Source organism: Mirounga leonina, unplaced genomic scaffold, assembly GCF_011800145.1.
Source record: "Mirounga leonina isolate KUSES-001 unplaced genomic scaffold, KU_Mleo_1.0 Mir_115, whole genome shotgun sequence".
Taxonomy (NCBI): Eukaryota; Metazoa; Chordata; class Mammalia; order Carnivora; family Phocidae; genus Mirounga; species Mirounga leonina.
This window is the reverse complement of record NW_023270268.1, coordinates 25805253-25876754: the sequence shown is the minus strand read 5'-3', so window position 1 is coordinate 25876754 and position 71502 is coordinate 25805253. Positions and strand designations below refer to the sequence as shown.

The 71502-nt window shown below is 46.9% G+C and overlaps 1 protein-coding gene across 2 annotated transcripts; it reads left to right on the top strand.

The window, feature by feature from the left end:
- The first annotated feature begins 15121 nt into the window (after positions 1-15121).
- Positions 15122-64190, top strand: GALNT15 (polypeptide N-acetylgalactosaminyltransferase 15). 2 transcript variants are annotated; one of them, XM_034994198.1, is made up of 10 exons: positions 15122-16318; positions 36532-36698; positions 40279-40483; positions 47331-47498; positions 49818-49935; positions 51667-51861; positions 54705-54836; positions 55237-55341; positions 59939-60082; positions 62139-64190. In XM_034994198.1, the coding sequence occupies exons 1-10, from the start codon at positions 15792-15794 to the stop codon at positions 62280-62282; spliced, it is 1905 nt and encodes a 634-aa protein (XP_034850089.1). In that variant the 5' UTR covers positions 15122-15791; the 3' UTR covers positions 62283-64190. The 2 variants fall into 2 exon arrangements, with proteins under 2 accessions (XP_034850089.1, XP_034850098.1); XM_034994207.1 differs by lacking the exon at positions 15122-16318 and adding an exon at positions 37141-37332 and having other exon boundaries at positions 36614-36698.
- Positions 64191-71502: the final 7312 nt, after the last annotated feature.

Sequence of the window (71502 nt, the reverse complement as noted above, 5' to 3'; positions counted from 1 at the left end):
TCCTTCCCAGCAGTCTCCAACTGATTGGAGCTGGTGTATAAATACCCCAGCTTCCTTCCCCCCCCAAATTGGGATCACTTTGAGGTACATGTTGTACCTTGGCTACCAGAACTCCCCAAGGATATTAAGCTTTAGTTACCCACCAAGGTAACTGCCTGGATGACAAGCCCTTTAAAGACTGCCTTACCTTCCTTATCTTCTTCTCTCCCCACTAGTAGTTTTTCTTTTCTTTTCTTTTTTTGCCACCTGAATAAATTCAGTGTACAGTTTATTGCACAATAACAAGAACTTGTAGTTGCCACATTTTATGCAGTTGTCGTGAACACAGAATTAGCGAATACTGAACCATCACTTCTGGGGTTGGGTTCCTAGGCTTCTGGTCACAATGTTTTCCTCAACCAATCAATACAGAACCTTGTCTTTTGTGTTTATGTTCAAAGATATGTTATTACATATATATTGTTGATTCATAAACATTGAACTAGTAGCTAACAACACATTAACTCTTGCCTGAATGGAGCTTATCAAACACATGTCTCCATAGACAACATCACAGTCTTCTTGGGCTTAGGAACACTAGCCAGCACTTCAATACTAGGTTTGAGGGCACCAACAAAAAGAATAAAAATCGGGAAAATGAAGCACTAAATAGAATATGAAAAGGGTACTTGTTTACAATATAAGAACTGAAACAAGAAGACAAAGCATTACCTTGTTTGACCTCAGCTGGGAATGGGCACATCAGGTAACTCGAACTTTTTGCCAGTCTGTGCATGTTCACAAATGAATGTGAAAGTGCCACAAATGTTGATTTTGAGGTTACAAATATTACAGTAAGGAAGCAAATTCACAAATACAGAATCCATGAAAAATAAATATCAACTATACCCAAGTCGGCTTCCAGGGGACCCCAAATAAAGACAGCACAATAGAAATGCTTTCTTCCTCAAATAATTCAGGAGCAACTGAAAACACTGGGAAGAAATATAAAACAATTGCTTTCAGGCATTGGCCGTCAGTTAGCACAGGATGCCCACGAGAGGGGAACAAATGAGCTAAGTCTTATGATTCCCCCAGAGTATTGTCCAGAGACTATTTCCAGGCTGTACTGTGGGAAAGAGGAGCCCAGGTGGAGCCTGGGGGTCACCTTGAGTTGAAGAGATGGAGCTGGAGGACCAAGGAGGTCGAGGTCGTTAGAGTTGGCAAGGCAGAGTGCTGGAGAGTGGAGAGCTGAGCTCAGAGAGTGCTCCAGAGGTTTGCAAGGATCTGTGAGCCCTCGTATGAGTTCTGATCAGAACATGTGTGTGAGGAAACACCAAGGCCACCTAAAGGAACAGAGGGAAGAATCCTCAGAGCTTACACAGGGTTAAGAATAGTGTTCCCACCAGCTAGAGTGGAAAACCTTGTAATTCCTGGGGCATCAGGTAGAGTACTCAGAAGGGTCTTGCCTTGGTACTGTGGAAAAAATTGGCCCTCAGCTAAAGACTACTCAGAAAACCAAGCTGTTTCCAACTCAGTGAACTACCTTCTAGAGCAAAGCTCAATAATATTTACAGAAATACAAAAATATCCAACACAGTAAGATTCACAGCATCTGGCATCAAAGAAAAAATTACCTGGCATGCAGAGAACCAGTAAAATATGACCCATAGTGAGGAGAAATGTTAATAGAAACAGACCAAGAAATGACACAGATGGTAATATTAGTAGACAAGAACATTGAAACCATTGTTGTAACTATATTTCATATGTTTTAAAGTGGAACACAGATGGAGTATGTTAAGTAGAGACATGAAAGTTATAAAAAAAAGATCCAAATAGAAATGCTAGTGATAAAACCAGAATGCCTAAGATGAAAAATGAAACAACACACTAGAGGGGATTAATAGCAGATTAGATGCTACAGAAGGAAAATTAGTTTAACATGAAGACAGAGCAATAGAAACTAGAAACAGAAAATGAAATTCAGAGAGGAAAAGAGTAAAAGAAGTCAGAGGTTTTGTTAGAGTGTGGCGTCTAATTGCAGGTCATTTAGGTCTGTCCCTGGAATCTGATGGTATGTGGGTTCTTGTGGTCCTTGGGAGGAGACACAGTGGGAAAGCTGGACTAGGGGCCAAGTTCCCCAGATACACTGTCAAGGGGAAGGGATGGACAAGGCTTCTGCCATGCTCAGTTTGAGGTGGCTTCCAACATGTCCCAGCTTTCTTCTTCCAAGCATTAGAGATTTGGTGGGAAGTTGCCTGCTATATTTTTAAGGGATGTTCTTCCCAGGAAATGGAAGGAATGGCTATGGAGTTTTCTGTCTCTCCAGTTCCTACCCTCATTTTTGTCCTCCTATAAACATAGGAACCTTTTGTTTTAAGACTATCTACTCATTAACGAGAAAGGATAAATGACAAGAACAACAAAATGAAGATGAGAGAAATGTCCTAAATACCACACTAAATTTTCATAGATCTTGTTTCTACTGGATGGTAAAACATAAAAATGGCTGTGAGTTTGCCTTTTTCAATGGAGATCTCTGAGCCCATTCCCAGAGGATATTAACATACCCCAAATAAATGCTGAGCCCCGGCAGAAATGGATATTCAAACCTCAATAACATACCAGTTAGATTTCTTTTGATTATAAAACGTCTCAAACATACTGAAAATAATGTAACTGACACGCATTTACATTCTAAGGCTTTTAAAAAGTTGACTTGTGGTCATGTTGGCCTCAGAACTTTGGTTTTAATTAATAGTTGAAGTTACAGATACAGCTACACCCCTGCCCTTACTCTATTCCATTTTTCCTCCATTCCAAGTAGTGTTCATCTCCTAAAAGTGTTTTACTTTTTTTTAATAGCTAATTGTGTTTATTAGTCAATGTACCAAAAATTCTTTTTTTTGGGGGGGTGGGGAGATGAGAACTTTATTTTATTATTTTATTTTATTTTATTTATTTTTTTGAGGTAGTGTTCCGTGATTCATTGTTTGCGTATAACACCCAGTGCTCCATGCAATACCTTCCCTCCTTAACACCCAAGGTGTTTTACTTTTTAATAATTTTTATGTTTACCACATATGCTTAAAATGTAGTATCATTTTGATTCTTTCAACAATTCACATAGATATTACACTGTCCTGTTACAACTTAATTTCTCACTCAATATGTTTTAGAGATTCGTTTGTGTGGACTTCATTATGTGACATTATGTGAACATTTTGGCTATTTCCTATTTTTTGCCATTACAGTGCTTCAGTGAATATCCCTGCACGTGGTTTTTTTTTTTTTTTTTTTGTGAACATATACAAAACATTTTTCCAGAAGTGCAAATGTTGGGCTGTCTAATATGGGCATCCTTGATGTTATTGGATATTGCCAAAATGCTCCTCAAAAGTACCAGTTTACACTGCCACCAGTGATGTGAACAGTCCCCATCCCCCACATCTCTGGCTGAATTGGTATCATCAGACTTTAAAAATTTTATCAGTCTGTATCTGGACTCTCTATTCTGTTCCACTGATCTCTCTCATTCATTTGCCAAAACCACACTATTTTAATTATTATGGCTTTATAAATTTAGATATCCAGGGAGAAGAATCTCTTTCTTTGTTCTTCATAATTATCCATTCTTGGTTCTTTACCCTTCTGTAGGAATTGTAGGATAGCTTGTGAAAATCTATGGAAAGCTCAGTTAGCACTTTGAATGAAATGAGAGTGAATTTATGCATGAATTTGAGGAGGATTCACATCTTTACGATATTGAGTCTTTTCACCCAGGATCATGCTATTTCTCTCCAGGTTTACTTTTATTCCTTCGGCAAAGTTTATAGCTTGCCCCATAAATTTTGTGAGATTTATTACTATGTACCTTAGAGCTTTTGTTGCTGAGATACCATTTTTCACTTATCAGGTAGACAAAGATTAAAAGGTCTACTAATACTCTATACTGGTAATATTAAGGGGAAACAGGCATTTTTATATTTTATTATTGCAAGTATAAATTAATTCAGCCTCTTTGGAGTACAATTTGTAATTGCTTTAAAGTTTTTAATGCATATTTTATTTGACCCAGAAATTCCACTTCTAAGAATTCACAAATATATGCACATACATATGAGATTTTGTGTGTCTAAGGATATTTAAGGCAGGATGATCATAAGAGCAAAAAATTGATAACAGCCTATATGTGTATTGTTACAAGACTGGTTAAATTAACCACTGAATAGTTTATCCAGTCAATGAAATACTATATGGCCATTAAATAAAATGAGGCAGCTTTATAAATACTTACATGAGAAAATGCCCAAGATTTTTATTTTTTTTTCCTTCTTCCTGCTTGCTTTAGGGTTAGTTCACTCTTTGTTTTGCAGTACCTTAAAGTAGGATAGGTTTGACTTGAAATTTTTCTTCTCTTTCAATAAAGGCATATACAGCTATAAATTCCCCTCTAAGTCTGCTTTAGCTCCATGCCATAAGTTTGGGTATGTTGTATCTTCATTTTCATTTATTTCAAAGTATTTTCTAAGTTCTCCTATGATTTCCTCTTTGACGCATTCGTTATTAAGGAGTGTATTGTTCAATTTCCCATATTTGTAAGTTTCTCAAATTTCCTTCTGGTACTGATCGTACTTGGTTGGAGAACATACTTTGTATGACTTTAATCCTTAAATTTACTGAGGCTTGTTTTAGGGTTTAACATATGGTCTATCATGGAGAATGTTCCATATGCACTTCAGAAGAATGTGTATTCTGCTATTGATAAGTGAAGAACAGAGCTACCTCTTAAAATTCCTTTCCTCTCTTCTCCTCCTTTGTTCCCTGTGGTTAGTTCAGAGAATCTCTTCCTCTAAACTTGACATCTATCATTCTCTATGCCCATTCCCTAGGGCCTTCTTCATTTTTTTTCCTTTCTCCTGTCTCACCTCTTTATTATGTGGATCGACTTAACCTCTCTCATGGTGGCTCTCCCTCTTCTGCCTCTTTCTTCTCTTCCTTCTCCACTTTTCCCATCGTTTAGTTTCTCCCAGACCAAAACAGAACCTGAGAACTGACCAGACACAAGAATTCATTCCTTTTACCAAGGCCTCTCTAGTTCAGTGTCTCTCTATCCATTTTCCTAAAGCTGCAGAAAAAGTCCAGGAACAGGGTTGATAAGGAAAAAGTTCTCCATAGGATCAGAATTCTCCATATGGTTAAAATGAGCTGGTGAAGACAAAAATGTTCCCTCTAGACCTAACTTCCATGGATCAAGCCTAATGGGAAATTATGTAAACAAAGCCTAAATCATCCATGGCAGGATTATCCTCCTTCCTCAAGGACATCTGCCATAAACTCCTTCTTAGCTCTGTCTATGTCTCAAAGAACCAAAGGCCAGGCTTTGAGAGTGGCAGCCTCGAAGCTGGAATTAATCTGGCTTTAATTCATTATTAACACACTACTAAAAAGGTCTTTTGAAGTCACAGCACCAGCAGGAGCCAAGCACACGAGATCCCACGAGCTTTCTAAGATCTTACAGCCTATGGGCGAATGGAGAGGTAATTGCACTTTTTTGTTCATCAACAGGCTTGGAGAAATGTCAGGCCTTTACATTTTATTTTGTTTTCTTCACATGTACCCAAATATTAGTTTGTACACATCTCTAGGAGTACTCCCAGCACAGTGTGGTTATAATAACTTGTGGACCTGTCTTACTGGCCACGTCTTAATCATCTTTTTATTCACCATGCCATGCACCTTGCCTGGCACCTGGTGGATATTCAGTAACGTCTTCAGAATGAATGGAAACAATGCTATAATAAATATACCCAGTAGGGTTTCACAGTTCTTTTCCAAAAGAAGCATTATAGGTACTTCAAACCTCATGTATCCGTCACATAACTCATCTCTATCTCCAAAATCCACACCACACCCTGTGCAATTAGTCTTCCAGGTCCTCTCAAAAGTTTGGCAGCATCTTTAATCCCTTCAACCCCTGTTCAAGTCAGTGTAATTATCTGCAAGGTCTATTTCGCATGTATAGTATAATTGCATGTGCATGCACGCGCAGGCGCACGCACCCACAAGCTACAGTTTTTCAAGTATAGAGCGTGGTGCATTCTCCCTGCTTTTTGCACCAGGACAGAAAGTAGACCTTTGTTCTCAGAATTAGAAGAATAATGAAGGACAGAGGCATGTGGTTCTCCCAGACCCCTTCATCGTTCAAAGACACCTGGAACTCAGGTGGTAGGATGACTAAGAAGTTTGCCCTCCGTAATTTCCTCTGTGCCCCAGCCCTTCCGCATTCTGACCCCTGACGCCCATCCTCATTGCCTTGGGTAAAGGAAGGCACTGAAGAATGCTGGTTACAAAGAATTCAAATGCTTAGCTTTTCAGGTTCAATAGACTAAAAAGGGACATAAACCAAAAATAAATAAATAAATAAATAATTTTTTTAAAAAAGAAGAACACCTGAAGACTATCAGCAGAGCCTCCCTGTTGTGTACAAGAGCCAAAGGTCCTCTGAGCAGAATCTGTTGAGAGTAGATCATAGCATCCACAGTGACTGATGTCACCCAGAGAGGGCTCACGTGGCTAGTCTGAGGGTGGTTATGAGAATCTTGGTCTTCATTCAGAGGGACAAGAGAGTCAGTGGTAGCTGAAAAGAAAGAAGAAATAAATAGAGACTCTTCTGGAGTGTTCTCACAACAGGAGGCTGAAATGCACACTGTCTGAATTGTATGGAGTCATTTTTTGGGTACATCTGCCGCTGGGAGCTGGCAGGAGCTGTCTGAAGTCTTATTTCTGGGCTCAGCAAGATGTTGATTTGGGTCATTACCGAGTCTAGGCCTCCCCAGGCAGGCAGAATCAGGAGAGCTCTCACTTCTCCACCACCCTATCTGGATGGGTCCATAGGGGATAAGCTTAGTGTCCATGATCCTCCTTCCCATCTGACATCCACCTGATATTACTGAGCAGCCTACTGAGCAACAGGGGTAATTTTCTGAGTACTTGTTTTTAGGAGAAAAGTCGTTGCCCTTAAAAAATACATAATCATGGGGTGCCTGGTTAGCTCAGTCCATTAAGCATCTGCCTTCGGCTCAGGTCATGGTCTTGGGGTCCTGAGATCAAGCCCCGCATCGGTCTCCCTGCTCAGAGGGGAGTCTGCTTCTTCTTCCCCCTCTGCCCCTCCCCCCCTTGTGCTCTCTGTCTCTCTCAAATAAATAAATAAAATCTTTAAAAAAATACATAACCATGACTTGAAAACAAAATAACAGGATCTTTAAAAAAACTTTTTTTAGTGGAATTGGGTGATTAGAATGAATTCTAAAATACTGTTAGGGTTGCTGGGATTAACTGTGTTTTTTAAGACAAGCTGTCTTTACAGTGTCAGGTATGGCCTTCACCCTTGCAACATATTATTCTAGGCATCATATAGAATATGCTGAAGAATGTTCCACTCTTTTGAGGACTTTAGATCTAAAAGAGTACTGATTACATAGCTATCCGCTCCATTGCACAGACCACAGATCAGAAATCATGTCACAGTCAGACTTACACAAAAAGAACAGAAATAATCTTGCAGAAAACTAGAGGAAGGTATTTCTTTCTGCAATTACTTTCCTCCACAACCAGAAAATAAAAGGGATAGATCAAGTATTTATGCTGGTTGGCATCCCTGTCTTACTTTGGATTCCCCTGAAAGCAAACCCTGAGGTAAGAAGTTGGATGTAAGTGGTTTATTTGGGAAGAGAACCAAGAAGTACAAGGGAGGGGGTGGCGAGAACGAGACAAAGAAGGGAGAACGGAGATAAAGGATATATTGATGAGCAGACTGTCACTGTGGACTACTGGGACCTCAACCCTGCTAGGAATTCCCTAATGAAGTGTGTAGATCATAGCTCAGAATAGTTGCACTGAGCTTATCCGGTATTTTTCACTGAGGCATTTATCCACCAAGTTCCTTTCCTTAATGCCTAAAGTTGCTCCTGTAGCTAAGTCCCTAGCGCTCCTGACTTGCTCTGCACGAAGGGGAAGCGAGTTCCCCGATGGCGGAGAGACCCGCAGGCGGGCAGGGAGAGGCGGACGCTGTGGGGCGCTGTCTGCGGTCCCAGCCTCTGTCCATCCGCAGCTGCAGGTGAACTCAGAGGGAGACCAAGGGATCCAGGGCAGTGGGTCAACCATGGCTGCTACAGTCTCTCTGGGAACTAAAAAAGAAGTATTAAATGTATCTATTTTTAAACCCACTAGTCCAGAAGAGGAAAGCATGAAGGGAGAGCAAAGAGACCTTGGATCCCAGGGGATCCCTGGAAAGTGCCCTACGCCCCTCCTCCCAGCCAATCCCCCAGGCCGAAAGTGGATGTGGAGGTACTGACAGAAGCCCCAGAGAGAGAGAGGACCAGTGTCCCTATGCTCGGGTAGGGTCCAGGGCAGTGACAAGCCCCCAGAGGCCTCTACAACCAGCACACTGTGTGAGCAGGAGAAACGTCTTACGTGGGTTTAGGCTGGTGGGTATGAGGCGGTCTCACAGAGCTCCCGGTGCCCCCCCCCCCAGAAGAGTGGCGGGCTGGGCCTCAGGGAGCCTGTGGCCCAATAAAGCCTTGTGTTTGGAGAGCAGGTAGTTTCAGCAGAACCTCTGTAAGGGTTTTCAGAGGCCAGATGGGACCAGGGCCCTTTGAGGGGATCCCGGTATGGGTAAATCACAAGGATGAGGACAGGCGTGCTCCCTCTCAATGCCTGGGTCCTGGGTAGCACCGACAACCTAGACCCTGCCTCCGGGAGAGGGAGGGCATGGAGAAACCTTGAACGGCCTAACACCAGAGGAGTGTTTTTATTTTTGCCCCAAATGAACTCATGAACCCACACTGAGGAGAATGTGAGGAGAACGTGGCCTTGAACATCTGAGGTTTATACACACAAAACTGAGCTCCCTTGCTTTCCTCTCATGCCCAGGAAGACTATGTCCCAGATTAGAGAGAAAGACAGAAAGAAGCAAATTGAGTTTGGATTTCTTCTTTGTCATGTTAGGGGAGATATATTCTTTATATATATATTTTTTAATTTTTTATTTGAATTGAAATAGAGCTGACATTTGATATTCTATTAGCTTTAGGTGTACAGCATAGTGATTAGACAATTATATACATTGAGGGAGATGCAGTCCTTTTTTTAAAATTTTATCTTATTTTATTGTGTATGTTAATCCCCATACATTACATCATTAGTTTTTGATGTAGTCTTCCATGATTCATTGTTTGTGTATTACACCCCAGTGCTCCATGCAGTACATGCCCTCTTCAATACCTATCACCAGGCTAACCCGTCCCCCCACGCCCCTCCCCTCTAGAACCCTCAGTTTGTTTCTCCGAGTCCATAGTCTCTCATGGTTCGTCTCCCCTTCTGATTCCCGCCCCCTTCATTTTTCCCTTCCTTCTCCTAATGTCCTCCATGCTATTCCTTATGTTCCACAAATAGGTGAAACCATATGATAATTGACTTTTCTCTGCTTGATCCTTACGAGGGGGCTCTCCATCCTTAGCAGACATCAGAAGGATCTGGAGGGCTCGTTAAAACACAGATGCCTGGGCCCACCCCCCATCAACTCTAGCTCAGGAAGTCCGAGAAGGGCTAAGAAGGGCCTCTATTCTTGGTCACTCTTGCATTTGGAGATGACCCTACAAGGATCATAGATGCCACTCCTCCCTTGAGGTAGCCCTGCGTAAAAACTGCTCTCTGTCAATGCTTATCGTTGTGGTATCCACACATGGCTACACCCTAATCAGCGGTAATGTTCTTTCCCAGGACAATCCAGGCACAAGGAAAGCCGAGCAGAATGGGTTACATCAGAGAAGCAGGAGTGGGGTTGGCCACCTCAGTCCCAGTCTTGTCAGGTGGTCTGAGGGAAGGGAGGAGGTGGGGCTGGCATGCAGGGCCTCTCACTGCCTTCTCCCCTTTCTAAGGCCAAACATTGGCACCCATCCCAGGCTGTTACCTTATTGTCAACAATTCATTCAGTGCACAATGTGTAGTGTACCTCAGGTCTCATCTCCAAGAGCCAAGCATTTGACATGTGTTGCTGAGCCAGGCACTGTGCTACGTGTGGGAGAGACAAAGATGGAGCCACCATTAATAGGGGAAGCCAAAAAGCTCACGGCAATCACCATATAGCATAACAAAATCACACAGAGAACACGCCTGTGGCCAGGCGCTTGGGAGAACTGTTTTCTCTTCTCATCTTGTTTCTGGCTCTTCTCTCCACCTCAAGTTCAGATGGGAACTGAATGATTCACCTGTTGATGATGTCTTGAACTGCCTAGGCCAGGTCTCCTGTTGCATGGCAGAGTTTATTTACTAGCTGATGTCCACTGTTCCTTCAGTGAAGGCTCTTGGTCTCTGACTTGTTCAGGCACTTTGACCTGCTACCAGACTGAATCGAAGACTTAACTTTTTTTCTAGGCAAATAGCAGACTTTTGTACACTAAAGGTGCTGTGGCCTACGAGAAAACAGGCGGACAAAAAGCTAAAGGAAGTAACATGCAGACATCCCAATGGGCACCTAACTGGAGTGGCCATTGTCCCAGCTCCCAATATTGCTCTTGTTTTTTTCTGCAGTTGTGTGATTTAAAATACCCCTGTTCTATTGAGGTATAAGCTGCAAATTTTGGTAAAGTTAGAAAAATTAACAAATCATTCCAAAAAAAAAAAAAAACCAAAAACAAATAAGCAAAAACCCCACAATCTAACCCTAAATTATAGCTTTCTTGGTACGTATATGTGTCATTACAAAACTACAAAAAAATTCATTTAGAGAAATTCATTTAGAGCCTGTGATTCTCAACTGCAGCACTGAAAATTCAATTTAAGGGTCAACAAAATTCAAACCATCCCCCAACACTTTCCCAGCATCAGGAAGAACTGGTTGACCATAGTTTTAGAATATGGTTGGCATTTTCAACGATTCAGTGATCAGAAAAAAACCCATGGTTGGGGATGGGGGCAGGGGGGGGAGAGAGAGAGAGGAAGGAGGGAGGAAGGAAGGGAGGGAGGAAGGGAGGGAGGGAGAAAGTGGGGAGAGAGGACGGGAGGGGAGAAGCGGGAGGGAGGGAAGAAGGAAGGACCTCAGGCACTGGAGCTTTGAGGTGAAGAGAACGAGGCCATAGCCTCAGGAGGAACCCAGACCTGGCTTGTCTTAAACCAGAACCAAGAGCCCCAGGCCAGAGCCAAGCCAGGTCCAGTCCTTAGAGGCGGCTTCCTTCAGGCTGCCTGCACCATGGGAAGACTAGCACACTGACTGCAGAGGAAGTGTGATATGAGAAGAGAGGTGGAAAGAGAGAAGAGGAAGGAAAGACAGGGAGAGGGAGAGTTGAGGGAAAGCAAAGGTGGGCGGGCAAAAGGAATTGTAATAATTTCCAGAGCTGCTGTAACAAAGCACCACAGACTGGGGGGCTTAAACAACAGACATTCATTTTCTCACAGTTCTGGGGGCTGAAGTCTGAACTCAAGGTGTCGGCAGGGTTGGTTCCTTCTGAGGCTGTGAGGGGAAATCTGTTCCATGCTGTCCCCTAGCATCTGGTGGTTTGCTGGTAACCTTTTTTTTTTTTTTTAAGACTTTATTTTTTTGCGAGAGAGAGAGAATGAGAGACAGAGAGCATGAGAGGGAGGAGGGTCAGAGGGAGAAGCAGACTCCCTGCCGAGCAGGGCGCCCGATGTGGGACTCGATCCCAGGACTCCAGGATCATGACCTGAGCCGAAGGCAGTCGCTTAACCAACTGAGCCACCCAGGCGCCCTGCTGGTAACCTTTGGCATCCCTTGGCTTGTTGGTGCATCGCCCTGATCTCTGGCTTCATCTTCACATGCATTCCTCTGTGTGTGTCTGCAGCCAAGTCTCTCCTTGCATAAGGACATCAGTAATGTTGAAGTAAGGTTCACCTTAATGATCTCATCTTACTTGATCATCTGCAAAGACTCTATTTCCAAGTAAGGTCGCATTCCCAGGTACCATAGGACTTCAGCATCTTTTGAGGTTCAACCCTCCGTTCAATCCATAACAGTTCAACCCACAACGGGAACACAGATGGGAAAGAGAGGAGAGAGATGACAGGTGACAGGGGCCATGGGACTGTGTCCAGCCCTTCCTCCCCTAAAGAGCCCTGGGCAGGGGCAGGGTAGCCCTCAAAGCTTTGGGTAATGACAGAAGGGATGTCTCTAGGGGAAGCCCCATTTCTTTCTTTTTTTTAAAAAGTTTATTTCTTTTTTAGTAATCACTATACCCGACGGGGGCTTGAACCCACGACCCCAAGATCAAGAGTCGCACGCTTTTTTGACTGAGCCAGCCAGGCTGAGAGGAATACATGGAGACTAAAAAGACTTTGTGTTGTGTTTGGGGACCCATGGCTTGCTTGGTTCTGTTTCTGAGCAGAAGACATCATGAGGAAAATCCCGGCTGCACAAAGACAGAAGCTAAGAGCCAGGGTTGTAGACTGAGGATGCATTGCTGACATCTGGGTGCTGAAGGGAGGCTCCAGCTGAGAGAAGATGTACGAACAGCAAAGTAACACCCCCAGGAGCCAGGAGCTGGGACGGGGCAGAGCAGCATGTGTAGATGGTCCCAGTGGACCAGGAGGCCAGGAGGGCCCACCCGCTCCCTCCGCTCGGGGTGACTCTGTCCATGGGGGAAGTACGTGGGAATTTTATTTCATTCTTAGCAGACTTCAAGTATCATCCCATGATTATGGGCTGTGGGGAATCCTTTTAGGGCTGATCTAAATCCCGGAGTTTCAGAGGACATGCTGACCTCCCTTGACTTGAATCACAGTAGCTATATTGTTGTCTCTATGTTCACTCGAGAAATATTTATTGAGCGCCCACTCTGTGTCAGACACAGTTCTCTGGGGAAACAGCAGTGAACCGATGGAACAGCTCTCCTTGTAGGGCTTACCTTTTACGGGGGTGGGATGGGGGCATAGACAGCAAAGAACCGAGTTACCTTGTTTATCAAGTGCTGGACAAATCTACAGAGATTCTCAAAGAAAGCAAGGCAAGAGGACAGGATGCCATGCATAGATGGAGGGGCTTCTGGTGTGAAAGGGTGGGTCAGGAGAGGCCTCGCTGAACAGGCTATATTGGAAGAAACATGAAAGCAAGTAAATGAGCCTTATGGCTGGCTTTTTGGGGAAGGAGAGGTCAAACAAAGGATCAGCCAGGTAAAGGCCCTGGCAGTGGTAGGGGTGGGGTGGGGAGTTGGCTGGTGAGTTTGAAACCAGTGTTGCTGGAGAGGGTCGGGGAGGGTGTTCTGACCTGGAGCTGGAGACTGCACATTCCTTGTTCTCTGAAAGTCTTCTGGAATCATCCTTGTTAACCTCAAAATGTCCCAGAAATTCGAAATGACATCTCCCAGAGTGCCTGCCTCTTGGACCTGAAAGCCATATAACTCCCACCCCACTACACCCTGATGTGGGATTTGGAAAATATGGTCTAATCCAGCAATCCTAACTGCTGTCCATCGGGACACTATGCTAGGCTATTAAGAACAATCACATATAACCCACTATGTCACCTCTGACTCTGAATGTCTTTAGAGAAAACACACACACAGACACACACACACACTGAGCTGGAGCTCTGGAAGAAGCAACTGAATCAAAAGGAAAAACATTTTTTTTCCGTGAGATGTTTAAGCTCACATTCTAAGATCAAAATCAAAATAGAAAAATGAGCAATTCATTTCAGGAATTCCCCAATGACAGCCCCACCCCCACCCCACACTCCTGGTTACTGGGCAGACTGGCAGTTCTGCAGTCAGCAGAAGAAATGTACCTCACAGTCATGGTTAGTCACCCTTAATCAGCTAATCCAGCCGGGAGCCCAGGAACTCTTAGCATGCCGGATTCCCTCCTCTCTCCCATCTACAACACTCCCTTGGATCTCATGGCTTCAGGCACCATCCCTGTGCTGCTTTACCATCTGCAGGCCAGACCTCTCCCCCAACCTCCAGCTATTACGTATCCCCCTGCCCACCCTTCATCTCCCCTTGACATCTCAAACTTCACATGGCCCAACCAGCCGCTGTCATATATCTCCTTCTACCAACTCCCACCCTCTCCATCTTGGCTGATGGCAACTCTGTTCTTCCAACTACCAGACCAAAAACTTGAAATTATCCTGGACTCTTTTCTTTCTCTTTACACTGGATATCAATTCACCAGCCGGTTCTATAGGATCTTCCTTAAAATATGCCCAGAAGCTGACTGCTCCTTGCCACCTCCACTTTGGTCCATGCCTTCATCATTTCTCTCTGCAACAGCACCTGAGTTGGTCTCCCTGCTTCTGCCCTTTGCTCCCCCAGTCCGATCCCAACATAGCAGCCAGAATGATCCCATTCAAATCTAAGTCAGTTGTGTCTGTCCTCTGCTCACAACCCTCCGAGGGCTCCCATCTCACTTAGAACAAAGAGGAAAAGCCCTACAATGCCCTCCAAAGTCCTCCATGATCCCCCCTCACTTCTTACCCCCTTTACCCCTTTCGTCCTGTTTTTCATCACACTCTGCCCTCCTCACTCTGTTCCTACCACACTGGATTCTCTGCTGCTCCTGGAAAGGCCCGGCACATGCTCGCTGTAGAACATTTGCATTTGCTATCCCCTCTGCCCCAGATGCTCATCCCCACATTGTTTTATTCGTTGCTGGACTCCCAGTCCCGGAATGGTTTTGGCACATAGTAGGTGCTCATTAATATTTGTTGGTTGAATGAAGGAGGTTTTACAACTGAAGAACATGCCACTCTTCTCCTGATTTCCCCCCCTTAGTGGCCGTGTATACGAGGCATTCAGATGCTTTTGTGGGCAGGAGGGACTTCAGGGAGCATCTCCCCCCAGCTTTCCTCATTCTCAGAAGGATGAGGACAGTGGTCCTCAAGAAGGAGGGAGAGTCCAGCCTAACTTTCCAGATCACTTGTGGGAGGCTCAGGGTGCAATAGATAGCTAGCTGTTTGCATCAATGCCCGCAGGTACAGCCTTTCTGAAATCAGGAGGGAATACTCTTTCCTGCCCCCGTGGGTGGGGAAAGAAGTCTTCTATTAGTGAGATTCAAATCTGAACTTCTGGGATGTTCCTGTTTGGGTTTGGTCCTGGCAGTGCCGGTGTTTATTTTGCCCCGGAGTTGTGCTCTGTGGGATTGTGCAAAGCCTTGGAACAGTGAGGGCATTAGGACCAGGAGCGAGGCGCATGCTTGGCTCCCGATGTGTCTGGCAGAGGGCTCTCAGCTGAGCACGGAGCTATGTGTGAAAGGAAATCAGGCGCTGCCTGCCGGCTTCACATCTGTTGATCTGACCTGACTTGAAGCATCCAAAGGAGGACGACTGTCAGCTCCGCTGGACTGAGGACCCACCAGCTCCCCCCAAAGACATCGCATAGCAACCTGACCATTCATGCAAGGGGCGGGGGAGGGGGGAGACGAAACACGTGAGACCAAACACCTGAGCAGAATGGAATAATTTTTTCCCCAAGGAGATAAAGGGGGTAAAGGGGGCAAAACGATTCCATTTGCAGACCCCGCGAATGGGCTTTCAGAAGGCAATTACAGAAATCCCCTCAGAGAGGAGCCAGGGTGGGACCTGGGTCCCGTGGCTTTCTGATTATAAGTGCAAGTCAGTCTCACACATGCTGTTGGCTAATGTCAGATGGGAAAAAAGGAGCAGGTTAAGTGACCAGCAAAAAACTTCCAGGTGGAACTAGAAGCCAGGTTCTCCTGCACGCCGCCGGAAGGAACCTGGAGCTGGAGAAGGGAGCGGACTTGAATATGACCTGTTGCATTTGGCAAGTTCCAGCAACATGCTGCTAAGGAAGCGATGCCGGCATGGACCATGCGGACTGCAACTCCTGCTGCTCTTACTGATGCTGGGATGCGCCCTGCTGATGGTGGCCATGCTGCGCCCTCCCCCGCGCGCCCCACACCCTGCCCGCACAGCCCAGGCCGCCCCGCGCAGCCCTGATGCTGGGTACCGCCTGCACTTCGGGGAATCCCAGGAATGGGTGCTGGAGGCCGAGGATGAGGGCCAAGAGTACGGCCCCCTGGAGGGTCTGCCCCCCTTTATCTCGCTGCGGGAGGATCAGCTCCTGGTGGCCGTGGCCTCACCCAGGGCCAGAAGGAACAAGACCCAGGGCAGGAGAGGTGGCAGCTACCGGCTCATCAAACAGCCGAGCAGAAGGCAGGATGAAGAGGCCCCAGAGAGGGACTGGGCGGCGGAGGAGGAAGATGGGGCGGTATCCGAAGATGAGCTGGCCCCACTCAGCCTGGAGGAGGCGTTCAGTGCCCGCATCCCCCTGCAGAGGGCGCTGCCCGAGGTACGGCATCCACTGTAAGTAAGGCCCTGGCTTCCCCTGTTTCTGAGACGTTAGCGGCAGACTCAGGGATGCCAACTTTCTCCACTCTGCCTCCACTGTCCTAAGGGCAGCAATTCCCAAGATGGTCCCTGGAGTCTCAGACCACATCCCAGACCCACTGAGTGAGAAACTCTGGGTGGGTCCGGTGATTTAACCAGCGCTCCACGTGCGAAAAGGAGGAGCTCTTACTTGCTCTTCTCTTCCCCACCCCGGTTCTAGTCCTTCTGTCTCGGGATTATCAGGTCAAACAGCTTTTTCCATTCAACACATAGTGAGCTTGGGGCAGATGTTCTCCAACCCACCCTCCAGCTCTAACACTCGGCCTTGATACATTTTGATATTATGATTGTTGCTATTGTTTGCTTTCCTTTTGGGTCAAAATAACAATTGAAACTAACATTTACGTGACTCCTGCCATCGTGCCTGATTTTAGGCTAAGAGCTGTTCATATACCAGTCCTTACAACTCTGTCTGATGAGTGAGAGGATTTACCATCAGGCTGATTTTATAGGTATGGAAACAAGGCACAGAGAAGTCAAGTAACTTGTCCACGGTCACACAGCTGGCAGGTACCAAAGCAGGGATTGGAATCCAAGAAGCTCCAGTCTCCCTGGACAGCCACCCCATGCTGCCGTCCTTAGTCTACTAGACTCAGGGCACAGTCCCAGTGCCCAGGGGCCAGAATGCTGTGCTGATGCAGCCGAGCCTGGCAGGGTGGCCCCACGGCCAGGAGGCAAGCTGGGCAGTGTGACAATATGCAGGCTGGACCCAGGGAGAGGCTGAGCTCGCCTTGTACATCCCCTGTCCTCCCCGACCATGACCATGGCCAGCTGCAGAGGAGGGCTCTGGTCCAGCAGCCAGGGCCAAAGTGGCTGGTTAGTTCGGGGAAGTCCCTTCCTATAAGCCACTGCTGCTCCTAGAGCCCAGAGAGTTTCCCAACAAGCAAACACATGCTCTGACCCTGTGGGTGAGCGAGTCCATGTAGAGCTGCAATCAAGAGCGAGACAATGTACTCCTCTGAGCCCTGGGCGGAGGCCAGGGAGGGGGGATGTTCCTTCAGCCTGACTGCCTGGCGCTCACCCTCGGGGCCGTGCAAATGCAGGTCAGCGCGTGGGAGAGTGGCTCCTTACATTGCGCGTGTGGGTGCCTCACTCATCTTACCCATCCCAACCCTGCCGCTCCAGCTTCAGGTCTTGGCTTAAGAAGCTCTTTTCAGGAAACTTCCAGACCCAGCCAGGCCCACCCCGGTGCAGTTTTGTGCTCTCAGAAGTTTGAATTCATAACACTCACTACAACCAAAGCTAAATGGTCACTGATGTTTGTTCAGTGCTCAGGTCCCTGCCATGCAGACAGTAAAGAAATGAGGGCTGAATGAATGAATATATTGTTTTCAAATGCTCTGGATACGGTTTTTCTTTGGCCTAGAACAAGAAGGAGTGTCTTCATTTTGCCAATAAGAAACATTGCCTCAGACAAGAGGGTCTCTGGCTACCCATAGGTGTGTGTGTGTGTGTGTGCACGTGCGCGTGCATTATGCAAATGTGCTGTGCATACGCATATCTGTGGGTGCATTGTATATGTGTGTTTGCGCACGTGTGTGTTGTGTGTGTAGTAAACAGCTTGCATGTGTGTTGTGCGTAGTACGCGTCTGTCGTGCATTATGCAGTGCCCGTGGGCCAAGTGACTGCGTGTGTTGTGCGCTGTGCACAGGTGTGACTTGTGTGGTGTGTAGTCACACATGCATGTGTTCATGTTCTTATGTGTGTGCATGTTGATGTACAAAGTGGCATACGTGGTACGTGTGTGATTATGTATGTTTTGCACACAATGCGACATGCATCGTGCATGTGTGTGTTGTGACTGCGTTTTTGTTTTGTATGTTTTGTGGTATAGCTGTGCACGTATACTGTGTTGTGCCTGTGTTACGTGTGCATGGCGTGCTTGTGTGAGTGTGTGGGTTGCGTGAGTTGCACACGTGTGGCACACACGTATTATCTGAATTGTACCTGTGTATGTGGGCTGTGTGTACTATTCACGCGGTGTGGAGTGCGGGAGTGTCTTGGGTGCGTGTGGGTGCAAGTGTGGGTGAATTTTGCGGCACGTGCGTTGTGCCCCTGTAGGTGGTGTAGATGCGTATTGTATATGCGCTGCATGTGGTGTGGTGTACGTGTGTGTATTGTGAGGTGCCGCTTATTTTGCATGTTTGTGGGTACATGTATGCACGTGTATTTGGCGTGTATTGCCTGTGTGCGTTGAGTGTGTTGCATGTATGTTGTAAGTGTGTGGGGCGAGTTGCACGTGTGTGTGCGAGTGTGTGGCGTGTGTTATGCTTGGGGTGTGGAGTGCATGGGTGTGTGTTGTGCACGTGTGGTGGGAGTGCAGGTGCAGTTTGTGTCACGTGCGCGATGTTCACTGACGCGCGTGTGTGCGCCGCTTCAGTGGGTGCCTCTTCAAGCCAGCATAACCAACTGGTCTTAGGTTGTCTGGGACTTTCCGGGCTGGGAAACCCCGCAGTCCCAGGCAAACCCGCGCCCAGCCTGCCCCAGTTCTCCCAGGCCCGCCACCAGCTCCGTGTGGAGGTGTGTGGCGCCCTCTGCTGGCCCAGCCCCCCCATGCAGCCTGTGCGGCCGGGCGTCGGCCCCCAGCGTCTGCTTTCCCCTCTGCAGCTCAGGTGCTGCCCTTCCAGCCCCTCTCACGACACACAAGGGATTCTCTGCAAAGTGAGGCAACAAGCCCCACACTCCCTCCAGGGTGACGGGCCTCTCCTCCTCTTTCCACTACAAAACCAGGCCCCGATACAGCTCATAAAAGAACAGCCGTGTAGTAAGCGCCTACTCCGTGCGAGTCCTGCACTGCTTTCCCACCCGGGCTAGGAGAACTCTGGAAATCCCAGTGCCTCTGCCTTCGGCTGTGGTGTGCCGAGCACCAACCATCCTAGGGCTTCTTGCAAGCCTGTCCTAACCCAGACAAGTCCTGCCAGCCCCAATTCACACACCAAAATCTCCAAACCAGTCCTGGCCTTTGCTCATTCCCCCCAAAAAGCCTCAGGCTTTTTCTGAGGACCTCTAAGGTCACTGCTGAAGGTCATGTTGAAAAGGGGCATGCAAGGAAGTCAGTAATAACGCAAGACTGAGACAGGAAAGAAAAAATCAGTGTAAAAAGTCAAAAGACTTTTTCCATTCAGCACATAGTGAGCTTGGGGCAGATGTTCTCCAACCCACCCTCCAGTTCTAACACTCGGCCTTGATACATTTTGATATTATGATTGTTGCTATTGTTTGCTTTCCTTTTGGGTCAAAATAACAATTGAAACTAACATTTACGTGACTCCTGCCATCGTGCCTGATTTTAGGCTAAGAGCTGTTCATATACCAGTCCTTACAACTCTGTCGGATGAGTGAGAGGATTTACCATCAGGCTGATTTTATAGGTATGGAAACAAGGCACAGAGAAGTCAAGTAACTTGACTTGGCTCTGGAGGCTCTGGGAAGAAAGGCAAAATTACAGGGAACATTTATCTGAACACTTCCTATGTGCTAGGGACCCTGCTAAGTGGTTTTCATTCACTTAATCTTCATAACGAACCCATAAGCTAGATACTAGTATCATTCCCATTTTACGGATGTGAAAACTGAGGCACAGAAAAGCGAAGGGACTGAAGCCAGGTTATCTGACCAGGTGTGTCTGGCACCAAAGTCATGTTTGTAACTGCCACGTTGTACTTCCTGGGCAAGTCACTTGGGCTGGAAGCCTTTCAAGTTTCTCCACCTATAAATTAGGGAGAACTCACACGGGTCCACAGGGAGACACGGAGGAGGGAGGAGGATGTCTGTCACGGCGTCCTTGGTGGCACTGAGGAGTTGGAAGCCACCTGGGCACGTGATCAGGGGGCGCTGGGGGAGCTGGATGCAGCCCAGAGGCACTCTGCAGGAGGCAGACGTCACAGACTCAGTGCACAATACCGATGGGGGGAGACCTTCGAGCACCATGCGGAGCGAAGCAAGTAAGATGCAGAAAAGAGGTCCGTAGCATGACATCACTGGGGAAATGTGAGCCCCGTGCACACTGACCAGTGTGTTCTTTATAAGAACAGATGAAGCTCCGTGGACTGGCCGCGCTGTGGGGAGGGCAGGGTCCTGAGGCCAGGGGCAGGACTAGAAGTGAATGATTACATAGATGAAATAAAGAGAAATAAAGAGCCCCAGACTGAAGACTAGGGTTGACTCAGTCCTTCAAAGCTGCTATCAAAGAGGGGGTCGGGAGGAAGAGGCCTTGCCCATTCAGCCTCGTGTGGCATGACAGCTTTCGAGCCTCTGCCAGGCCCAGCTCTCCTTTGATCATGCTGGCATCTGGCGTGGGGCAACCGACTGCCAGGATCAAAGAGGCTCCCAACTGAGAAAGTGCTTCGTAATCTCCTGGTCCAGGCAGTGGCCCTCAAACTTGAGTTCACATGGGATCACCTAGAGGCTTTGCTAAAATGCAGATTCCCGGCCTCTCCTCCTACATTGTCTGATTCACTAGGTCAAGGGTGGGGCCCAAGAATTTGTTTTCTACAGGTTTCCTGGGTGATGCTTAAGCTGCTGCTCCGAAGACACTCTGTATACCTAACAGGTTAGACAGAGCCGCACTTCACAGACTTTCAAGTGTATGTAACCCCTCCCCCCAGGCATCTTGTTAAAATGCACAGTCTAATGTAGTAGGTCAGGGGTTTGGCCCGAGATTTGACACTTCCATCAAGCTCCCTGCTGGTACTGGTTCTTCTGGTCCATAGACCACATTTTTCAGCAGAAAGGGGCTACATCGCTGGTTCACCAAAGTATATACTCATCAGATTCCCCCATCTTGCTTGTTAAAAATGTAGATTTTCAGTCCCCTTTGCTGGAGACTCTCCATATAGTTCTGAGTTGGAGTGCGGTGATCTGAGTTTTTAAAAGCTGATCTTAGTTCGGAGAACCACTGACGTGGACAGGGAGTGGAGAGGGAGTAGAGCTCTGGAAGCTTCCATGGAGGAGGTAGTACTGGAATTGGAAAATAGAAAAGAGAGGCAGAGAAGAACACAGTCCCCTTCACGACCCAGAGTTTTGTACTTAAATACAAATGGCAGCTCAGCCGTACCTGGCTGGGTGCTACCTACTTGCATCAATTTAGAACTTGCGTTCCTATTTGGCCCGTGTCTCCCTGGTTTATATCCCTACAACTGTGACCAACTCATACGCCCAAAGAACAGGGGACCTGGGGCTGAATCCTGGCCCCAGCTTCTCCCGTGGGACCCCGTGTGATCACTCAACCTCTCCAGCCTCAGTTTCCTCTAAAATGTAGCTAAAATAACACCCTCTCATGGGGTTGTAGATTAAATGAGATAAAATGTGTGATGACCTCCCCCCTCAGTAGTCTAGTCCAAACAGAAGGTGTCCTTGTCATATTCTTAGGTGTAGGGCCTAGGAGTGAAATGAGAGATGGAGAAAAGTCTGAGCAGGCAGCTGTGGACATCACGTCACTGTCCTATCTCTGATCAAAGAGTTATTTTCTACCCCATGGGCTGCTAAATCATCACTGACTTGGTGGCGCAGTGGAATTACCTGGTAAGTGGTAAAAACTACTCATGCCGGGTCGCTCTCCGAGGGTTTCTTACTTAGTTAGTCTGGGGAGAGGCCTGGGCCTCCCCAGGTAGTTCCGATGGGCAGCCAGGGCCGAGGACCAGGGCTTCGAGGCACCAGGTCCACCGCCAGTGGGGAGACGCAGGAAGGAGTATCCTCTCCTTTGTTCCCTCCGTCCTGCCCAGAGGCCGCTTTGGCAGCAGCTTTGTTGTCCAGGAGAGGGTCATGCTGCTCGGGGGCGGGGTCAGTGAGGGGAGAGCAGAAGGAGCAGGCTGGAGCCCTCACCCGGGGCTGGAGCTCAGCTTACCCACCCTCCCAACCTGCAAGGGAGGGAAGACAACCCCGTGTGGACAGTAGGAGTGCTGGGTCTGGGCCCTGGCCAGCCGAGTCACAGACGGAATACACACGCACCAAGCCTTCGGCCCTCAAGCCCGGGGCAGCCACGGCTGGGAGCGGGCCCCCCCAACCCTGGATCTCCATTCTGGATCCATCACCCTTCAGTGGGCTTGTGGTATAGACAGGCTGAGTCTAACTGTCTGAGATCGAATGTGCTCATGGGAGTCAATGCAGCAGAGTCTTGCTTTGTGCTTCGGGTTAGGCTGGGGGATTAGATCAGAGGTGGTTACCTCCCGTCTTACCTTTTTTAATTCTTAGGAAAACTGCTTTTTCCCCTGAAAGTGTGGTCCTCAGGATCAAAAATGCAGAATTTCAGGCCCCACTCAGACCTACTAGATGAAAATCTCTTTTGTTGACAAGATCCCTAGCTGATTTATATTCATGTCAGAGTTTCAGAAACTCTGATGAGGCCAGTGGTTCACAGCCTTGCCTGCACATTAGTATCAACTGGAGAGTTTTACAGGTCATCACACCCAGGCTCCACCCCAGAACAACCAATTAAATACAGTTCGCTGGGACTCTCCTAAGTGATTCCAGTTGCCGCCACCCTTTGAGGTGAGAAGGAGCAGAGACACTGGAGGGCTTCCTGTAGTCTGCACAGGGAGTGAGGAGCTGGGACTGCCCAAGGAGGAGGGCTGGGGGTGCAGGAGGAGGACAGGAAAGAGACTCACAAGCCATAGCCCCTCTAGGGCTGGGCCTTCCTGATGTCCTCCAGCAGCCAGTGTCCCCGGAGCCTGCTCATGTTGCCCTCCTGGCCACTTACCAGCTAATGTCTTGCCACTAACAACCACTGTCCTTTGCTCAAGCTCTGGTCCAGAGGCCAGCAGCATCAGGATCACCTGAAGTGCAGCCTCTGGGATCCAAATCTGCATTTATGGACGGAGATTGGGGTGGGGTGGGGGCATGACAGGTGGGCGTTAACATCTGAGAGGCCCTGGGCAACCGCTTGGCTTTTGCTGCCTCGTCTTCGGCTTACTGCCTGTTCTATGACCTGCTACCAACTGCTGATCCTCTCTGTAGGTCCGAATATCAAACTCCTTGAGATAGAGGAGCTGGAAGGTTCACCTGGCTACGATTTGGGGGAGGCTATGCCCGTTAGGGGGACTCTTGCCCCAGGATGCCTCATAGGCCCTGGTCAGTGTGCAGACCAGGGACTCCTTGTCAGTGCCCATCTTTAGTCCAGGGCCAGGGAGCCAGAATCAGAGCAAAGCCAATGATGCCTGGAGCCCCTGAGAAGGAGACTGTGAGGCTTCTGAGGACCCCATAAAGAGAAGGGGACTGTGTGACCCTTGTGGAACTTCTCTCCAACTCTGGGGAATGACAGGTGGGCAGCACTAGCCTCAACTCTAGGCTCCAGCTTGTCCCATACTCCTCTCTCATTTGTAGGAAGTTGTCCATCCCTCAAAGGATCATCCCCAGCTCTGTCCCAGCCCTTCTGGAAATTGGTATTCCCAGGATGAGCTCCAGTGATTACAAAATGGACTGAACACTGGGATTTTCACAGAATGTGGGATGCTGACTCTCTGGCATTACCCTCCCATTTGCATAGACCACCAGTCTATATGCTCTTTGCGAGCAAGAACAGTGCCTACCTTCATTCATTGGACAAATATTTATTTAGCAACTATGAAAGGTGAAAAGGTGAGCAAGACCCAGCCCTAAACCCAAGGAGCTTGGGGAGCACTGAGGGACGCAGATAAGCACCCAGGTTGTTGCATCAGTGGGCTCCAGGCAGCGATATGGAAACTCATCTGAGTGGGGGACCTCTGCTGATTTGGTGGAAGCTGGAGGTCAGTAACCCCAAAACAGAAAACCCAGCAGACACCTTTCTACTCTGGCCAGGCACAGAAAGGGTGGGGGGCGGTGTTTGTGGCCCAGCCAGGCCATCTGGCGCAAAGCGATGACTCATCCTTTTCAGAATCATTACCCAAATGCATTTTCTGAGTTCATAGGGGACCCTGGAGCTGCATGCAGAGAGGGCGTGCATCTGTGTGTAAACACAGACCCCAGACTCCTCTGATCTCAGAGTGTGAAGATCCGAAGCTAACATTCATTCAGCAGCCCTCTTGGGCCAGGAGGAGCCCTTTAATCCAAGCAGCACCCCTGGGCTATAGAAACGTATCAGCCTCCCCATGTTGGCTAATTAGGGGATGTAAATGGAGCCAGGAGCCAGAGCCAAGTTGATTTGATTCCAAAGCCCTTGGTTTTTTCCTTCCCTGCTGCAGCCACTCAGAAAGATGAACAAATGAGGTCAGGGTGAGCTTGTGGATGTATACTAACGCGAGAGAGTAAAATATCCACCAGCTATGTGGTTGAAGGACAAAGAAAGTAACCCCATTAGGAAATAAGAAGAACATGCATTTCTTCATGGATCCTCTTCACAACTGCCTGTCCCATTTGGGGACCACTTTGCAATGTCCGAAAGCGGTTTCTAGGCACCGCCTCACCAGTTCCCCCAGTGAAGCTGTGGCACAAATAGAACAGGAAGAACGTGCACCCCCACTTGACAGAAAGAATCGGAAACGTGGAGAGGGGGGTGACTTGCCCAAGGCCCTTTTGCTCACTTGTTTTTTACCTACCTACCTTATTCCCTCAGACGATTGAAAAATATGGCATAAAATAGAAAATTGCTATTAATATAATGCTAATCAAGATAAGGGGAAATAAATTTGGAATACCTTCCCTTCAGTTCCTGGTATGCCCAAGCTCCTTTTCACCTGCAGGCCTTAGCAGAGGCTGTGACATCTGCCGGGAACACTGTTCCCCACCCACACCCCTTTCTTCAACTGCATGCTGCCCACCCTTCAGGTCCTAGCTTTCATATCCCTGCCCCACTCCCTGAGTGTCTCCTTGGAGCTGCGGCTGTTAAATAATCACTTGGTTATCAGCTTCATAGGATATAAACTCTGTGACATCAGAGACTGTCTTAGTTTGGGTTCCTCCAAAGCAGACCCTGAGATGAAAATTCGTTTTGCAGACGATGCCAGAGAGCCCTGGTAAGGGACTGGGAATGTGGAGCAGAAAATAGAAGGCCGATGAAAGGTGTGTTTTCAAGGCAGTTACCTCTGTGGGCAGCTAGGGCTCAGCCTGCTGGGGAATCTGGGAGGTGCTATGGAACACGCGTCTCCATGTGTTTGACCTCCTTAGGGTCAGGGTTGCTGGGTATGAATACGTCAGCTCCTTTTAGTCACTGGCTGAGGGCAACTCTCAGGGGAGGGCAGCTCTTCAGGTCAGCTGCGGGAGAGCATCTCCAGCAGGCAGAGAAATCCCTCAGGCAGTTGGAAGGCAGGCTGTGGTGTATTGTAGGGGTACGGCCTAAGGGGATATGGGCGGGGCACCACAGATTGGCAAGGATCTTACCTATTTAATTCATCTTTCAGTCCTCACAGACTTCGGTTGTCAGGAAATACCTGTTAAATAACTGGATGGAAAGAGGGAAAGTCAAGACCAAAGAGAAAATTAGAATGAAAGTAGGCAATCCATAGAACCCTCTCAATGACTAAATATCCTAGTTCCTTACTCTGAGCTTCCTGGCAGCCAAACTGAAAAAGGAAACACCCATAGATATCACGATCCTTATTGCTCATGAGGGGAAAACATACCAAGTCCTCAGAGGAAGAAAAGTGCCTTTTCCTAGCATTTATATCTGACGGGAATTTCCCTCCGAAGCTGTGTAGAGGTGATAGTCAGTGATAGAGGACAGACACAACACCCTCAACAGGTTCCCTCTGTGATGAAAGCTGAGAGCACGAGGCCAAGCATGACTCCACAAAAACAAATTTCTAAGGTAGCCAAGACAGAGCTTTCTGAGGACCTTAATGAATCAGTGTAGACAGTCCAGAGCAGCTGAAGGAATCAATGGATTGCATAATCTTCAAATAACCCTCCATCATTGTCACTTTGATTTGGATCCCGGGACCCAAGCCTCATGACCCTGAATCCAGAACATTCTGTTAACACTTTAGTCCAAGATGGCAGTATCTATACTGGTTAAGAGCATTAGGTTTAACATCAGACTGACCAATCAGCTATCTGCTGTGTAACTTAAAGCAAGTCACTTGAGCTCCCTGGGCTCTAGTTTCTTCATCTCTGAAATGGGAATGTGTATCCAGTATCTAGTGCTGCATACACATCACCTCAAAATTTAATGGCTTAAAAAACAGATAGGGCGCCTGGGTGGCTCAGTTGGTTAAGCGACTGCCTTCGGCTCAGGTCGTGATCCTGGAGTCCCTGGATCGAGTCCCACATCAGGCTCCCTGCTCGGCAGGGAGTCTGCTTCTCCCTCTGATCCTCCCCCCTCTCATACTCTCTGTCTCCCATTATCTCTCTCAGATAAATAAAAGATCTTTAAAAAAGAAATGATAAGTATTGGGGCACCTGGGTGGCTCAGTTGGTTGGGCGACTGCCTTCGGCTCAGGTCATGATCCTGGAGTCCCAGGATCGAGTCCCGCGTCGGGCTCCCTGCTCGGCGGGGAGTCTGCTTCTCCCTCTGATCCTCCCCCCTCTCATACTCTCTGTCTCCCATTATCTCTCTCAGATAAATAAAAGATCTTTAAAAAAGAAATGATAAGTATTGGGGCACCTGGGTGGCTCAGTTGGTTGGGCAACTGCCTTCGGCTCAGGTCATGATCCTGGAGTCCCGGGATCGAGTCCCGCATCGGGCTCCCTGCTCGGCAGGGAGTCTGCTTCTCCCTCTGACCCTCCTCCCTCTCATGCTCTCTGTCTCTCATATAAATAAATAAAAAAAAAACCAGATAAATTGAACTTCATGAAAATCAAAACTTTTTGTGCTTCAAGAAAGTGAAAGACAACCCAAGAATGGGAGAAAATATTTGCAAATCTAATAAGGGGTTTGTATCATAATACATAAAGAACCCTTCCAACCCAACCCAACAAAAAGACACCCAATTTAAAAATAGGCAAAGATTTGAGTAGACATTTCTCCAAGGAATACGTAGAAATGGCCAAAAAGCTCATGAAAAGGTGTTCAAACCATTAGTCAGTAGGGCAAAACACAAATTAAAATCACAATGAGATAGCCTTTCACCACCCACTAGAATGGCTAAAATAAAAAAGGCAGACCATCATAGGTGCTGACAAGCATGTGAAGAAGTTGAAACCCTCACACTTTGCTGGTGGGATTGTAACATGATACAGCTGCTTTGGAAAACAGTTTGGCAGCTGCTCAAAATGTTAAACAGTTACCACATAACTCAGGGATGCCTGGCCTAGCTATAGACACATGAGAATTGAAAACATGTTTCATATGTTCCTAAAAACTTGTTTCACAAACTCATAAAAACTTGTACATGAATGTTCATAGCAGCATTATTCAAAACAGCCCAGCATGGAAACACTTAACTGTCCATCAACTGATGATTAGATAAACAAACTGGTATATTCAAACAATGGAATACTAGTTAGCAGTAAAAAGGAGTGAAATACTGGGGCGCCTGGGTGGCTCAGTAGGTTAAGCGACTGCCTTTGGCTCAGGTCATGATCCTGGAGTCCCGGGATCTAGTCCTGCATCGGGCTCCCTACTCAGCAAGGAGTCTGCTTCTCCCTCTGACCCTCCCCCCCTCTGTGCTCTCTCTCTCTCATTCTCTTTCTCAAGTAAATAAAATCTTAAAAAAAAAAAAAAAGAATACTGATGCTCGCTACAACATGATGAACCTTGAGAACATTCTGCTAGGTGGAAGAAGCCAGTCACAAAAGGCCACGTATTGTGTGATTCCATTAATATGTATAAAGTGTCCAGAGTAGTCTCTAGAAACAGCAAGTAGATTAGTGTTTGCTTGGGGCTAGGGTGGTTGCCAGAGGGTGGGGAGTAACTCTTAATGGGTAATGGGTTTCTTTTGGGGGTGATGAAAATATTCTGAAATTAGATACTGGTAATGGATGTACAAGCTTGTGAATATACTAGCGACCACTAAATTGTACAATTTTCTAAGGGTGGATTTTATGATATATGAATTATATCTCAATAAACTTATTTCAAAATATTAGTGGCTTAAAACAATAACCATTTATCCATGATTCTATAATTAGGACTGGACTCAGCTGGGTATTTCTTCTGCCACCCTCACCTGGGGTCCCTCCTGGGGTTGCTGTCATCTGGAGGCTAAGTGGGATTGAGTGATCCAAGATGGCCTCACTCACATATCTGGCGCGTATGCTGGTCCTCTGCTGGGGCACCTCAGCTTTTCGCCAAGTGGCCTCTCACCCTCTGTTAGAGTAAGATACCTTTCCTTAACATTGCATTTGATGGCAGTAAGGGGAAGCTGCAAGGCCCCTTGGAACCTCAACTTGGGAGTCCCAGAATATCACTTCCAGTACATTCTATCTGTCAGAAAAGGTCACAAGACCAGCCAGATTTGGGGGCTGGGGGGGTGGAGGTGGAGAAATAGGTTGCACCTCTTCATGAGAAAAGTGGCAAAGTCATGTTGCAAAGGAGCATGCATATGAGGGTGGACAGAATTGTGGTGACCATCTCTGCACACGCGAAAATACCTACTTCAAAGGGCAGTTGGGAGGGTCAAATGTGATAATGCATGATTTAGCACAGCACCTGATGTGTAGGAACCCTCATTAAGTGGTGACTACAGTGAATATTAATAAGACACTACAACATCACATGGCCCACCCTAATTTCCCCAATCCCCCGTGCTGAGAACAGATTGCAGACAGCGAAGCTAGAAAGGTCTAGACGTTGTATAGTGAGTGAATCCTTCCTTCATGTGGAAACGAGGGCCCAGGGGGGTGACAGACCTGCTCAAAGTCCCTTATTGCCCTTTGCTCACAGGGGATTCAGAGGTCTGAGCATGGCATCTGTCTTCTTCCAGCGCACGTGGCGCATGGCCTCTGACCCCTGGTCTCACACTCTTCCCCCCGGACTGGTATCCTGGGTCGGGCTCCAAGCAGGAAGGTCTCAGAGGGAAAAGAAGCACAGAAGGCAAAGTGTTGCCTGGGATGAAGGAGCAGGAGTCCCCGAAGTTAGGGGTAACTCAGATGTCACAAAATGACAGCCCACGGGTTGTATCCTGTCCCAGACATGCTGTTTGGCTGCAGTTGTTTTTTAAAAAGATTTTATATTTAAGTAATCTCTACACCCAACATGGGGCTTGGATCCACAACCCTGAGATCAAGAGTCACATGGTCTACTGAGTGAGCCAGCCAGGCGCCCCTGACCACAGGCTTTTTTTTTTTTTTTTTTAAATATTGGAAGAGTGACCGATATTTAAAAATTGAGAGATTCCCGGGGCGCCTGGGTGGCTCAGACGTTAAGCGTCTGCCTTCAGCTCAGGTCATGATCCCGGGGGTCCTGGGATCGAGTCCCGCATCGGGCTCCCTGCTCCGCGGGAAGCCTGCTTCTCCCTCTCCCACTCCCCCTGCTTGTGTTCCCTCTCTCGCTGTCTCTTTCTCTGTCAAGTAAATAAATAAAATCTTAAAAAAAAATTGAGAGATTCCCCATAAACAGTTCAGGTTTATGGCTTTTTCTGAAAATCAGAACGATCTGGCGATGCTGAGTTGAATTTCCTCCTGGTGACACTGGCTACTCTGAGGGGGGCCACGTGGTCTCTCACTCCCGGCAGCGCCCCCACCCCCACCCCGGGCCAGGTCACTGTCCCCTGGCTGTCTGACAGTCTCTGCAGACATCTGAGTGTGTGCTCGCTCGTACCCAACCAAGGAGCAATTGCAAGGAGGAGTTGGCCGCTTTTAAGCAGTCTTTGTTGGCTGCATTTTAGAGAGTTTGTTTTGTTTGTTTGCTTGCTTTTTAGAGGCTTCCAGCAGCTTCTCTGAATCACTGCTCAAGCTCTCTCCCTAGTCGGGCCTACCTACACCCCTCGCCCCCCACCCTCCAGACCTCTGTGAAATGGGTGGGAGGTGGGCAGGAAGAACAGGTATATTATGAAGCAGATGGTAGGTTTGTAGTATCGCCTGCCTTCCTCTTCCCAGGCCCCACCTTCCTCCTTGTGCCCTCTCTCTCCTTAGGGACCTGATGTCCCCATGGTGACATCAGGGGACTAGGGTTCCCAAACACAGGTGATCAGGGCCCCACCATCTGGACCATTTCTTACTGTTCCCTCAGGATCTCCCAAACCTTACCCACTCATATCAGTTAAGGGGCAAGTGGATGCTTGCTCTCACAAGCCTTACTCTCCTGAGGAGAATTCCTCCTATATTTTAATAAAACAAAATGGAAGCCACGGGGCGCCTGGGTGGCTCAGTTGGTTAAGCAACTGCCTTTGGCTCAGGTCATGATCCTGGAGTCCCGGGATCGAGTCCCTCATCGGGCTCCCTGCTCGGCGAGGAGCCTGCTTCTCCCTCTGACCCTCCCCCCTCTCATGTATTCGCTGTCTCTCATTCTCTCTCTCTCAAATAAATAAAATCTTAAAAAAAAAAAAAATGGAAGCCACCAACACCACTTGGGTCAACAGGGGACGGGAGGCCTTTGTTCCCAAAGGCTGCCTGGCAACGGAGAACATCTCACTGCTAGGCCGTGTTCTGTAGAGGTTGGGTCCAGCAGGGGATCTGTATGAGTTCCAGTCACTCATATGGCTTTCTTTGCCTGCCATCTTCCATGGTGGACCACACCGTCATGCCATACAACTCCAAGGGGCCCTGTCACGTGGCGTTCTGTGAGCATGGCACTCCCTGGAGTTGGGCAGTGCAGCAGCCCCTGGGGCGGGAATGAGGATTAAATGACAGAGCACGTGGGAAAATCCCACACATATCAGGGATCAGTATTTTTAGAACACCTGACCAGTCTTCTCCTATGATGAAAAGCAATACCAGAAACTAGCCAGCCCACGACACTAACCTGAGAAATAGCAAGAGTTTCCATTTATTGAAAGCTTGCTATGGACAAGGCACGTAAGGCATCTCTTTGTTTATATAATCTTTTTTTTTTAAGTTTTTTTGTTTTCATTTTTTTCAGAGAGAGACAGAGAGAGTGAGTGGGGAGAGGGGCAGCAGGAGAGAATTTCAAGCAGAGTCTCTGCTGAGCATGATGCAGGGCTTGATTCCCAACCCATGAGATCATGACCTGAGCTGAAACCAAGAGTCAGACACTCAATCGACTGAGCCACCCAAGCACCCCTATATAATCTTTACATAGCCCTCCAAAGTAGCTTTACTTGTTATCCTCATTTTATAGACAAACACATACCTAGAAGGGTATCCTGGCACATGGGAGGCTTGCGAAAACTAACATGTATTGAACTCTTACTATGAGTATGGCACTGGGATAAGTACTTCATATATATTAACTCATTTGATCCTTCCAACACCCCCATTTTACAGATGAGAAAACTGAGGTTAATCATATTACATGCTCAAAAAAGACTTACTGCGATCAAAAGGAGTGCAAAAAATAAGGATTGATTATTATAGACATAACTGGGTCTGTGGATCTGGAAATTGTTGAAGGATGGTTATCAGAGAGCTTATGTCACTTGCCCAGGCCACATAAAGACAGATTCAAGGTTAGAACTCAATGCCAAAGCTTGATCGCTGTCCACGTGACGTACAGGCTCTTTCCAAGATGCCCTGAATGGACAGAGTTTTTCAGCGAGGTGAGTGGGGTTGCAGTTCGCCTGCCCTCAGGGCATCGCGTGTCACACCCTCCTCCACTCTGTGTTACTACCTGGGCCGTGGGCATGGAGAAGGCGCACCCCATTTGCCCATCCCCACAAGACAGTGCTGCCCACAGGTGGATGGTGCCCATCCCTGGAATGATGACCACAGACACCCCCAGAAGGGCATGCATATAGCTGGTCCTGCTTCCTGCCACTGGTGTCTGGAAGCAACACAGCCTACACCATCCACAGGCCCCTCCGCCTGGTCACTCCATTCACCAGAAACAAAATAATCCATCCCTGGTTCCTGTGAAAAGCGTCAAATATGCCCTGAGACGCAAGGCCTTGCCAAAGTTCTGTTTCTAATATTTAGCGCTGCACTCCCTCCAGAGCCTTGCCGAGAGTGCCGGGCCTTCTGGCAAACCACAGGATTCACTCAGAGCCCATGCCTGTCCTCCCCTCAAACTCCAGATTATTTCCACGGTTCCCAGCAGTCCTGCGGTTGCCTGAAGAGGTGCCCCAGAGCTTGCTTGGAGACCATGTGAGCTCCCTTCTGTAGAGCAGGTGACGGTCGCACCTGAGCTGTTGCCAGGACTCCCATCTTCACAGCTCGGGGTGGGGAGGCATCTTCCTTGGCCTTGTAACAGCTCTCAGAGACCCACTTGGCCTTTCAAAGTCCTAGGAGCCTCATCAAGTTTATCCCAGTCACGCTCCTCGTCCCCGTTCATCTCTTCTTCCACCTTCTCTCACTGTGAAGCAAGAGCACAGATCTATCTACCCACAAAACCTAGAAAATGCTGGAGCAAGACAGCTGGAGGGCGAAGAATCTTAACAAAATTCTCTTCGGAATCCCTGCTCCCCTGGCTTTTCCTCTTGCTTTCCCCTCTCCTACCTGAAGAGGGCCGCGAAGAGTCAAGAACACAGAATTTCAAGGCTGGAAGAGCCTCGGGGATCATCTCGTTAGTAATGGTACATCTTCTAACCATGGCAGCCAGTTCTTACCCAGCGCTTCCTCTGTGCCATCCACTGTCCCTCGTGCTTTACGAAGGCCATTCATCTCCACAGCAGCGCTGTGAGGCGGGTGCTGTTATGACCATCTGGAGGAAACCAGGGCCCCAAGAAGCTAAGCAACTTGCCCAGGGTCATTTGCACCACGAGGAAGGGGCGGAGCCCCAGCACCCATGGCCTGAATCATCAGGCTAGATGCTCTAAGGGTCCCTGAAGCCAAAGAAAGGAAGTCAGTCGCCCTGGAGTCACCAGTTATGGAGCAGAGCAGAAAGCTCTCCTGTCTCCTGACGTTGAGGAATGTGTGAGGACCGTGGTCCCAAAGAGCGGGAGTTTCAGTAAGAATCCCTTTCACTGGTGGAGTCCCTACTGCGTGCCAGGCACTTGTTCCTTACAAAAGCCTTTGAAACGGGCGCCACGGACATTCCCATTGTGCAGATGAGGAAAACCCAACTTCCAAAAGTAGTTCAGGCAGCCTCTCAGGCTATACTGTAGGGTGGTTGTTAAGGATGGTTATGTTTTACAAAGAGAAGCATAAATACACTACACGTGCTAATTACATTTTTTCCAAGATAGCTATAAAAGAGCTGCTGTCTATGGCATGCCTGTAATTATTCTTCGATTCTCACAACAGGGGGTAAATATTATCCAGTGTTCAGATGAGGAAACTAAGGCTTGTAAATATTGAATATATTATCCAAGGGGTTAGGAAGCAGCAGAGTGAAGATTCAAATCTAAATATGATTCTGAAGTCTAAGCTCTTTAACCACCTTTCTTCAAGGACGCGCACACACACACACACACACACACACGCTGTTTCCGGTGCTCGAATTCTATGGACTGGGGGAGGGAAAAGACCCGTCCCTCCGGAAGGCATGGCTGTGTTCTGCCCTCAGGTGACAGACTTCAGTCCCTACAAAACTGCAGCCACGAGAATGCCATTTGCAGGCCTCCCTGTCCCCAAATGTCTCTCCTATCTGCGTTGGAAAACAGCCAGCCCCCAAGCCATTGCCCTAGGGATATTTTCAGTTTGATTTGTACCCCCTGAATTCACTGAGGCATGATTACTTCTCACAGCCACTGGAGGCCCCAATCTTGACCCCTGGATTTTCCTACTCTCCCGACTTCAAAGGAAAGAGAGAGGACATGATGGAAATGTTGAACCTGTTTGTGAGCAGGTCTAGAGAAATTCTGAGTGCAGAGTGGAAATTCTCCAAGTCAGGCGAGGTGGGGGAGCAAAGCTTCACCAGGGCTTCCGGGGAGAGGAGGGTGAGTGCGGGGAGGGGCCGCAGGGGTGAAATCCCTCAGCAGAGCAGGCAGTGAGCCCTGCAGCCTTGGTTATCTCCTGAAAACCTTACAGGAGGGGGTTTCACTTCGCACGGGTTATGTGAGCAGCCTGTAAAAGTGCACATAAAATTCATGATTTCATTTGTTGTAGGGATGCTTCTAAGGACAGTCACCCATTTAGGGACTTCTTTCTAAGATCTGTAGGAATTTCTCTTAAAAACTAGTGTGAGATGTGAAAACTGGTGAAGTTCCAGTAAAGTCTGTATTTGAGCTAATAGTATTGGAACTATGTCAAATTCCTGATTCTGCTCATGGTGGATGGTTATATAATATATCATCACTGGGCAAAGCTGCATGAAGATAACACAGGAACTCTCTGGACTATTTTTGCAACTTCTTGCAAGTCTTTAACTATTTCAAAATAAAAGTTGTAAATTGTAAAAAAAGAAAAGTACTAGAAAGAGCATCACTTTCCCTAAAAATTCTAGTATATAACTTCTCTGATGGTGACAATTCTGATGCAGAATAAACCTCCATTTTCTTTGGCTACTGGGAAGCTCAAATTTCAAATTCATTCTGGAAACTCCAAGGCCCTTATGGCCTATATATCTATGTTCTTTCTCTAGATATTAACTTTCTATTCTTTCTTTTTTAAGATTTATTTATTCATTTGAGAGAGAGAGCGAGAGTGAGCACTTGCATGGGGAGGGGCAGAGGGAGAGGGAGAGAATCTCAGGCAGACTCCTGATTTGAGCACAGAGCCTGATGTGGGGCTCCATCTCACCACCCTGAGGTCATGACCTGAGCAGAAATCAAGAGTCGGACGCTCAGTTGACTGAGCCGCCCAGGCCCCCCTTGAGTTTCTATTACTTATATTTCCGTCCCCCTGACTTTTCATCCTTACTTTTATACTACCATTATTTTATTGTGCCTATTCCTTGTGAGTGACTTCAAATCCTTTATGGAAAGAAATAGGGCATTAATATATAAGTTAATAAAATAATTGGCCCCTAGTTTATGAGATATTCATATGTTTGGGATTTTTTTTTAATCTAGGATTTCTGTTTTACTGTTACCTTAAAGCACTTACCTTGTATCACTCCTCCACCCCCTGGCATAAGATTCTTGCCTGGAGTCACACGCAGGAGTCTTGCACATTGAGAGTCTCAGCCTTGGGTAGGACTGTACTAGGCAGAGAGATGCTCAGCTGAGGACCAGCGTGGCATTTCCCTCCAGCTGGGCCAGCCTTAGTCTGGTGGTCAGTCTGCAGGCAGTTCTACCTTCACAATTGCCTTTAGGTGTTGGAAGTTTGAGGTCCTTGAGCCAACCCCTACTCAAATGCCAATCCTCCTCCAGGGAGGGACATTTAGAGGCTACCTAGAAAAAAAAAGCGCCTTTTGTGAACAATTGTGAGCCACACACTGCTCCAAGCATCCTGTTGTTATTATAATTCTTTCCACTGTGGTCTCACTCACAACTCTCAGCAGATGAAATGCAAAGCAAATAGGGAGCATACTATTCATCTGCAAAGGAAGGAGGGAACCAGGCAGGCTCCTGACAGGGGTGGTACCTCCCACCCCTACCTCTCCAGCCACAAACCAGCGGACGGGAAAGGGCAGGGTAGCCTGGAAGCTCTGCCACTTACCAGCACTGTGAGCTTTGGTAAGTCTTGTCCACTTTCTGAGCCTCAGTTTCCTTATCCACAAAATGGGGGTAAGTGCCCAAACCAAAGACTTATTTTAGCTTAAACAAGCAGTAATATGTGTAGAGGACTTAGCACATTATCTGGCATATTGTTGGCACTCACAAATGTTCAATCTTTGCCCTTCTTCAAGAACAATAATCATATTTAACCTTTATTATGTGCTAGGTGCTGTGCTAGATTATACAGACACAAAAATAAAGAAAATAGTGTTTCTGCCCTTAAATGAATGACAATGCGTGTTGATAGGATACTCACTATGTACCTCCTCCTATTTAAGCCTTACAACCGCTCTATGAGGTTGGTAATGTCATTCACTCCCATTTTACAGGTTGGAACAGTTGTTTGCTGGGAATAGTGGCAATATCCCTCAACTGCTATGAGAGAGGCATGGATTAAACATTGCTCCTGGGATTTGAGGACTGGGAGACAGTAGACAGCACTACTACGAGGGTGTGAGGGGTTCTCTTTCCTTGGAGATTTCAAGCAAACCCGGGGTGGGGGGCGCGGGGAGGCTATCTGGTTATAGCAGCCCTGGCCAGGGCCTAGGGAGTGTGTCAGAGGATGTCCAATGCTCCTTTTGGTCTTCTCTTCCCATGGCTCCCTGGTTCTCTTCCCTACAGGTGTCTACAGCAGAACCCCGGGGACAGCCTGCCCACAGCCAGCGTCATCCTCTGTTTCCACGACGAGGCCTGGTCCACCCTCCTGAGGACTGTGCACAGCATCCTTGACACAGTGCCCAGGGCCTTTCTGAAGGAGATCATCTTGGTGGATGACCTCAGCCAGCAAGGTGGCTATGGGCTCCTCCCGCTTCTCGGGTGGGCCTAGACCCTGGGCGGTTCCCATGCAAAGACTAGGGTTTAGAGCCTGTAGAGGAAAGGTTCCCAGAAGCATACCTCCAGATGAGGATTCAGGTGCAGGTAACTCATTAGTGAAGAGCCCCAGGGGCACCTGGTAAGGAAGTGGGGGGAGAAGACATAGAAGGCAAAGCAGCCAAACAAGGCAAGGGGGTCCCAGCGAGGATCTCAGGAGGGTCGCTCCAGCCTGATCCCAGCGGGATCTCTCCCAGTCTCAACCTCCACACAGTCCAATATGCTTCTTTCCAGACACTCAAGAATCACAGCAGGGTGGCCATTCCTTATCGCTCACTGCCTCCTAGACACTGGGTAAACCACTTGACATGTATTAGTCACTAAATCATTCCTGTTTATCCTGATCCATTCATTTTCCAGACGGAGGAAGCTGAGGCCTAGAGAAGAGAATTGACCAGGACTGAGTCATGCCAAGGGCAGCAGAGTCAGGCCCAGAGCCCAGACTTGCAGAATCTGCTCAAATGTTTCTACTGACAGGAAACTCACTACTAGGGACCAGCCCCTTGCCTGGCTGAGTTGTTAAAAGAAGATGGAGACATAAGAAAGTTCTAGGTCAGTGGTTCTCAAGCTTGAATGTACATCAGAATTGTCTGGCAGGTTTATTAAAACACTGATTGCTAGGATCTCCCCCAGAGTTTCTGGATCTGGTACTGGGCCCCATGAATTTGCATTTCTAACAGGGTCTCAGGTGATACGGATGATGCTGGTCCGTGGACGACACTTTGAGAACCACTGCTCTTCTTCGGCTGGGGCCTCAGGCTTTATTTCTGGCTCAACCAAATGGCCTATGGAGCCCCACCCCCCGCCACCGGGCCCTGTGGGGAGAACAGATTGCTCCAAGGGAAACTGAACACTTGCTGAGGTCTGAAAAACACCTTTCTAAGGGGAATGACAGAAGACAGGCTCGAGTAGCCGCTGGCCTCTGCTAGTTCTTCTGAAGGGCCTCATGTTGGGAATTTGCCCAGCCCGGGCATGGAAGTGAATCAGACTATCCAGAGGCCCCAGAAGCGTGTGAGGTTACTGAGGTACAGACAGCTGCGTATTAGGCCGGACGGGCAAGCAGTTCCTGGACTGGGCTGTGTTGGCTGGTGGAAGTACCCACAGACTCTCTGAACTCTCGGCTGTGCCGGGGTCCTCCCAAGAGCACATCTGTGGTTCCTCCCCCGTCAGACTATGAACTGTGTTATGTCAGTGTCCCTTGGTAGCCTTCCCTTCTCCTTGTGTGTGTAGAAGCCGAGGAGCTGGGCCCCAGGGCAGTGGGGTCCTCCAATGTCCTCAGCATCTTCTTTTTTTTAATACTCTCACCCTTTAAAAAAAAAGATTTTATTTATTTACTTGAGAGGGAGAGACAGAAAAAGCAAGAACAGGGACGAGGGGGAGAGGGAGAGGGAGAAGCAGGCTCCCTACTTAGCAGGGATCCTGAAATGGGGCTGACCCTGAGAGCATGACCTGAGCAGAGGCTTAACTGACTGAGCCACCCTGGCGCTCCGTCCTCAGCATCTTCTGCTTTCCACTTAGCCCTACTTGGAGTGTGGCTTTTGGCCTCCTAATCCAATGAGGCTACTCTACCTCTGCACATCACATCACATTCCAAGCAGAAAAGGGTGAAATGCCGAGGTCAGCCAAGTTTGTCCTTTAGAAAAAAGTCCGTAAAACAACAGTTTTTTCCAGAATCTTCTCACCTAGTGTATGTCCACCAGAGTTAGATTAAAAGGCTATTACTAACAGCAAGGGAGTCTTGGTAGGTTAGTGCTTTTAGCTGCCCTGAACAAAATCAAGTTTCTGCTAGTAAGGTAGAAGAGGAGAATGAATGTTGGACAAGACAACTAGCAGTTCTCGGTACAGTGGAGTCACCGAGGGGCTGGTTCTCACACATCCAAGTTCAGAAATTTTAATTTGCTAACAGAGGTCCTTCTCTAGGCAATGGACTTGGGACTAACAAACTTATCAGAAAAATAATTATAAAGTAATCGACATAATGTTTTACCACCAAGAAATTCAACAGCCAATGACTGGGAATCCTTATGTCCACTGCTCAGGACAGTTTCCTCTGCAGAAAAGTCTCCCTGAGGAGCCACATGCTGCTCAGAAGGCAGCTCTCCAGGGAGTCTGCTGGGGCCTTCAGGTAAGGCTGCCTGAGCCTTCCCGAACTCCCTAGAGACTCAGCTACCAAAATAGCAAGACTATGTGTATTCCCATCAAGACTGCCTCTGGGCTGGAGAACCAGGGAAATTCTTGCTCTTCAGCACAGTTCTGTTCAACACACATGTGTGTTGCCTACCATGGGCCAGCCCTGTGCTAGGGATCAGAGCAGTGGAAATGCATGAGGTATAATCCCTGCCCTTGAGATCTTAGTTCAGTGGACTAGGGGCACCCCATTTCCAAGACTTCATGAAGGACACTACTTCTCCATGAATGCATTATTCCTTCTTCCTTTTGTCTCCACTAGCTTGTTCATCTTGATGTATGCATGTGTGTGTGTGTGTGCGCGCATGTGTGTGTTTAAGATAAGAAAGCTCTTAAACACAAAACCTAATAAGCTTCTCCCTTTACCCCCTCTAGAGTCATTGTTCCTCAAAGAATGTCTAGGCTCTTGGTCTTGGATTTTCAAGTCCCACTTTCTCTCCAACCCACTGCATTGCTATCCACCCCTACCGTTACAATGAAACCCTTTGGCCCACACCACCAATGATCTACCAGTGGCCACATTTAATGGACCTCTGTCTTTGACCTCCTTGACCACTGCCTTAAGTCAGATTTCTTTAGCGGAGCCTGAGATGGGATTCATGTGCTTGTGATTTTTAGGGGGTGTACTCTCAGGGGAAGCCTATAGGAGAGTAGGGGAAGCAGGAGAGGCAGAGGAAGGAACTGAGCCAAGATGAGGTTTCGGATGAAGTCCAGCCACAGCCTGATCCCATGGACAGTTCTGCAGTGCCAACTGCATCTCAGAATCTGTCCTGCCTTGAGGCAAGGGAGTGGGCTTTGATAGCCCTGCAAGGGTTGGTCATTGACCCTGGGCACCTGGGGCCAGGGGCAGCATTCTGCAGGACTCTCTGGCACTCACAGGAGAAGCAGTTCTATACCCAAGGGCATGTCCCCGGAGAAGGGTGCAGACTAGTTAGCAACAAACCTACAGCTGCTGGGCACGTACAAACCAAACCAAACCTAAGAAGGGACCCTAGGTCATCTGAGTCGGGCACCAACAGAATCTGCATAACCCACTGCTGCATTTAGAGAAGATTAGCCATTCCTCTCCTCTCCGGGTTTATGACACCATCTCTCCTGGCTTTTACTGGAGGGAATACCGACCCACCCCAAACTAATGAAGCAACTTACATCTTAGCAACAGCCATAGTGTGATGTATCTGAGTCTCAGGACCCTGGTGCTCACCACAGCTCCCAAGAGAGAATCGCTGACAATGATCCTAGTGATGGTCATCACACTCTCATTGGCTGTGGCATCTATGACCCCACTGACCACAACTCTGTTGATTCCAGGACAACTCAAGTCTTCCCTCAGTGAATACGTGGCCAGGCTGGAGGGGGTGAAGTTGCTCAGGAGCAACAAGAGGCTGGGTGCCATCAGGGCCCGGATGCTGGGGGCCACCAGGGCCACCGGGGACGTGCTGGTCTTCATGGATTCCCACTGTGAGTGCCACCCGGGCTGGCTGGAGCCCCTCCTCAGCAGAATAGCTGGTGACAGGTAACTTCACCCTTGGGGTCTGGGGAGCAGAGGTGGGGCTGGGAGAAAGAGTCTACAGCCTCCACCACTCACAGAACATCTATCCACCATTGAACAAGTCCCCGAGGCTCCCCATGAGAGAGTAACATGCTTCTTTGGGTTTTTTTTTCAGATGTTTGAGTTTGAGCCTTTTCAAAAGTCTAGGGAGGTACATTGGAAGGGAAGTTAGAGGTCCTCCAGTCCATCTGCTTTGTTTTCTAAATACAAAAACAGGGGCCTAGAGAACAGCTTCTCTTAAGTTGCAAATACTCCTGGATAGGGTAACATCTTACCATGGTGTCACTCCCTTTGTTGAAAAGTCAGGAATTTTAATCAGGATTATAATATAACCTGAGAAAAAGTCTTTATATTTTGTTCGTAGGTACTTACCCCTAAACAGAATGTGTTAGACTCTGTGATTGCTAAACTTCAATCAAGAACCAGCATTGGTTTTTGGGATGAGGGGTCTCTAATGTCCTAACTAAGGCCTCAAGAATGTGAAGTCAGAGAGAATTGCATTACACACCCCTTAGCCCAACATTTAAAATTTTTTCTTTGACCATTTCTCTGTTCTTTTTCCCCATCTTGCTGTCATTCGCTCCCCACTTCCTTGCTCTCCTCATACTGTTCCTAAATATGCCCTGTCAACCATTTTCCTCAATCTGAATATCCCACTAAGAAAAAGCAAACCCTGGTGGCTAGCCCACCTTGGACCACCTCAGGCATACCCCTTGGGGTTTGCGGAGGCCTAGTACACAGTAGGAGTTCAACAAATGATTGTTTCTGATGATGGCCAGCCAGATAGCGCAGATGCCCGAACCAAGCCTTATGACTTCTATCCTTGCACTCCTCCCCATGGTATACGTTCAATGTCTCCTTTGAAGTCGGGGATGACAACATCTAAGAAAAGACCTTTCTGGATAAGGAGGCAGAGGAATTAGCATATTCCACTAGATGAAGGAGGTTTCAAGCAACGCGATGTCATTCATTAATAGTTCAGCAATTCCTTTTTAATAAAGAACAATCAGAGTTCAAGTGAAATCGGGAAGGATTAGTTTTGCCCAGTACCGTAATACAGATTACTGCCCACTCCTGGCTATTACCTCAGAAGAAAAGGAGATGTGTATAAATCCAGGACCAGGACGAGGACAAGTAAACATGCAAACCTAACAAACTCTGCCATCTTGGATCTTGCCCTCAACATCATAATGACCTTGTATCATTGCAGTGGGAACTAAAGTTGGTCCAGCCTATTCCCCATCTAATTCCCATCCCCGTGTCACAGACAGATAGCTTTCAGAGGGACCTGTAAGATCATCTAGTCCTATCTCACGATTTCACTGCTGAAAGAAACTGAGTTCCAGGGAGGCCAAGGAGACCCCTCAGGGTCACACAGCCACTCAAAGAGCTAGACTGTTTTCCATGCTTCTTGTATGCAGACCTTTAGGAACCCAGAAATTAATATCATTAAGCCTTATGTATGTATAGCCCGAATAGACTGTTCTCATATAATTCTTTACTGATGCCCCCCCCATGAGATGTCTCAGGCAAGTACTTCTGCTTCCATTTTACAGAGAGGGATAGTGGGGCTCCTTGGGGTGAAATGATCTGCGAGGGTGCATGGAGACTTTGCCGCTGAGTCAGGTGTTCTAACTCTGGGCCTACTGCTCTTTTTGCTGTCTATGAATTATTTTAAGAATTGGAGATGCTGATCAGGGAATGAGATTTATTCATCCCCCCTCCCCACCCTGGTTGTGAGACATGTGTTAAAACATTGATTAGAACGAGCCCCTCATGTCTGCTGCTCACATTAGTGCCATTTTCACAGATCTGGAGATTTCTCACTCTAGGCTGAGAGAGGAAGACTTGGCAATACCTCAGTGTCCTCAGCTATAAATAAAATGGGGCTCCCTGAGAGACTTTCCGCAGTTAAGAAGGTGGGTCCGTGAAATTTTCATTTCCTGGGCTCTTTCTTTTCTCTCGTTATCCAACTTTTCCCCTCCCCTTCTTCTTCCCTTTCAGTCTCCCTCCCTCTCTCCACTCCCTCCCTCTCTCCCTTTCCTGCCCCCCTGCACGCACACACACACACACACACACACACATGGGCACACACACGGCCTCTGGTCTTAGACCCCATTCTGGCTTGGCTTCCTCTTCATGTCCCCTCTCTTCTATGGTTTAGCCATCTTTTTGTCATCCCACACCTCATTCACAGCTTCCTGTGTACTCTGTTTTCTTTGGGACCGATGTTCAGCTTGCAGGCCTTCACAGGTGAGGGTCTGAAAGAAAAGCTAGCTCTCATGGGTCTGAGTTCTCATCTCTCTCCACTGCACACAGAGATGCTCTGAAAGCTGTGGCCTGGGAGAGTGGCCCTTTTAAGGTCTGCTTTGCTCCTATAGCAATTTTGCTCGAGCGTTTCCTCTGGCCTCCCATGGCAGCTCACCTTGTGTGAAGCAAAGCTGTAGAAGCCATTGGGCACAGTTTCTAATAGCTACTGCTCTTCAAGAGAGGAAAGGAGTCCCAGCTGCCTCTGAGGCTCATGGCAGGAGACATTCTGTCACCAGGTGAGGATCCATTGTGCAGGAGGCAGGAAAAGGTCTTTAAGGCCTTTCATTAAAAAGGTGGAGTGGGATGATGAGTAACAGTGTAACAAGCCATAAATCAACTATTTCAAAGAGTCATAACTTCCTCAACACCTCGATCAGAGGGTTCAAGGCCTGGTTCCTAGCCCTGGTCCCCCACCCTGCCCACAGAACAGGTCTATAGAGAGCCATATGGCAACTTTGTATGAATTGGTAAAAGGAGTCCCTTCTTCATTATCCTTTACTCTCATTTCTCAGAACATGTGTCATAACACGTTCATTTTTTAGAACAAGTTACTTTAATGCTAACTGCCAGAAATTTTAGAATGAAGTATGCAAATTTATAATGCCTATGATATTTGAAGCATTCTCTAAGTTTGGGCAGTGCACAACCCACATAACTGTACATAGCAGCCCCAGACAGAGCTGCTCAAAGAGCAGTTTTTAGAGCAGTGTTAGAGGTGCTGGTTGGTAGTTGGTTTCCGTGTAAAGTAACACAGATGAAGATCAAGGGTAGCTGTTACTCCAGCTGCCAGCTGACAACGGCCTTGTGCTAACTGTCAGCTCTAATACCCAAGCCAAGGAGTGAGAGTTATGGCCCTAGAGAAATTAAGGTTTCCAATGGGAAAGGGGCAGTCTTCAGTGAAGTGCTGAAAGACAATACCCACTGAGGGGCGATGCTGGCTCCAGAGGCTGTCCAAGCTGTTTTCCCCTTGAATTTGGTCTGGTCCTCTATCTTAGAGACACCTAGTTCATAAGGTCATGTAGTGCTCAGCTAGGGCTGAGCCTGCTCCATGGGGAGAAGCAAGGTGGGACAGGGAACAGACCACCTCCCATCACCCTGCCCTGCAAGGGGTTAAATGATGAAAAGCAGTCTGAGGAATCCCATGTGAAAGTGTGAGTGTGCGTGTGTGTGTGAGTGTGTGTGTGTGTGTGAGAATATGTGTGTGTGTGTGTGTGAGAGAGAGTGTATGAAAAAGAGAGAGAGAGAGAGAGTGTGTGTGTGTGTGTGTGTGTGTGTGTGTGTGGTGAGGAGCAGCAGGGGGACCAAGATGACCCCAGCCCACAAAGGGAGCAGGCTTCTTTTGGTCTCAAGCCCCAGGGAAACTCTCCAGTCTTCTTCCTACCACACACCCCTCAGCATGACAGAGTGGTGAAACGGCCAACACAAGTCTTAGGGTCACACTTGAGAAGCAAGAGCTCTGGGATTAGAGAATTCAGAGACTTTTGCTTCTCAGTATAAGATACTGTCCACAACACCAAGAATTTGAGTGAACTTCCAAAATGACTTTAGATATCACAGACCCGGAGGAACATGGAGGTGCAGGAATAATAAAGAGGGATGAGGTAAGCCAGGGCTTGTAAGTAACCTAAGTTTGGTTGGTAAGGTTGAACCGCAGTTAGATTTTGACTACTTGGACAGTAGTTTATTAGTTGACCTCACGTTCAGTGGTCAACCAGTCTTTGTTGACAGCTCTACTACCTCTGTTTGTCTTTTGAAACCCAACTGCCTGACCCCCTGGAGCTTAGAAAGGCTTAAGAGAGAATCAACCTTGTACTTGCCTGAGAGTTAAAACTCAATTTGCAAGAGAGAATGATGGTGTAAGCAGACACTTCTAGCTCCTTCCAAGTCAAACAGGGCAGCGTTGCTATTTTGCTTTAAGTGTATTCCAAGAACACCAGACACATCTGTAGGTACAAAACCCAAAGTTAAATATAAGACTGTTTGGGTTTTTTAAATCACCATTTTTGAGTCACTAGACTGCAGTTACTCCCTAATTCAGCCGTGGCTAAGCAGCTGCTATCCTCTTCATCTCTATCCAAAAGGCACTCAGAGTGTCTTGTGATTCATCACTTAGGTGTCTGGTTAAAATAGAAGGAAAAGGAGATCTCAGAAAGGAAAAGAAGCATTGGATATTTGGGGTGATACAGTTATTAACCGTGAGATTTGCATAGGACTCTGAGCTTCCAGCAAGACAGAGCAAATAGAGAGACTTGATAAATTCTAGAGTTCCCATTTTCTGGTCCAAAGTAATGCACAGCCTTGTCAGGCAGGACAAGCTCAAAGATCTAGGAGAAGCTAGTTGTATGGATGCTCAGATGCAATTTCCTTTCTTGTCCTGTTATGATTACTAAGATGGCATGAATTTGATGGGATTCTTCAGGATTCAGCCACACGGCTCCCCTGGCTCTTGACTCTGAAATTCCACAAAATGCTTTGCCCGTAGCCAAATCCATCCCATCTGCTCAGTTCACTCCACAGGAAGTGGAGACTTGGGAGGGGGGCTGGGTGTCCTCCTTTCTTCCTTGATCTTGCCTCTCAGTTTTCTTAGGTCAATTCAGGATGCCAGAAGCAGTGGGGACCCAGAGGGATTAAGTTTACTTTACCTTCCAGAGGGAACAATGTGAAAAGGGCAAGAAAATAATATTGGGATTCTTGCTCTAAATATAAACCCCATGACTCCTCATGCCAATGTCAGCCACTTAAGGACAGATAATTGAGTCCTAGGACCAGCCTGGTGCTTTCCCTGTAGCCTGGGCCACCCTAGCCTGGCCATCTCTGAGGTGGGAAGAATAGAGATGGAAATCGATAGAAGTGTAAACACAGTGTGGCTGGCATCTCTCTGCCAGGAATCTCTCTTCTCTTAGATTGAGACCTTCCAGGACCCCTGAGTTCAGGCCTGATCCATTTCATGGCATAGATTTTAACTTATTTTATTTTAGAGAGAGAGAGCATGCGCGTGAGAGTGAGCAGGGGGAAAGAGGAGGGGCACAGGGAAAGGGAGAGAGAATTTTAAGCAGGCTCCAGGGTCAGCATGGAGTCCAATGCAGGGCTTGATCTCACGACCGACCCTGAGATCATGACCTGAGCCAAAGTCAAGAGTTGGAGGCTTAACCAACTAAGCCACTCAGGCACACCATGGCATAGATTTTAGAAGTAATAGTCATGAGAGGCCAGAAAAAAATGTGACTGAGATATCGGCTATGTGGAGATCAGCTCCTGGTACTCCTGAATGATGACCTGTTTAGTTAAAAGGTGAGGTTTCTGACCTGTACCATTTTCCCCCATCACCCTCTCTGAGGTCATATCCCAGGCTGTGCAAACAAAACAAAACAAACAAGAACAACAGCAAAAAAGGGGTAAAATCCAGTTACCAACAGCATCAGTAAATGAGCAAGCAGATAAGCCTCGACTTAGGACTTTGGTTTGCTCATAGACGCCATGTGTTCGCGTACATGTGCATTTACACCAGGGACACTGCTGGAGTTTGGCAGTCCTGATTCTTCAAGCCGATCAAGTTGTCTGATATAGGGAAGAACAAGAACCAGACCCTAGAGCAGGGGCCCATGAACCCTCTGAAATTGTGCATAATATTTTGGATATGTGCATATGATAATTTTTCTGAAGAGGATTCCATAGATTTCCCCTGATTCTCAAAGAGATCAAAGGCCCCAAAAGAAGTCAAGAGCCACTGTTCTAGAACATTACAGCTGAGAAAGGTGTTTGTGGGAAGTGGTTCAAACTCCCATTTTACAACTGAGGAAACTGAGGCCCGGAGACGTGCAACTGAGCTGAGACTAGAACCCCACTCTTCTGTCTTTCGGTGCTGTCAACAGAGGTTTTTCAAAAAAGAAAGAGGCAGGCATGCTCTTTACTTAAGTGGGCCCCCAATTCCTTATGGAAAAACATATTTTCTAGAACAGTGCTATCTCATAGAAATATAACAAGCCATGCATTTAACATTTAAATTTAAACATTTCTGATAGTCATATTATAAAACAAAAAGAAACATGCAATTAATTTTTTTTAAAGATTTTATTTATTTATTTGACAGAGAGAGACACAGCGAGAGAGGGAACACAAGCAGGGGGAGTGGGGGAGGGAGAAGCAGGCTTCCCGCGGAGCAGGGAGCCCGACGCGGGGCTGGATCCCAGGACCCTAGGATCATGACCTGAGCAGAAGGCAGACGCTTAACCACTAAGCCACCGAGGTGCCCCCACAAACATTTTAGATATAGGATGCACTCACTCTGGTTACCCATCAAGGGCACCGTTTGGAAGGCTGAAGAGAGGCAAGCCATTGCGGTACTTTCCCCATCTCAATTTAGACAGACCATATTTTAGGTGCCTGCGAGCCACATGTGGCTCCTGGCTGCCATATTAGGCAGCGCAAGTGTAGATTACGCTTCTATCCCCCAGCAGGTGAATGGTTTTTATCCCTTATTTGATTCCACAATTTTTTCCAGGAGCCGAGTGGTGTCTCCAGTCATAGATGTGATTGACTGGAAGAATTTCCAGTATTACCCCTCCAAGTACCTGCAGCGTGGGGTGTTGGACTGGAAGCTGGATTTCCACTGGGAGCCTTTGCCGGAGCGAGAAAGGAAGATCCTCCAGTCCCCCATCAGCCCCATTAGGTGAGGCTCCTCACACAGCCTGCTCCTTCTTTGCTTCCTCAGGAAGGACTCGGCAGCCAAACTGCTTGGGATCAAATCCTGGCCCCACCTGTTTTCTAGCAAGTTACTTAATCTGTGCCTCAGTTTCCTCATCAGTGAATTGAGGGTAACAGTGAAAGAGTCACTACATGAAAAGCAGAGAGAGTGCCAGGCACTCAAACGTCAGTGTTATTATTGTTATAGTCTTAAGTGAATGGAGTCCAGCTTAAGCTCTTTCAAGTAGCTTCTTCAGTGAACACCCCTGTGGGCGGTGAGAGAACCCAAGCCGGGATCTTGACCTAATTCTACCTCTCCAGGTAACACTGGAATTTCCCTGACCTCAGGTGCTTTCTTGCTAAAAAGGAAGGATTCCTTCAGGTGAATGCTAAGACACCCTAACTCTCAAAATATATCAAATTCTATGAGTTACTTGCTTGCTTTGGTGTTGGGGCATGTTTGGGTTTTGGAAGCTTATTCTATTTAAGAAGATGTTCTAGATATCTTCTTTTGCATAACAAACCACCCAAACTTAGTGGTGTAGAACAACAACAGTTTTATTAAGCTCACAGATTCTGTGGGTCAGGAATTATGAAAGAGAGCACCAGGGTTGGTGGTCTCTGCTCCATGGTATTCAGGATGGCAGAAGATAGAGCTCAAGATGGCAGCAGGGGTGGGGGGCGCTGCCCTGAGGCCCATCGAATGTCTGAAGGTTGATGCCTGTCATCAGCTGGGACCTCCACGGGAACTTCAGCCACTCCCTCCATCAGGTCACTGCACCTGGGGCTTGCTACACCATGACACTGGGTTCTGACACTAAGTATCCTAAGATGGCCAGGTGAAACAAGCTCTATCCCCCTCCCCCTTTAAAAAAGATAGTTTGTTGAGGTGAATTTCACATACCACAAATGAGCCATTTAAAAATGAACAGTCTCATAACAAGTAGCGCAAGTGTGCAAGCACCACCTCGATCTAGTGCCAGAACATTTCCATCACTCCAAAGTAGAATCCCATACCCATTAAGTGTTGTTTCCCACCCTCTCCTCCCCCCCAGCCCCTGGCAACCACTGTCTATCTCTATGGATTGACCGATTCTGGATGTTTCATATAAATGGAATCATATGATGTGTGACCTTTCATGCCTGGCTTCTTTCACTCAGTCTAATGTTTTAGATGACGTATCCCCTTCTCTCGCCAAGCCTCAGAATTCACCCAGGGTCACTTGCAAAAAGATCTCAGGCCCACCTAGGTTCATGGGAAGGAGGCACAGACCCCACCCTTCAGGGGAAGCAATGTCAACGTCACATCGTAAGGAGAGCCTGTGGGACAAGGGATCATGTGGTGTTGCCCTCTGGGCAGTTGGCCTCCATTCGCCATGGTCCATCTCCATCATACACTGCCCAATGCTCACCAATTATACAGCTGGTGTCTGAGCACCTAGTAGAGGGACACGGTAGGAAGGCATTAGGCACAAACAGGCCTTCCCAGGGGTCTGCCCAAGGGAGTGTGACTCTAACGGAAGTCTGAGAAGCCGCAAGCTCAGAAGTGCAAAGAAAAAATTGTCTTTATTTTCTAATAACTGGACTTAGGTCGTTTCTATCTTAACCCCTCTTTCCACCTAACAGCAGAAAACGTCCGTGCAAATTAGTCAAATCCCATGACAGCTTAGTGATTGCATATTTAAATCTATCATCCAGGCATGTGCCCTCACCCTGTCTCCCTGAAGTTGATTTTGAGCTCCAGGCTTCTTTGAGGGGGGTGGTCAGCATCGGTGGGGAGGGAGTGCCCCACGTTGGGCTCAAGCTATCCTGCATGGTTGTTCACCACCATGTACTTTCACTGGTCATGGCCTCTGGCCAGAGGTTGGCACACCCGGCCCCCAGCGGCCTGCACCTGCCCTCAGTATCTGCCCAAGTCCCACTTTGGGATGTGGGAAGAAAAAGCCAGACTGTTTCCCTGGTTTCCCTAGCCTGGTGCTACCTGCCTTAGGGTGCCTTATGTTAACAAGGCCTTCTTCCCAAAGGTCTCTCTAGAGGTACTCAAGCCAGAGGGTAGGGGAGCCTCAGGTGCAGCCCCGTGGCCCTCCCTTTAGGAGGTAAAAGGGCCCAGGCAACCATAACTCTCTTCTCATAAAATACTGGGATTTTTGACATGGTTGCTTGGCTCTGGTCTTGCAATGAAAAGCATTGAGGTCTAGCTGGGCCCGTAGCCCACTCTCTCAGCCCCTGGAGCTCCCGCATGGTAAGCCTTCCTGATATGCTCGGGGTTCTGAACTGCCATCTGTTCCATCTTCTCTCTGCCCAGGAGCCCAGTGGTGCCCAGCGGGGTTGTGGCCATCGACAGACATTACTTCCAAAACACTGGAGCGTATGACCCTCTCATGTCCCTGCAGGGTGGCGAAAACCTCGAGCTGTCTCTCAAGGTATGTCCTGGACCAAGGGAGGAGCCAGGTGGGCTCTGTGGAGTAGTGGGTAAGGTCCCAGCTTGGAGGCAGCCCTTAAATGCCCCTGGTCAGGTCTAAGCTGCAGGCAAAGAATAAAGTCATGAAATGTGGTGTGTCCCCTTCCCATCTGTCTCATGCCCTACCTTGACTGTGCCCCCAGCCTCCCTCACGAAGCCAGCTATCAAACCTCCCCATAGGAAAGGGCACAGTATCAGCCATGCATACTGTACATAGGGGTTCCCGTACATTCTCTGTGCACGGCACCCTCAGCATCTCTGTTATTATTCACAGCACCCATAGGCCAAAACCAATGCCAGACAGTTCTGTGCATTGAGTACCGTGGTCTCCCTTTATCTGCGGTTTCAGTTGCCCATGGTCAGCCGCAGTCCAGAAGCAGACGATCCTCCTTCTGAGGTATCGTCAAGTCGGTCGTAGCTGAACTCTAGGTCACAGTGTCTGCGACATTTCTCTCACTCCATCTCATCACAAGAAGGGCGGGTACATTATAAGAAGATATTTTCAGAGAGAGACACCATAATCATATAACTTTTATTACAGTATATCATTATATTGTTTTATTTTATTATTAGTTGTTGTTCATCTCCTACTGTGCCTAATTTATAAATTAAACTTTATCACGGGTACTTATGCATGTATAAGGAAAAAACATAGTATATATAGGGCCCAGAACTATCCGTGATTTCAGGCATCTACTGGGGGTCCTGAACATATCCCCCGTGGATAAGAAGGAACTACCCTAGCTCCAAAAAATAAGTATTTGTCCTAAAACTTTAGCGCCTGTTGGGCACCACCCAACTTCTCAAACCTCAGAATCAGGTCAGACCTCGTTTCCCATTCCATGTCGATTTTAACACGATACTTGCTTTTTCATCCCAGCAATCACTGAAAGCCCAGCCCAGTAGAGCTGTCCATTATCAGAAGTGCAGCCATCTAATGTTGAAACCATGAATTACCTCAAGCTTGTAGTTTGCAGAACATCCAACAGATGTCACTATGTTTCTCTCAAACATTTAAAATGCCCTGCGTGGCCCTTTGAGGTTGCTGGGGCACCCCGAGGGTACCTTGGCATACAGTTTGGGAACTCCATCTTTGTTGTGTTTCAGTTCATATGCTGCCTATGCTAGGAACGTTTTTGTTTTTCCTCTTTATCCCCCAGGATGAAAGGAAAGGCTTCCTAGCAAATGAATTCCAGGCATTTGGGAGTAGGCAGGAGCGTTAGCCGAGAACACTGAGAATCCTCCTGAAGAAGGAGAGACTATGTTTAGAGAGAGCTTGCTTCCCCCTTGCAGGGGACGTCACGAGCTTTTAGGAATTCCCTGACCACTTAGGGACCCCCTTTCCCCTGAGGAGGCAGCTTTGGGGAACAGGGGAGCACATGGCCACATCTCTAAAAGTGCTAAAAGTTGCCCCTCTCTGTGCTTCAGGGGAAGGGCACGTTCAGGTGGTCGCGTGGATGTGGCCCCCGCACTCCACTGGTTCTGTCCCGGGACAGCTGGGCCCATTCTTCCCATCCTGTCACTCCCCCGCCCAGAACTCCCAGATCTGGAAACTCTGCGGCACCCGAGGACTACAATTCTCTTTCCGATTTTGGGCTCCTGATTTCTTGTGCATTTTTCCAGCCCCTGGATTCCTGACTTCCCATGGACTTGGAGTGGTGTTCAGGTGTTTATTTTTCTCATTTTCTGGCAGGTCTGGCTCTGTGGTGGCTCCGTTGAAATCCTCCCCTGCTCTCGGGTGGGGCACATTTACCGGAATCAGGAAACCCACGCCCCCCTTGATCAGGAGGCCGCTCTGAGGAACAAGGTTCGCATTGCTGAGACTTGGTTGGGCTCATTCAAAGAAACCTTCTACAGGCACAGCCCAGAGGCCTTCTCCTTGAGCAAGGTAAGGAGAGATCCAGGTAGGGGCTTCTCGACCCACCACTGGGCCACCAGCGGGAGGGTGAGCCAGGGAGTGCCTCTCCCTCTAGCCTGGAGGGGAAAATACAAGCTTTTGGCTTGTGCTTCCCTTAAGTTGCCCCTCTCAAGTGCCTCCTCTACTAGGCAGGACTGCCCGTCTCTCCCAAGCATCAGGTCATCCCAGCTGGTCTTGGCCTGGAGCCTCCTGATGTCAGTGGGATGACATCTATGGGATGTGGCATAGAACACATTGGGGCAGAGGACAGATTGTGCAGGGAATAAGCAGTAACAGGTCTCAGAGGGCCGTTTCATCCTGGGCAAAGTGCTCAAGGCTACGAAATTACCCAAGACATGAAACAAAGAAAGTATAAAAATAAACATAAAAGATCCAAAACAAGCCACAGAAAAATGAAAAATTTAAACATTTAATTAAACGTCCGCAAGCAGCGCATTTTCAACGGCCATTCAGCTCAATTCTTATGGGGTAACACAGAATATTATTCGACATGAGATGTGGGTTCCCATTAATGTTTGCTATGCTGGGAGCAGGGGCTCCAAAGGTAAGGTTTCTGTGACCCACAAAGGTCTTGGGACAACTCCCACAAGCCCCTCGCCAGCCTACTCTGCTGGGTCTGCTCTATTCTCTGATCCACAAATCTCCGCATCTGTTATCTGATGACTTTCACAAGGACAGTGGCACTTCCTACTGGTAAATGAGAAGACCTTTTTGTTTTGTTTTGAACATTCCTATTAATTCATGTTTGGGAAATATCCCATTGCTGACATCACTGTCAAGATTTTATTTTATTTTATTTATTTTTTTTTTAAAGATTTTATTTATTTGACAGAGAGAGACACAGCGAGAGAGGGAACACAAGCAGGGGGAGTGGGGGAGGGAGAAGCAGGCTTCCCGCCGAGCAGGGAGCCCGATGTGGGACTTGATCCCAGGACCCTGGGATCGTGACCTGAGCCGAAGGCAGAGGCTTAACGACTGAGCCACCCAGGCGCCCCAGTGTCAAGATTTTCATAATAGCACTGCCTCCCTGAAGGTGGAGGCATTTACTTTATGCATTTACTTTAAATTTAAATAATTAAAAATTAATTTCATTCTACAATTTCTATCCTCCCATCCCATCTCCCACCCTACCCCCAAAACCCTCATGTAGATTTTGAGATACAGAAATTCTGGGCACCCAAAAGACAAGGCCGGGGTTTCACTGTTGGGAGAGTTGACATTCTCTTGTTTTTTCCTCTCAAGCAAGGTTATACAGAAGAGCAAGTTCATTGTCAGCATGCCTCCTCATTTGAGGTCAGACAAGGGCTGGGTAGATTCGCCGGTTTGTTTCATTACCAAGAAAGGTGAAGGTGATAGAATATGCATGAAGGAATATTCCTGCTCTGGGAGCTAAGTCCAACCCAATAGAATGGCTGGCGAGGTCTCAAGTGAACGTTCAGAATGCTGAGAAACTATAAAAAACTTGTATTAATTTCCTTAGAGGAAAGAGTAATAGATCTCTTTGGTTTAATGGTAGGTACATATGCTGAATAAACAAGACATTCCTGCCCCAGAGAAGTTGTTCTCAAGCTTCCTGTGAATAAAACTCACCAGGAAAGATGGTTAAAATGCAGATTCCAAGGGTGCTGCCCCAACCTGTTGAACCATAGTCTCTGGTGTAGGGCCTAGGAACCTGCCTTTTTAACAAGTTCCTTGGGCATTTCTGAGCCAGGTGCTTGGGATCACAGTTTGAGAAGCATGCCGAGAGCATTTCAGTATGGAGGATTCAGACCTTACTCCCCCCAACATTTCCATCTGAGGAGTAAAAAAAAAGAAGAAGCTGAATCAAACCAAACTCACTTCATATAGCCTGTCAGACCAGTGTCTGGTTGCCAGCCTAGAGGCCATCAGGCGGGAACTCTGAAATGGACTTCCTGCTCCAGCCCTCTCTCCTTTCCTCTCCTCACCCCAGGAAATATTCTCTTTCTCTCTCTCTTTTATTAAGTACTCAATGTCGGGCTTGAACTCATGACCCTGAGATCAAGACCTGAGCTGAGACCAAGAGTTACATGCTTAACCAACTGAGCCACCCGGGAGCCCCACACTTTTGTTTCTGTTTTTGATCTTTCCAACCACTCCTTAGCACACCTGTCTTCCCTAAAAATATCCAGGACTTAGTACCAAATGTTTGGGTAGGTTTCCTTATATCTTATCAATATAGCCAAATACATAAATTTATATTAAAGTGTTAAGGACTTACCTGATATCCATCCCAGGACAACTGTATTATAAAGGAAAATCTCAAGGTAAGGGGATAGCATCATCCAAAGGAATGATTCGTTAATGGAGGAGATTGGGCACTTGGAGGGGAAGAAAAGCAAACTTGCCTTGTCTCCACCCCACCCCACACTTTCCCAGCTTATTTCATCTGAGTGGCCTTTGGGTCAGTTCCTGCCTCCATAAGGCTCATTATGGTGCTGCGTCACAGCAGCCTAGCTTCAAAGGCCCACCGTTCTGCCGGCTTCCACAGAAAAGTCCTTAGAACACAGGTAAAATGGTCTCTGTCGACTGAAGATGTGAGGGATTATGGGGAGGGAGTGACCTCACACCCACGTTGCTCACTCCACAGCTCTCTGTAGAGAGCGTCCATCCTATTCTGTCCCTTTTAAACCTCTTCTCCCAACACATGACCTTCCCCGCTGTCTGCAGCCCTGGGGAACGGTGGCCTCGGTCCCCTCTCTCTGTCCGGGTCCTTCAGCCACCTCTGTCCACACATGAATGGTGGTAAACAGCAGGCTTTCCCTCTCACTGCCCGTGTCTTTCTCCTCCCTCAGGCCGAGAAGCCAGACTGCACAGAACGCCTGCAGCTGCAAAGGAGGCTGGGTTGTCGGATGTTCCACTGGTTTCTGGCCAACATCTACCCTGAGCTGTACCCATCTGAGTGCAGGCCCAGGTTCTCTGGAAAGGCAAGACAGACCCCAGGGAAGATGCGGGGGGGGGGGGGGGGGGGGGGCGGGGGGGGGGGGGCAGGCAGCTTCCCAAGACAGAAACTGGGTGTTCAGGAGTTTGACCATGACCCTGGCCACACAGTCCCAAGCTCCACGGGGCCTCAGAGGCTTTCATATCTACCCTGAGGGAGGTGACTGGGTTGCCGTGAAACTTGTTTCAGGGCCTGTCATCATGACAGGTGTGGCCTGCCTCCTGTCCCTTGGGATTAGAGGCTTCAGCTTGACCTTGCTCATTTCTGTGGTCTGAACCTGACCCCTTGAGCTACACAGCAGAGAGAGGGGAGAGGAATGGCGCCTGACACAGGGCGTTTTTACAGTGGACGGCGGGATTCACTTTTGTACGGGTGTCCACTTTCAGCTCCACAACAGTGGACTTGGCTTCTGTGTAGACTGCCAGGCGGAAGGGGACATCCTGGGCTGCGCCATGATGCTAGCTCTTTGCAGCGACAGCCGGCCGCAACAGGTGGGTAGCCGGAGTTCTCAGCGTCACAGACCTGCGAGTGGTCTTTCCTGGGATGCTCCTCACTTCCCTTTGGGGAACCACCTTTCAGGGGTCCCATGTCCCCCACTCCGCCGACCCGGCCGGCTCTGCCCACCCCACCCCACCTCCAGGCACACGCACAAACACAGAGAATGTCACCAGAGAATACAAGCATCCAAGCCTGAGGGAAATGGATGCTTTTATCGAACGGATGAGGAAACTGAGGCTCAGAGAGTCACTAGCCCAGGGGTTGCAAGTTCAGATATGCCCAGGATCAGGCAGGGAAAGGAGGTGAGCACAATGAGCTGGGTAGAGGCTGCTGGGCCTGAGAAGCATGTGCCCATCTGAAAGCACAGCAGCACCTGTCCCCCAGCCTCAACAAATGTCTTCTCTTCTGTATGAAAGTGGGCCCAATATTATGACACCACCCCCCAATTTTTTTAAAGATTTATTTACTTATTTATTTGACAGGGAGAGACACAGCGAGAGAGGGAACACAAGCAGGGGGAGTGGGAGAGGGAGAAGCAGGCTTCCCTCCAAGCAGGAGCCCGATGCGGGGCTGGATCCCAGGACCCTGGGATCATGACCTGAGCCGAAGGCAGACGCTTAACCAACTGAGCCACCCAGGTGCCCCACCCCCAAATTTTAAAAGACATTTGAAACCCAGGGTTTATGGAAAATCTCCTCATTTAAATTAAACATCTATAATCAGAGGTCAAAGAGAACCACGGTGTGCACACACATTTCCACCAGGGCACAGCCTGAAACATCTGGACCGGCCAGAGATCCTCAGCCAATTAGGACCAGAGACAGGGAAAGTGGGTCACCTAAGTGGGCAGTGTAGACACGGAAGCACTGAGGAGGCCAGGGGAGCCCAGAAAGTGGTGCCTCAAACCCACGACTGTGGTTACAGTCTTGTCTCAGTCCCCTGATTCTGAGGCCTCCCAAGCAGATGTGTTGTGGCTTTCAGGTACTTCGTGTGGCTCTGTGGGAGCCAGAGTGCACAAAGGGGGGGATCTTTAGGGCACCACGGGAGTCTGGTGTGTGTGTGTGTGTGTGTCTGTGTGTGTCTGTGTCTGTCTGGGTGGGTGTCTCTGCATGCGTGTGTGTGTGCACGCTTGTGTTTGTGAGTCGGTGTGGAGCAGAGAAGGAGGGCTGGGTTTGGAGCAGACGGGCCTCCCGGCCTCAGGTGACCATGCTCCACTTGCCAGAGGAGAGCTTACACACAGATGGAGTCACTGGCTCCCAGCTTCAGAGCCTTGGCCTCATTCAGAACATTTCCCATGCACAGAGCAATTTGGTCTGTGAAATGCCTCCCACAGGGAGGAAGCCTTTTCCTCCATGGTCAGAAGGAAAGCAGAGAGTACAAATGCCCCTCGGGAGCAGAGGGGCATAGCACAGAAGCTCTCCCGGGATGCCAGGGCTGGTGGGGCCTCTCCCCCGAATACAGTGCTCTGATGACTTGCTTGGGGAGGGACCAAGAGGCAGCAAGGAAGACAAACTGCACGGCTTTCCCCCGAGGCCCCACTCTGCAGCACAGCTGGACCTGGCAGGACCCGACAAGGATGGGGCTGCCGTGGCGACAGGAAAAGCTTATGGTCCTAGGGCAGCCAAAGAGAGATGCTGAACATGCCCAGCAGTCACTCTGCCCACAGGGACAGGCCCCTCCCGGAGCCGGAGTTCCTATTCTTGGATATAGATGGCTCACCATAGGGCAGACAATCTGAAATCAACACTGAGAAATCCAGGTGGCGCCTGGTTAAAATCTAGGTCTAGTAAAGATGGGTCAGTCCAGTGGCTCGTCCATTCCTTGCCTGTGGTTCTTAACCTTTTTAGGTTATATCTGGTCGTTGCCCCGTGGGGCAGGATCAACCCTTGACCCCAAATCTGGTTCAGATCTGGAGACTGATGATTCCACACATGTAACAAGAGAGAATGGAAAGCATGATTCACACAATGAGACTTTCTGAGGGCGAGCAGGGCAGGCTTCCAGGCAGGCCAGCAACTGGCTTTGGGGCTTATGTGGTCGGGGGATGGGCCAGGTGAGTATTCCCAAACTCCGGCTGCTCTTACCTGGTTTGAACTTCCTGCCAGCCCCAAAGAAGAAAGCACTTGGCTTTCTTATGAGCTTGCCCCAAAGTGCAGCAAGGGGATAAGGTGAAGCAGGTGGAGCTTGAAAGCTCAGAGGTCAGACATCAGACATGGAGTCAGACTCTTTATTACAAGTCACATGGTTCCTTTAAGAAGGTGATGAATTCTAAGGACAATTTCCCAGAAAAAAACACATATAAGCACATCTGGACAAAATTTTAACAATTTCCAGGGCTCATGGATCCCTTGAGGCCCCCTATGGTCCATGAAGCTCTAAAACCCTTGGTTCATAATTCCCAGAAGCTAAAGGAAAGAGTCAAAGAGTAGAACCATGTCTCCTCCTGCAGCACCCCAGGGGTTGGTAAACTTCATGCCCTCTATTGTCTGAGGAGAGAAGAAGGTAACTGAGTCAGGGGAAGGCTCTAGATGCTGCAGGGTCATTCCAGTACCCATGTAGGTCCCTTGATTATCAGGAAGGTCTCTTTGTATCTTAGGGTATAGATTTTCCTCAAAATTTCCATCGTGCAATAAGTTCTCAAGGCGGTGGGAAGCCTCAGTGATGCTGGCTGAGGGTTGGTGGGTCCACTCTTTTCACAACTTCGATGAACCTAGAAAGCCTAGCCTGCCCCCAAATCTCTTTCAGACTGTGACAGGGGCCTTTGCATTAAGGCCTCTATTAAAAATAAACAACAAAGTACAAGTTGCTGGAGATATTGATCAAATGAGTCAAGTAAGGCCCCAAGAACCTGGGAGCAAACTCCAGAACATGTCTTGGAGGAACTGGAGTCCAGCCTGGCAGGGAGGACCTGTGAGGCCAGGCTTGGCCGTGCAGGCTCTGGGATCCCAGAGGAAGGCCTACACCTGGAGGGCACGTGGGGAAACAGGTGCTCAGGATCCATGTGGCCTCTTTCAGTTTTGCCCTTTACCAGTGTTACAGAACACTCCAAAAGGCATTCACACCTGGCACAGGGGAGGAGGACATAGATATAAAGTGCTAAGTGAGGAAGCCATGTAATGTGGTAGAAACAGCTCACCACTTTCTAGCTGTATGACATCAGAAGCCTTCTTAACCCCTCTGAGTCTTGGTTTCCTCTTCTGCAGCTGGGAATCATGCAGTTTCCTGCATGCCAACAGAATGTTAGCTTTTGTGGGTTTTCTGATTCTTGGTGGGGAGGAGGGGACTAGCAAGGACTTGTATGTGTAGCAAAATCATGAACTAGATAAGCTGAAAGTCCTTCTCCTAAAAGCACCTAGATATGCCATATAAAAATTAAGAAGAAACACATAACTGAGTTTGTGACAAAGGGAAATCTCCAGGGGCCAAAAATCAAGAGGCAACTTAAAACAGAGCCACAGGGCATTGGCCAAGCTATCCTGCCGGAAGTGAGGGAAACTGGGGAATCCAGAGGCATTAGCTACATGCAGGAGTAGTTAATGAGAGCCTACAGCCTGTGACAGGTGAGAAGTTGGAAATGAGACATCATATAAAGCCAACTTTGACCTTCAAAGAGTAACCTATCTGCCAAAAGTTTGACTAGAAAAATCCACCCACAGCACAGGAAGATGACAAGGAAACTTGTCTACCTCCACAGGGTCTTTGTATAGGAGAAAGTTACTTCAAAAAAAATTTTTTAACCATAAGCCTGCATCTAATATGGGTTTAGGTTTCAAATTTATGTGTGGTGTGGGAATCCTCAAGCAAGACTGGCTACCTAATTTGTGGGGCCCAGTGCAAAATGAAAATGTGGGGTCCATCATTCATTTATTAAGAGTTTCAAGATAGTAACAATAGAGCATTAAACCAAGTATACGAAACCAAAAACATTAAACCCTTCTAGGCATGAGGCCCCACGTGAATGCACAGATCACATGTCCATGAAGCCAACTTTGTCTCCCAACCACAAAATTAATATAAAAATTCGTTCAGGCTGCACCTGGCAGGAACAGAAAATGGTTTTGTCAGAAAGTGCTCTCCAGCCGGGGCACACAGTCTTCCTAAAGTTAAAGCCCCTCTGCAAAGATACGCACATCCAATACTACAAAGCATGGGAGGAAAAAATGACCATGAGCGAGAGTCAGCAGATGCAACAGACTGCAGGAGAATTAGTTACAGACCAGGTCAGATCTCTCCAGAAAGAGATCACCTTGGGCCTCAAGAGTGTTCCTCATCTGCTCCTCTTCCAGTGCACTCACAACACACAGCATTCTTTATGGCCTCACCTATGATGCAGTAAATAGAAAAATGGAGACACATGGCAGAACATATAAATATGAACGCAACAGCAGGTGGCATGTGGAGATTTCAGAGGCTAGGTCTAGTCTAGCATTGTATGTGTAGATTTGACTATGAGATATGGTATTGCTGACCCTCCTAGAATCTAAAGATTGGCCCTAGGCCTCAACCCTATTGTGAGCTCTCCTTCCTTCATCTCCAGCTTCAGAGAAGATCTCCTTCTAGCTATGCTAACAACAATTCCCCCTGTCCCAGCACCTGAAGCACACTAGCAGGAAGGAGATCCACTTTGGCAGCCCACAGCAACTGTGCTTTGATGTCAGGCAAGAGCAGGTGATTCTTCAGACGTGCTCGGAAGAAGGCCCTGCCATCCATCAACAACACTGGGACTTCCAAGAGGTAAGTAATCTGTTCAGGAAGCATTCAGCAGCCGGGACGGTGTCCCAGGGTCTTCCAAGAGCTCAAGTATTACCATACAGGCCAGTGCCCCTGCTGTTGAACTTGGTGACTTGGCATCAAGGCCTCAGGAGGAAGTAAAGCCAACCTTGCAGCAAAGTTGGACCGCCAGCATCTTGAAGTGTACTGATTTGCCACATCTCTGTAAAGCTCTGATGGTGATCATGGCAGAGAGAGGAGACAGTCCCTTTTTGAAGTTTATTAGCTCAGGTCACCAGTAAGACCATGGAGCATGTTACAGAAGTAGCCAACTACCTCAGTGATGTGGTTTTAGGAGCAATAGAAAGGCTCTTCCTTCCCTACTTGGTGACAAGTGAACCTAAGACTCGGGGGCTCACACATGCTCAAAGACATCTTGGAAACCAAGTTAAGGTCCTTTATGAATGATCGTAAAGGATCATTCTAACCAAGTCCTGTGGATAAGATACATCTTAAAATAATAAGGGAAAGATTAGTGAGTAAGATTCACCCAGTATAATTCAAGCATTAAAAACTAAGACTTTAAAATTTAAAGTATTATCGTTCAGCCATAAAAAGCAATGAAGTACTGTTCATAGTAGCACTATTTACAATAGCCAAGAGGTAGAAGCAAACCAAGCATTCAATGATGGATGAATGGATAAACAAAATGTGAGATATATATATATATATATATATAATGGAATACTATTCAGCCTTAAAAGGAAAGGAAATTCTGTCACATGTTATAGCATGGATGAACCTGGAGGACATCACACTAAGTGAAATAAATGTGTCACAAAAGGACAAATACTGGACGATTCCACCTATATAAGGTATCTAAAGTAGTCTAATTCATAAGTAACAGAAAGTAAAATAGTGGTTACCAGGGGCTGGGCTGGAGGGGAGAGTTGTTTAATAAGTAGAGTTTCAGTTTTGAAAGATGAAAAAGTTCTGAATATCTGTTTCACAACAATGTGAATATACTTAACACTACTTAACTTTACCCTTAAAAATGGTTAAGATGGTAACTTTTATGTTATCTGTTTTTACCACAATGAAAAGAAAAAAAAAAAAAAGAAATTAGGTACTATTTGTGCTACAACATGGATGACCCTTGAAGATATCACACAAAGTGAAAGAAGCCAATCACAGAAAGCCATATCTTAAATGATTTCATTTATAGGAAATGTCCGGAATAGACAAATCCATTAATCAGAAAGCAAATTAGTGATTTCCAGGAGCTAGAAGGAGGGAGGGACAGGAAGTGATCGTTAATGGATAGTGGGTTTCTTTTTACAGTGAGGGTTGCATACACCCTGTGAATGTATTAAAAGCTATCAAGTTGTATACTTTTAAAGAGTGAATATCATGGTATGTGAATCTTATCTCAAAAAATAAACAAATGGACATTATCAGCCTTGTTGGTGAAAATGTTTAGCTTTTCAAAAACAAATCAATTTTTTGTTGAAAAAGGGATGGCTAGATTCAATATTAAATCTGGTGGATTTTGAGCAGGAAGCAGCTGTCATCCTCCAAACATGACTGACTTGGGCCCTCTGTGTATCCTTGAGCTTTTGTTCTCTACAGCAACCTGGCGGCAGAAGTACTAAATTGCAGGATTCACAGGGAGCAGAGATCAAACTAAATCTTTTTGAAAGCAAAAATGTACAAGTACAGTGATAACAGTGAATGTCACCAGTATGGTATAAAGACTGAACATGCTCTATACACTGGCATGCTACTAACCAGAACTCTCTAAGAAATAGCACAATTATACAATCTCAATAAAGATAATTTAATTAATGACCTCAAGTTTCCAAACAATATTTATATTTAGAGCTACCAGAGTTATATTTTATATTAACCAACATACTACAATTCCTTACCAGGCCAGTTCACACCACCTCTATAATTCTCATAATCATTAGCACAAAGCTTAGAAATATCCTTCTTTGCTTACTGATTGCAGGGAACTGACTGGTTTTCATTTCTTTTTGTTTTTCTTTTTTTTTCCTTTTCCTTTTTTTTCTCTTTTCAGAATGGAATGATTGTCCACATTCTTTCTGGGAAATGCATGGAAGCTGTGGTGCAGGAAAACAGTAAAGATTTGTACTTGCGCCAGTGTGATGGAAAAGCCAGCCAGCTGTGGCGATTTGACAACGTCAGCAGCGTGGATAAATGATGAATGCCGGTGTCAGAGGGAAAAGAGAAGTTTAGTCATCACAGTTCAGCCCCAAGAGAACTAAAAGAGCATGTATATTTCATGAAGCAGATCCTTTTGTGTTTGTATTCCTGGTGATAGTAGAGAAGAAAGCTCCGTGAATGAATATAGAAAGTCTTTCCTTCTTGCACCTTTTTGCATTGACTTCTGGATGTTTTAGAAAAAGAAAAAAAAAGGGATTCATTGTCTCATTGTCTTCATCTCTGATAGATGGTCATTACGTAGTACAGAAGATTGTTTTGTTTTGTTTTTTTCCATTGAGCACTTGATAATTGCTTTTATCGCTGATAAAGGAAAGAGGTATGGACAGTCTCGGGCAACACCTCCAAGTATACATAAATCCAATTGATAAATTTTTTGCAAATGGCCCTACCGTGGATCATCTGTGTAGCCAACCGTGAAAATTAAAGTGTGAAGAGGTTGTGAAGGCCTGAAATCTCCAAAACTTTGGATTAAGTTCATTAGGACAAATTCCATGTTCATTGGCTGAACCATAGCTCGGAAGAAGGAAGAGAAGTCACTGAGCAGAGTTGGGTTGAAGAGAGATGAAGAGCTTTGACCCAATTTTCCAGCTCAACCTGGCAGGCAGCAAGAGCCAGCAGACCTAGAATAGGATGTTTTCATGTAAATGAGAATTTCCTCCATACTTTCTACCTCCATTCACCCTGCACTAGCCCTTCTCTACCTTGGATAACCCCAACCAGAATCTCATGCAATGTATTTCTCTTTAGTCGTTGCTATTGGAAAGGGTCAGCTCAGACTGAGCGTTCCCAATAACAAAGTGTATACAGTTGAGAAACTCTGCTGATGCCTTGTTATAAGGTTTGCATTGACTGGATCAGAAAGAGCAACCTCCATAAAGAGGTAAGCCTCCCAGAAGGGAAATGTCTGCATTTGAGCCAAAATTCATATGAAAGGAACCAGAGTTGGGTATTAATGTCCATTAGGACTGACGTGGCCGTTTCTGAGCCTGGGACCCCCAAATGTGCCCACAGGTTGAATGTTCACAACTGGGGGAGGAACATACTTCCACTAGAGCCGAGCCAGTGCTGGCAAGAGCTAAATGGCTCTCCTTGCTGTGCTGGCCTACCTAGTTCGGCCATAAGGAGCTGTTGAGTGGCGTTGGTTCTGCTGTTAAGAAGACACCATTTATGCCTATTTCTCCTCCAAGTGGAGTTCACTCTCCATATGGTCAGCTTAGAAACCTCCCTTCAAAGATACTGATCTCCTCTGGGCTATCTCAGAATTCAACGTGTTTCAAATAAGAAAAACTAGGTAGGAAGTGAGGGCTTCTAAACAATGCCTATCATAATTATGTATTCTTTTTCCACCAGCTTAAGTCAATGGCCCACTGCATTTCTCCTTCCTCAGAATACACTCCAGACTTGTGCTGTCTATGGTAGCCATTAGCCGCATGTGGTTATTTGAATGTAAATTCATTAAAATTTTTTAAAAAATTGAAATTCAGTTCTTCAGTTGTGCTGTTGACATTTCTAGTGCTTAATAGCTGCCCATGCCTAGTGGCTACTGTATTGGAGAGCACAGATATAGAACATTCTATCACTGCAAATAGTTCTATTGGACAGTGTTGATCTGGATAGATTCATCATCCCATCGAGAGAAGAGATTTTAGCCACTGTCTTCTTCCTTGAGACATGTCTATATTTAAAACAAATTCCCCTAACATCCTGAGGCTGAGATGGAGCTAAAAATTCTCAGATGGCAACCTTGTAAATGGTATTAATAGTTGCAAACTAAAATTAAACAGGACTTCTATTTTTTTAAATGAACTTAATTATTGGCATTGTGAGTATTTGAAGTTGCTGAAATAAATTAATATAATTAAATAAAAGGCTGAATTCAATTGTGTAAGTTGTGTTTGACAGTAATTAACAAAAGGACCCAGATGGCTTATTGCTTAATTGGTTGAACAAAGAAAGAATGTGGGGTTCCTTGCTTCTTTAACCATCCCCATGATTTATTACTTTATTATAGAAATGGCTGTCAACTCAGTCCCTAGCTGGTACTTACAGATCCTTAATTTAAACAAAACAGATGTCTCCATTTAGTTCTAAAAGAAATTCAACCTTCTCCTCAGAGTGTAACCAAGTGTTCAAATTCTGTTCTCTATGGACTCTGCTTTGATTTTATCCACAATGATCATTTTAAAAGTAGAGAAACCTGGCAGTTGAAAGATTTGATTCCCAAGAGTTTGATCTTCACTTTTATGATTGGACTTTATTGTTCAGAAGTAGAGGCAAGAGATAGATGGAACATCTTGATAGTATTCAGGTTGCTGGTTCTAATTTGTTCTTGAGGTCTTGCTAGATCCTTGTCCTCAGAGTCCATAAGACATCCCATAATATTTTGGTTTAATCCAGTGCTCCTCAAATTTCACTGTATTCACAGATCATAAGGGGATTGTGTTAAGATGCACAGTCTAATTTGGTAGGTCTGGGGTGGGACCTGAGATTCTGCATTCCTAATGAGCTCCCAGGGGATGCTTGATGCTGGTCTGTGTACCACTCTTTGAGCAGCAAACATTTAAACTATTCCAGCCATCTTCTGTTGTTACTTGGAACTAGGAGACTGCCCACTGGACCAGTTCTTGGACTACCTCTGTTTGAATCCACATGGCTGGATGGTTTGATCCTGTATGATGTAGGAGAACACACCTTGTTCAGTGTAATTCCTTTTCCTCTCTTCCATCAACTCTTTTCCTCTTTCTCATTCTGTCTACTAGTTCTACTCTTTTGACCAGGAGAGTTCTTTACCTTTTTTGTTGTTTTTGCTGTTTGGCCTATGGTTATGTTGTGATCTCCTCACTTTTCTTATCTTGTCCTCAGCTTCCCTCTTTTTCTCATTTCTGATCAAAGCTGATTTTCCAGCATCCATGGTCTTGTGACAGCTTTTCCCTCACTCTCCCTTTCCTCCCTCGGGCCCTCTATGCCCTTCCATCACCAAATCCAACTGAACAATTTTGATGGAGTTAACACCATCTGTTTCTCCAAAGGATTTTTGGAGCACTGAGCACATCAATTAATTGCTAGATTTTTTAGTTCTTCTCAGCCTTAGCTTCTGTCCTAGAAGAATCCAGAGTACAAAGGAGTAGAAATGCCATTTCACATGGACATGAGATGGTTGGGCTACTAAAGGTGCTACTGCTGGTCATGGGAATACAGCCCTTGTCTTGAGGAGGCAGCTGGGGTCTGGCAGGCAGGTAGCCCTATATAGAGGACCTACAGAGAGGAAGCTGTAGGGGACCCTTGGGAGATGGGCCAGGACCCATGACCTCTGAAAATAGCCACATCTAATAGCTAGACATAAGATTAGATGATCAGAAAACAAATCCTGCCAAAGCCCAAAATTTGATTCTCTCAATCCTTAAGTCACACAATAAGAGTAAAGCACAACTAAGAAGGAGATGTGAAATTCACCCTTTGACATTGGAGTCTCTGCTAGTGACACAGAGTATTCTAGCCCCATCCATCTCCCTCTGGTCGTACAGCTTCAGGGAGCTCCTGAAGAACTTCCAACTGTCAGTATCTGCATTTCTTTGCCTAATGGTTTTTCTTAAAGCCGAAGAAGGCTACTTTATGATGTGGGGTAGGCCAGAAATTCACCCCCTCAAGGAGCAGCCCTCAGTCAATGACTGCCGAGAGTATAGATACCTCAGTTCCCTCACTGCTCCAGCAGGATCATGCTGAGGTGCAAATTCCACACCATTTTCCGGGGCCTACTGTGGGATTACATTCTAATCATCCACAGTGCTGGCTGGCTTGATAATACATCTTTAATTGGCTACATTCCCTTCCCACCCCCCCTTACTGGTGCTTCCCAAATTCACCTTCCAGGTAAACCGCTTACACTCAGATCATTATTTCAGTGTCTCCTAATGGGAAACCCACCTTCAGATACATGGCCTGGCCCTCCAAAAGCTTCCACCTATGGGAGTTATTCTGCTTGTCAAATGCCACTCTTGATCAGTAGTCCTACCCCATGGACCAGATGCCCCACTCCCCTGCGCTGAACTTATTCCACTGAACTGCAAGACCAGAGTATGAACCTCTAGGCAGCTGTGTCTCAAGAAGGAAGAGACTGAGGAAGGAGCAACATGCATAGTCCTTACCCCAAATATATCAATAATATTAGACATCCTTTCTCCCTGGGGGAGAATGAGTGAGGGGTTAGAGAGAGGCCATAAGTATTCCACAAACTGATATCTCTCCTTGTAGAAACCTGAAGCCTAGGGAAGCCTAGGTTCCCCCTGAATCTCTCTCTTGCTCACATACACACATGCACAGAATGTTTCCCTTTCTAGTTATTGTCCAATAACTGGTACATACAGGTGTAAGAGGATGTGCAGGTATACCATGTATACATGATTGTTCTCCATGATCAAGTGAGGGGGATTCAGATATAAGGTGGGTATTGAGGAAGAGACGGGCCAGACAATATGGTTAAGTCCTAAAGAGCAAGATGATCCTAGAGGTCATTCCAGTGGGGGCAGGAGGGGTTGCCAGAGGGATTTTCAGAGATAGGTGACTAGTCCTCACTACAAAGGTGTTTCTTTATTTTCACCCAAAACTTTTGGCCACGACTTACATGCTGACTTGTGTGCTGTGTTGGAGGGTGGAAATCAAGGAACAGGGCTGAGCTCCCTGACCAGGACAGAGAGGGAAGAGAAAGCCTTTGCAGTTTGGGTAGGTACCAGTGTGACTAGGCATTCAGGGGAAGCAGGGTAACATTGGTGTAGAGAAGAACTGACACTTGCTGCCACATCATGTCAATAAGGATAAATTCAATGAGGCAAGATCATATGTTAAAAATATATTAAACTATGGAGTAGAGCAGGGGTCAGCAAACTTTTTCTATACAGGGCGAGACAGTACATATTTTTGGCGTTGTGGGTCCTATGGTCTCTGTCACAACTACACACATCTGCCACTGTAACACAAAAGCAGCCATGGACAATAATAAACAAATGAGTATGGCTGGGTTCCAATCAAACTTTATTTTCAAAAACAGAGTTGGCCCACAACCCTAGTTTGCCACCCCCAAAAGTAGTTTTTGACCCAGCTGCAGAAGGAGATAAATTACAGGTTTTAAAAAACAGAAAAACATTACCAAAGAAATTGTGAGTAAGAATGCTTGAAAAATATAAAAGTAAAGTATTTCTGTATACTATAAATAACAAAAAAGCAAAGAAAAACAAAACAATATATAGCATGTTCTCATGCTACATGGGGAAACAATATATAGCCTGTTCCCAGTGTAAGCAGACTTCAATCCTTTTTAGAAAGAAATGGGAATAAACAAATAAATCTCTTTTTCTTAATCAAAATATAAAACATTGACACTCAACCCATAGCTTTCTTTCCTTTGGGGACATACAGATTCCAGAGGCCTTTGTTGTCACTGGACGTTAGGCAGAACAAGCCTCCTTAGTGAGACCGCAGGCTGCAGTAAGAACAGCAACAGGGAGGGAGGGCTGCTAAGAAGGATTTTAGTCAAGCTGGTGGGATTAAATTTGTCACTGTAGTTTTCGTTACTGTGGTGAAGACACTCACAAAGGGCAACACACACACACTCCCTCCCTTTCCTGCCACAGTTCTCTTGCGATTGGGATTTGAAGACAATCAGACACCAGCTCTTATGTGGGCAAAAGCAATAACCCCTGTGTATTTATATAAACTCTCATCCCTGACATCCAAGTTCACCAGGCTTCAAAACACAAACAGCAAAAAGTCAAGTGGAGCAAAGGGATTTCCAAAAGCTTGGCTTGAGACCGGGGGTGTACCAGGCCAACAAACCTCACTCCTTGTGCTCCTAAGCCAGGCCAGGCCCATAAGACATGCTTAAAGGCCAGACCCAGGGGTGCCTTCTGCCTGTTATAATTGATGTTTGGGGCTGCTGGCCCATCATGCCCCTTCAAGTGTCAATGTTGGCACATCCAAGGCTGGCTCCAGTTAAAAAAAAAAAAGCCTGGGGTGCCTTCCCCTCCCCACGGACTTCTTCTCCCCCTGACGGACAGGGTCAGAGCGGTCCAACCCCATCTCTACCTTGCAAACTATTGCTCTACTCTCTGCTCAGTTGATCCCACCTGTCATTGCCCAGTGAGCCTTCACCATGCACAAGGGACAGATAGCTCCATAGCTCGGGTTATCCAGATGGAAGCCACAGTTGAGGCCTGTTGACTTCTATTTTGGAGCGATCCCGTTTTTTCCCCCATATTGGTCAGATGCTTAAAGTAATGGAAGGATGAAAAGCCCCTGTTCTTACTATTCATTGGGAACATCATTTTCTTCTTCAGTCAACTCTTTGAGAATGTCCTTGACCACTCTCCAAAGGAGGCCTTCACACATAGCTCTAGGAGGTGGGCTGGTTTTCATGGTGGCAGAGCCACCACTGTCTCCCTAAGATTACAGCTCTGTGACCCACAATGACAACCCTTAACGTGTTTGTTTGGGCAGTGGCCCTCCCAGCTGGTCAGGTAGGTCTCCAGCACCTTTCTCCAAGCCATCTGCCACTTCCTTGCATAGCTTCCCTACCCAGCTGGCCCTAACCCTGCAGGTGGAATCCTGATGGAAACATGAAACAAGTTACCTTAAGATGATTCCCGTCCTATGTTGTTATTCAGTATGGCTTATGGTGGAATTATATGCCAGACTAAGCAATAGGCATTTTTTTAAAGCAAAGAGCCACGATCCATACTTCTTTGTTTCCCCCCCTTACCATTACCACAGGGCAGGATTCTTGACTCCATGGATTATATTATGGAGAAGGAAAATCCAGGAGTTGGGATACAGAAGAATGAAATTTCAAGAGTTGGGAGAAAAATCAGGTATAAAAAACTCTGGATACCAAATGGGCAATAGGCAGTAAGACCTCTGTGAACAAATATATGTACCCATCATCAGAAATAATGGTAATAATAAAAAAAAAAAAGAAGAAGAGAGCAGGAGGGGAAGAATGAAGGGGGGAAATCGGAGGGGGAGACAAACCATGAGAGACTATGGACTCTGAGAAACAAACTGAGGGTTCTAGAGGGGAGGGGTTGGGGGATGGGTTAACCTGGTGATGGGTATTAAGGAGGGCACGTTCTGCATGGAGCACTGGGTGTTATATGCAAACAATGAATCATGGAACACTACATCAAAAACTAATGATGTAATGTATGGTGATTAACATAACATAATAAAAAAAAGAAATAATGGTAATAACCACAAATGTTAAGCCTGTGCTAAGCTCTTTATTTGCATTATTTCTTCTTATATTCAAAATAGGCCAATGATGTAGGTACCATTATTATCCTATTTTACATTATCCCATTCTATAGTTGAGAAAAGTGAGGCTTACATAGATAATTTTCCCAAGGCTGTACAACTAGAAAGTGATGTAACTGGACACAAAAGACTTTGCTTTTGACCTACACATTTTACTGCCTCCCAGTATTTGTGAGTAAAGAAAATAAAGTAAAGCAGTGACCTTCCAAATGGAGGGAGGTGAAAATAAGGGCCAAAGTGTTTTGGGACCTGCCAAAATTAGATGTTTCAGTCTGGATGAGTACAGGTGCAAGTAACCCAATAACCAACCCCCTGGGGGCTGAAGAAATAAAGATCTTTGGTCATCTCGCATGCCCAATCCAAAGGTAGTTAGTTCCATACTTGGTGCAATGACTCACAGACATCATCTAGGACCCAGGCTCTTCTTAACCTTCCATTTACCATTCCCCATGGCTTTTGATTCTGATATTTATCTCTTTGTCATTACAAGATGGCCACCACAACACCAAACATCCTTGCCCCAATATCCCAAATAGGAACGAAGAGAGGCAGCAGAAGGAACGTCTTTATTTCTATTCTTTGTTTCTAACTCTCTAATGTCTTTATTTCTATTCTTCCCCAGAGGTCCCCCCGCTTCCCAGTGGACTTCTCCTTCTGTCTCATTGGTCAGAACTGTGACACATGGTCACCTTTGGCAGCACAGGAGGCGGAAAAACGACCAGGAGGGTATCTCAGCAAAGTGGGAACAGGCCAGGCACAGTGCCACCTGGAACCTAACTGGGGTCTGCAAGCAGAGAAGATGGGAAGTTGCTTGATGGATAGCCAGTAACAGTGTCTGTATTTGGGGGATGACTCCTCTCTCAAGCAAGAGTGGGCTCTGTTTCTTTTCTTTCTTTCTTTTTTATCATTATGAGATGAAAATGACAGGACGCTGAGACAAAGACCTATAAAGTTCTGTGCTCCCAACCCCAAGGTATTATCAACTCTTGCCCCCTGCCCAAAGTAGGAATCTTCAATTTCCCCAGACCCAGCTCAGTTTACTCATGCTGGGGTATGAGGAAGGCATAAGGGTGCCTACCATCTGGACATTACCCTTCACCATCACAGTTGGTCAGACATTCTACGAAGCAAAAGTGTTTCGATCTCTTTTATGACACACCTTTTTGAAAAAAACTGTGGCCCCAAAGTACCATCCAAAAAAGCCCTTTTCCTTTATTTCTGTCTCTGAGAGTCAGGTTTCTGTTTGCTTTTTAAAAGAAACATCAAAAGCAAGTAAGCATGGCTTATAAAAATGAGGGGGATCTTCCCAGGGGACTCATTGTGGTTTTCTTCCTTTATTGCATATCATATGGGAGTATATGATACAGGAAATGCTTGGGAATTTTGCTTAAAACGAGTTACAGCCTGTGAACCCCATCTGTTTCCCACGAGCAGGAAGTCTATTATGTGATCATGTCAAGGGGCCTCTGGATTTTCTCAAGGCTTTTCCATAAGGCAGGGGCTTAACACAAAATCCCCCAACCCTTTGGTTCTAATCTTCTCCCTTTTAATCCAGTCAGTAACCACAGAAGGTAAGAGCATCTGGCTGATACCCATGAGTCCTGAGTTGGAGAAGTTCAAATCTTTCTGTGCTCTGAAAGCAAAGCAATGCAGTGAAAAGCCCAGAAATTTCAATGGCTTGGCTTTAGGTTTACAAAGCACAAAGTTAAGAGTCTGAGTGATATGTTTACTACTATAAACCCAGATTATAATGCTCTTTCCAGAGTGAATTCTAGACATTTAGGGTCACTTTCCAAACTAAAAAACTACAGATACTCCTTGAATATCTACTATGTACCAAGAACATTTCCAGGTCCTTGTCCCATGTGTTTTCTGAACTGTTAGCTCTGATGATC

Coding starts and splice junctions, on each gene's coding strand:
- GALNT15 (XM_034994198.1), top strand. CDS start 15,792: ATGCTGCTAAGGAAGCGATGCCGGCATGGACCATGCGGACTGCAACTC. Junction 51,862..54,704: donor AGGCCTTCTCCTTGAGCAAG/GTAAGGAGAGAT, acceptor CTCCTCCCTCAG/GCCGAGAAGCCAGACTGCAC. Junction 55,342..59,938: donor GCGACAGCCGGCCGCAACAG/GTGGGTAGCCGG, acceptor CCCCTGTCCCAG/CACCTGAAGCACACTAGCAG.